This window comes from Martes martes (genome assembly GCF_963455335.1).
Source record: "Martes martes genome assembly, chromosome: 1".
In the NCBI taxonomy this organism is placed as follows: Eukaryota; Metazoa; Chordata; class Mammalia; order Carnivora; family Mustelidae; genus Martes; species Martes martes.
In genome coordinates this window covers 82,835,901-82,907,989 of record NC_137888.1, presented here as the reverse complement: position 1 = coordinate 82,907,989, position 72,089 = coordinate 82,835,901, and the positions used below count along the sequence as shown (strand labels likewise).

Below are 72,089 nucleotides of genomic sequence, written 5' to 3'. Positions count from 1 at the left end.
AACAGGGGCAATAATAATCCCCACTTCAACAGGTCATGGTCAGGTGTAAAGGAGTGATTTCTAAAAAAGCTTTTTAAATAAATATGTGTGTGTGTGTGTACACATATATATGTGTGTTTGTGTATATATATACGTAATTCTATTATTATTATAACCTTTATACGGGAAGCTCCACAGTTTTCCAAGAGGATTTAAAAAAGAAAAAAAAAAAAAAAGACTTCTCTGCCCCTAATTTTAGGCTGCAATTGAGCTCACCTCCAGGGAGTTCAGGAGCAGGGCAAACAACTGTAGGGCCAGACCCATGTTCCACAGCACCTGCACTCAGCAACAGTTACCCCAATAGTTACCTGGGGTCAGCATTTGGCTTCCCAACTTCTTCACCTGCAACAAAGTCTGCAGGACAATGAAGCACAGAGCTCTTCCCCAGGAAGACAACAGAGGGCTGCTACAGAGGATCAATCAGTGGCACATGTGGACCAGGCTCATTGAGGGAGCTCCTGAGGTAGTAAGGGTTGCAAAGGGGACACTGAAAAATGTGGGGGCTAGGGGGGACGTGTCAAGGGTCTCAAACTCAATTGCCTTTTGAGGCTGAACAGATCATAAACAAAACCAGACAAATGTGGGCCATGCTGAAATGGCAAGCAAATCCATCAGCTAAAAGAAGCAGTCATAGTCCAGTACTAGCTGACTGTCATCAAATGAGACATTGTTTCATTTGTCACCAAATGAAACTGACTTTTCAGGAGAAGTTGGAAGTCATTTTTATGTGAAATTCCCCACTTACTAATCAGGAACTAATTCCCCCCCAAATGTTAAATCCTCAAGCCAAATAAAAAACAAGTCTGTGGGCCACTAGCCATTCTAGAGCTGCCATTTTGCTAGCACTATAGTCCCAACCCAGGAGACAAAAGGAGAAAAACCAAATCACAATGAGAAGACTATTTTTAGGCATTTTCTAATGTCACACCAAAACAAAGATAGCCAGGTTGTAAGCTAGAGCTGACAACTCCCTTACAGGAGTGTTCAGAAGACTGACCAAAATGCTAGTTTTCATAACCGTCTGAGAAAGCAGTTTACCAGTGTTTTCCTTTGGCCCGGATCAGTGTAGTACCATTACCCCCTGCTGACACGGCCCTGTATTTTGAAGTAGGACGGCAAACCGAACACAGCTGCAAACATGCCCCTCAGCCACCTGGCTTCCTGATGAACAACTAACAGATTGTCTACATTTCCCAGCCTTCCCCTTAACCTCTGAGATTCGGGTCTCATTAAAGACCAGGCCCGAAGGATGGCGCACTGGCAGCGTGAATACAATGACGTTCACCGGTTAATTCCCGTTCAGGCAAAGCTAAATGGGGCCGGCTCATCTCTTGCTCTGCACATTTCATTGCAATTGGGGGTACTCTGGAATCCAACAAAGAAGTTTCCGAGAATACCACATTCGTTGCACACCTGACTCCAACACCACATCCGCTCTCCCAGGACCCCTTATTTGTGAACAGCAACTTCATGACCTGCCTTTCCGTCCTGGAGGATGCCTTCCTGAGCGACAGGCACACAGAAGTGCTACAGCCATGAACTCCCTCCTCCAAGGCAACTGCAGCCACTGCGTTGTGAGGCGGAGGTGCTCTCCGCCCTCATCCTCGTGCGGCGCGCCTGGCAGCAGAGCGCGAGCCGCATTGGCTGCCGCCTCCTCACTCCCACAATGCCCAGCACCGGGCACCGTCCGCAAGGGCCGCCGGGAGGACTGGCTGCCTCCCACGCGAGGAGGTGAGGCGGGGCGAGGCGCTGTCTTCCCTCAGAAACCGAAATGATTAGTTCCGCTAATCTTATGTGTCTAATAAGTAAGAGACGCAAAGGTTTTGTGGGCTTATCTGCTGGTGAACCAGCAGAGCTGTTTGGAAGATCATGAGATGTCTGTGCTGGGTTGTTAAGATCTAAGCTATGAAACTCGAAAGCATTTTCCCAAGTATTTGGAGGCCAGATTTTCCCCCAGTTCTGCAAACCCTACTTAATCCAGTTAAAAAAAAAAAACCATATAATAAGGTATCAGATATACTTAGTTTACATTTCAGTGTGTAAGGTGGTTCCTTACACACTATATGCTAAGGAATTTTTTTTTTTTTACTGGTGAGGTTTTTTTTTAAGCGTATTTTCTAGCTTAACAGTTCCAGAAACACTTTCGGTTCGACTTTTCAACCGGTATTGCTTACTAAATGCAAGTTGTGATGTATGTATGCATATGTACATATATACATATCCTAGTCTAACTGTATTTTAGAAATATGTCCTTAACTCTCAATGTAGGCTCAAAAAACAATAGCACTGTACAAATATTAGAGCTCAATCTTCCCAAACCCTTTATGAAAGAGAGAGAGAAAGAAAGAAAGCCAATATTCATCTAGAAAACTTTACTCTTCAGGAAACACAGGTGGATAAACTTAGATGAAGAAAATATTATAATCACCTATTACCAGGAGAAAGCTTTTAAATAAGAAATAAGAAAGCTTTACCCCTACTGGGTAAAGCAAGTAAGATTAAAAAGGCCTCGATGAAAAAGGCAATTACAATGAAATATCATCCCGTGTATGCTGGGCTCAGGAAAAATACATGCCACTGTGCAACATGGTACAAAAATCCAGCCAACATAGGTATGTTAGCACCAATGGGAGAAAGCTGAACAGACATCTTCCTTCACTCAGTTCTCTAAACAGAGACAAGTCCAAGGAATAGGGGAGGGACTGTGGAAATGATTCTCAAAATCAGTCCTTCTTTTTCAATGACTGAAAGCCTCAAATCTGACAGTACCAAATCCCTTTTCTAAAGACCACCACCTGGAATGAAATCTATCTCATTCTGTGACAAGGACCTCATTATTACTGACAGATTTTTTTTTTAGTGTGTTTGAACTCCCAAAGACTAAGCAAGAAATCTCTTGCCAGCCCAATTGAGACGCAAGAATAGTGCCTGCTTGTACCTACCGTGGTCTGCTGCACAGCCTCCTGTGTGACCATGTCCCAGCCCATAGGACAGCAACTGGACAGGGTAGAGGGAGAAAAGTACAGGGAGGACACCTGAGCAGAGCTGAGGGTAGTGTGTCTGAGAATAAGCCTCACAAGTGGGGGCATGCTAGCCTAGCAATCCCAGAGCAGAAACACCTGGAAACCAAAGAGCTGCACAACAGGTCGTAAAGTGCTCTTATAATGCCAGTCCTGTAGTTATCAAAAAAAAAAAAAGTTGGGGTAATCTTAAAAACACAACTCGTCTGTCCCCAGACCCTCTCTATAATCTGTTTGCTGCCACTCTCCTGACCCCCAAACAGCAAAGATGAGAATTCATGTTGGCAAAGCTCAGGATCCAGGAGTTGCTATGACCTTCCCTCTGAGAAGTGGCTATAGAAACAGCAGCCTGGGGATATGGAGGGGACATAATGTTAAAGCAGCAGCCAGAAAGCAAAGAAGGAATGCTGGAAGGCCACATTCCTCCTGTCCCTCCACTCTTCCTGAGAGGTAGCTACACAAATAACTAGCCAGTCACTTCCCCAAACAGTTTAGTTCCCTGAGCATTGTTGAGTGCCAGGTTACATACCGAGGGGACAGTTCTTTCTGAGGGAAGGGGGAGAGTGTTCAAGAGAAGTTTTAGAACACAGGCAAAATTGAGCTGGCCAGTAATAATGATGAGGATAACAGCTAAATGAACTGAGTGTTTACACAGTTTAATTAACTATGTCCAGTGCTTATGGGATTATATAATGTAATATAATTATAAAATGAAATTGACAGGCAGGAAGATGCATAGAGAAAGCATTGCAAGAAGGAACAGCATGAGCAAAGGTAAGGAAGGGAGAAAGTGTTGACACATTCAAGAAATGATGAGGTGAAAGAAATAATGAATAGGTAAGAGAAGAATTGGGGCAGAGATAGCAAAATGCTTCCAAGAAGCCCTCCCTCATGCCAGTTTCCCATTCTGATTACTGCTCTGTATATAGTCCCTTCCACACTTAAAATGTACACTTTGCAGGATGTGCCTGCCAAGATTATATTTGGCTGGAAGTATCAGATACCTAAAATAACAGACAGATGGCAATTTATTGCTCTCTCACATAGAAGCCCAGAGGTGGGCTGCCCAAGGCAGTTCCATAAACACAGGGCCCCAGGCTCCTTCCGGACTTACTCCTCCATTCCTTGGTGAGGCCCTCATCTGCAAGGTCCAATATGATCACAGGAGCTCCCAGCAGTTACATCCACATCCAGTGAGCAAGAAGAAGACATGAAGAAGTGGAGTCAAAGGGGACACGGTGGACAAATAAGGATCTCAGTAGCTGTCACAGAACAGTTCCTCTTACACAGCATTGTCCAGCCTTAGCACTGGCCACATTTATCTGCAAGGGAGGCTCAGAGATGCATCTTTTCTTTGGGTGGCCATGTGCCAGCTAAAAACTAGGAACTCTGTTACTGAAAGAAAAGAGGAGCATAGATGTTGGGGGGCAAGTACCAGCCTCTCCATAGTAATTTATATCATCTTACCTCTAGAACATTTTCTTTTTTATTAACATGTAAGGTATTATTTGTTTCAAGGGCCTAGAACATTTTCTTTGACTCAACCAGATCACAACTTCCTTAAGAGTAAAGACTATCTTCTACTCTTTAACATATTTCATGGCACCTAGTACACACCAAGCATCCAATAAATGATGTAGAAAATAAATTGATGAGTAACAAATGAAACAAGCAAATTCATAAAACCTTGGTAGACTCTACTTTCATGGCTGAGCTACACACAAATAGTGTGACCATATGATAATGAAACTGATTTCTTTTTCCAGTATGTATCATGGGAAGATAAAGACTTTAAGTGCCATAATCATAATATCAGTAGAAACAGAATTTTTTTTAACAAACAAACCAGCCCCTGTGTACCCAAAGGAGAGTCTTTATCGTCAATGCAATCTTTATAGCCCCAGGAACAATGTTTCACAATAACCAATTATGTTGAATTTTCCATCTTCCAAGGGTCTATTTGGAATTTGGAAGCATGGAAAGGTGATCCAGAACCATGTCTGATAAATAATAAGTTAGATCATCCAGTATATTTAATTACATTAATAATTATATTAATAATTATATTATTACATTTTTAGATAATGGTAAAGTAACTGGACCAAATCTCTCACATGCTTTTTAAAAATACCTGTGGGAGGGGCGCCTGGGTGGCTCAGTGGGTTAAAGCCTCTGCCTTCCGCTCGGGTCATGATCCCAGGGTCCTGGGATCGAGCCCCGCATCGGGCTCTCTGCTCAGCAGGGAACCTGCTTCCTCCTCTCTCTCTGCCTGCTTCTCTGCCTATTTGTGATCTCTGTCTGTCAAATAAGTAAATAAAATCTAAAAATAAAAATAAAAATAAAAAATAAAAATAAAAATACCTGTGGGACAAAGAAAATAAAAGAGTACACTGATTGTGAAAAGCACTGAGTAATTTATAGAATTGTTTTGGGGTTTTTTTAATCATTGAATCACTATATTGTACATTTGCATCTAACATTGGATGTGAAAATAAAAGCATATTCATTATAAAAAATAATAAAATAAAAAAATTTAAAAAAATAATACTAAAAAAAATGCCTGTAGGAAGTAATTTTAGGAGGGCAATTCCGAAATCTTTTCAAGAATGATGAATTACCTAAATGTCACAAATAGTAGTTACTTATTATATTTATTATTTCAGAAGAATAATAATTCAGACATAGATAAGCATATTAACATGATATATAGATATTTATCCTATTATTAATGAACAGGATTATGCACTATAGATAATGCAAATTAGATTTTAAATTTATATATACATATATGTTTATATGTATACCACACATACATATTATATATATTCAAAAATATTATATATGATATATATTATATATACACACACACGTACACACATATATATATATTTGCACAAATACACACACACCTGTGTCCCCCTATTATTTGATGAATAGGATAATCCAGAATGGATAAACAAAATGTTTACCAATCCAGACCCTCCATAATGTAAAGCATTTACTGGGCTCAACTTTACTATACACGGTAACTAAAAAGCAAACCAAACCAAACAAATAAAAAGAAAATACTCTGATAGGCAAATAAAAATACAATAACAATACATAATTAATTTAAATCATGTAATAATGTTTTTTCAGAGAAACTGAAGGCAGTTTACAGACATCAATTTTCCTTGGGGAAAACAAAGGCCACATCTCTTCTGCCAGCAATTCTTGGCTGTTCATGCAATGCTGAGCCATTATCTGATCTGTGGAGAATTTTATATTAACCCCAAGGAAAAAATTGAATCAATAATGTTGCTTAGAGTGGACACAGCACTTCTCATCTTCCTAGCACTTTACCAACATTGATGAATTAAACCCCCCACCGTCCCAGTGAGACTAAAACAGAGAGTCCTACTCTTTCACTCGGGGAAGGAGGCAGAGAGAGGTCCAATTAGCTGGCCTCAGCAGTGTGGGGAGTTAGGGTCAGGACCAGCGCTGAGGTGCGAACTGCCTTGTAGGGGAATGAACACTACACCCAGCACACTCAAGCCTTCCACCGCATTCCTCATACCATCCTCAGAGAACAGGCTTCAAGCTCGGGCGCCCCATTGTCTGAGGCAGCGTGGAGAATGTGTTTTCAAGTCAAATATCTATCAATCAACACACATTGATTTTCTTTAATTATCTCCACAGAGCAGACTTGATTCTGAGGAGCTTAATGTGATTTGAAAAATGTATCACCTATTTGTCAGACATGTATAATTTATGAAGCCCTTTCACTCAAGGTCTGTAGTCCAAAGCCGGCAATTTGTGAGTTATTAACATGTTATTAGACATACCCTACTAAGATTTGCAGACTTTCAGCCCCTTACACAAAAGCAAGAGAAACGCTACATAAATTTTCACTTTCACTATTAAGCTCAGAGCATTCTGTTTCTAACACCACCCTGTGAATCCTTCCCAAGGAACTACCTGATAAAAGAAAACTATCAAAAAATGATCCTTACTTTAACAATCAAGCTCTTTGGTTTAAAACAAGACTCCTTCAGATAGACTTCTACTTTCCTAGACTGTGTTTCAGTACTTTTTCCCCACGCACAGTGCTTGCCAATACTGATATTAAACTTAGAAGAAATGCTAAGGATTTTTTATTACCCATGTATGCTCCTGAACTGGAGCACAGATCATCTGTTTTACAGGCACCTGACTTAAAAACAATGATTAATACTTACTTCATGATTCCCTTTACACTAGCTGTCACTTGTTAAATACTAAGTAATATTTAATTTAGGTATGTCCAAAACCCATGGTAGGAATTTCCATTAGTCTGGTAAGATAATTAACTTTATACCTATTATTGTCTTATGATAGCAGAATAAATAGACATATCACCATTCATAAAGAGGGATAAGTAGGTGTTAGGGTGCAACCTGATTCATTTAATCTCTACAATTCTAATTTCAGGTTAGCGAAAGTTAATAAATATGTATTGATCACGTGTCCTAGGAACTGTGGGGACTGAGCAGAGAATGAAACCAACACAGACCCCAGAGAGGGGATCAGGGCCAATGACTTAAAGAAGCACCTAGAGCTTATAGCTGAAGGGAGATGAGGGATAACAGTAAACCAGGCAGAGCTGCTGATCTGTGAAGATCCTGGATGGAGAGAACAGGGAATATGATAGGAGAAGACAGAAGTCCAACAGGCAGGGGAGAAGCCTGGGTCCGGATGCTGCAGGGCTGCAGGTTGCCGGGGGCTTCATTCTAAGGATAACAGGAGGTCATTAGAGAATTTTGAGCATACAGGTGGTAGAAGTGGGGGAAGAGCCTCTGGGATACGTGAAACAAATCACTGTAAACAAAAAGTCCCCGGTTGTCCAACTCTTTTTCAAAGCCAATCTCGAATCTGAGTTTGAGGTGATGTTTTTAAATTTAATAGAAAGAAGAGGTGACCTTCTCCAAACAACATGAAGTAAACCCAGACTTCTAGAAATTGTTTTTCATATGCAATGCTATTACATCGCTTGGAGGTCGGTGGGAGGAAAAGGGAGCTAATAGGGAAGGCGGATGAACTGTTGTATTATTAAATATTTCCCATTTGCGAAAAAGCATAAAGAAACAATAATGAGTACCCTCACGCTCACCAGCAAGATTTAGCTACAGTTAACAGCCTACAATACTGGGGTTTTGTTTTTTGAGAAATCATACATTATAGATGTTTTCCCCCTATGTGTAACTTCCCTTCCTTCCCCAGAGGTAACCATTATTCCAAAATTCTTGTGTACCCTTATTCTACATTTTATTTTTAGTATTATTATAAATGTGTATATCTATATATAATATGTAGTATTGCATTTTGTTTTTGAACTTTAAGTAAATGGTTTCATACTGTATATATAATTCTGAAACTCGCTTTTTTTTCACCCAACGTGTTTTTGGGATATATTGAGATATTGAGATATTGATACACATAGTTCTTGCTCACTCAATTTAATTGCTGCATGAATATTGCATAATTGTAGTACAATATAGTCATCAATTCTCCTATTGATATTTGGGCATTCTTTTTTTTTTCTTCTGATCACAAACAATATTGCAGTAAATATCCTTGTCTTTATCTATCTCCTGATGCACATGTAGGAGCGTATCCCCAAGGGACAGTATCTTTGTAAAAATGTTTTAACACATTAGAGAAAAGTAGCCCACTAAATTGAACTAATATCCTAATTGCTATAATGACAACAATGACAGTGGTATGTTTAGGTTATTGGGAATAGTCCAAAGTCACCATTTTCAGCAAACATATGGGAAAATATATGAAATCACTATATGGAGATGAATGGGCATGTAGAGGTCAACCAGAACTTGGTCAAGTGTTTAATTCAGTGGCTGAAGCTCTGCAAGGTCTGATCTAAGCTGAAAATCTGTTTGAAAAGAGCTGAGTGTTTCTAATTTAAGACACATGCCAACTAGACCTAAATAGCAAGGAAAAACGGAAATAGATGTACCGAGAAAGAAAAAAAAAATCTTGACAGGTTCAGGTTAGCTTCTCACTGAACGAGTTTCCCATAACCCCTGAGGCTCATCCAACATGAAGAGTTATATAGAATTAGTTACAGATGGATGACATTTTCAAAGTCTGATTTCATTTCTCTTATATTTTTTTTCTTTCCAAAAACTAACAGTTTAGGGCGAGGCTGGAGTCAGGATTTCCATTCACATCTTACTGCTTGCTGCTTTTTTTTCATCATCACTCATCAACAATACTCAAACAGCCACCTTGTCAGAACTTGCCCTCTGGCTAAGTGAACTGAGAATGAAAAATCCTTTTAAACTGAACAGTAGTCTCATGTGGGCAAGTGGCAAGGCTTCAGTTTGGAAGAAATTAAGTACAGGATCCATCCCCTCGAAGTTGGCTGAGGGTGAAGGTCTTCGATCTTCCCACGTGCCTACAGAGTGCAGAGTAATGCTTTCAAACAGCCCTAAGATGCCCCACAAATTGAGCCCTCAATTCTGCCACCACTCAGACCACCACTCATCATGTACTTGCTATCAGAGGAGCACAGACATTTTTTATTTATAATGAACTTGGAGATAATCTCATTTGAACCCCTTGTTTTGCTGAAATGGGAGCCCAGCGGTATTAAATGTGTTGTCCAAGCTCACACAGTAAACTGCTGGCATACAGACTCCAGATCCTCCATTTCATGCTCTTTTGTCCTACATTATTTGACTTGCACATAATGCTAATACATCATAACAGTTAAAAATACTTTCTTTTTAAAATTTTCATTCATCACATATTGCCATAACTTTTCAGCAAGAGTATTTTAGGTCTTCAGTAGAAAATTCCTGTGCAAGATTATATTAACATTCTCAATCATTTGCTCTGCCTTTCTGCGAGAGGATTAAACCACCTTATTGGCATCAGGTTTGACTGGGTGATTTACTCTGACCAATGACATGTGACTAGAAGTGAAGCATGCTATTCCTAAGCAGAAGCTTTAAAAGCTATTTCATGTTTCCTCTATCTCTCTTCTTCTCTCTGCTATAAGACAAGCATGTCCCAGATTGGGACTACTCCTTCAGCCTGGATCCCAGGATGAAGAAGAGACACAAAGAAGACCTGAACCTGACTCACAATTAGCACATTGTGAGTGAAAAAACAAGACTTTGCTATTGTAAACCAGTAAGATTTTAGAGTTCTTTGTTATTGCAGCATAATCTGGTAAAAGCTGGCTCTTACAGTTACCAACAAAAGGCAAAAACAACAGGGCTGCTTGGGTGGCTCAGCAGGTTGAACATCTGACTTTTGGTTTCAGCTCAGGTCATGCTTTCAGGGTCTTGAGACCAAGCCCCACATTGGGCTCCATGCTCAGTGGGTACTCTGCTTGAGATTCTCTCCCTCTGCCTCTGCCCTTCCCCCTGCTTGTGCACACACACACTCTCTCTCTCTCTCTCTTTCTCTCTAAAAAAAAAAAAAAAATACATTTTTTTTAAGAAGCAAAAACAAAAACAAAATGTTTGGTCAGTTACCATAAACAACTCAAAAAATTGTGAATAGAGAGACTAACACAATACACTATTTTTAAAGATGAGAACAAGCCAAAATTCATGTTTTTTTCTTTTATGTATTCACTTCCACATTGTGCAGAACTTCCTTTCCAAGAGCAGTGTGAAAAGTTGGTGGTGGGATTACTCCCTGTGCTTTTTACTTAACCTTCTCAAGAATGCACATCTCATATCAAAGGTAACAAGACCTTTGCATGAAATTAAGATTACTCTAAATTGCCCTAAATTGGTTTAGAGCTCTAAATTGGAGGTTAAAGAAAAGGAGCCAGAGAGAAGCCCAACACTCCCAGAGTCAAAGCCTTGGAGGATGAAGGCTCAAGCTACTTCTCTTTATGCCCATCCATGACGGTAGTCATCCAACAACCACTGTCTCAGAAACTAGCCCATTATTGTCTGTATGAATCCAGCAATAAAATCCATCCTGCTGGGATGGGAGAGGTGACATGACCCTCAGCAGAGCAAGGCACTTGTCTCCTTCCCTTCTAAGAAAGTAAACAGGGCAATCCCTCATTCAGCTAAGATCCAACTGAGTATCTATTATGTGCAAGGCACTGCTAGACCCAAGGATACAAAGAACAAGACAGACGAGGTCCCTGACCTCAATTAATTTACATTTTAGTAAGAGACACACAAAAAACAAGGAAAAGAATAAACACAGATTTCATAAAAAACAAACGTATGTATGTAATACACACACACACACACATAAAGTAAACAAGGAACAAGCTCCTATAGTAAGGGATTACAGCACAAATTGTTTCAGATAGTAAAAAGCCCTCTCAGAACATAACATTTTAGCTAAAATCTGAAGGATAAGATGAATTCAGCCATGCAGAGAAAAAAGCTATGGTAAGTGTGTTCCAAGCAGTGGGGGCAGGAATTGCAGGCTCTGGGGCATGAACAAGCATGATATGTTCAAAGAACAGGCTTTCAGGGAAATGGCCGTGTGATTTGAGTCCTAGGACCAAACGCAACATCAGAGCAATCTGGACTAAGGGAATGTCAGGGAGTGGACTATGAGGAAACAGTCCCATTTACAGAAATTATGAAGAATGTTGAGCAGAGAGACAGATTTGGTGGCGGGGGTGGGGCGGGGGGGGTCGTGGAAGAGGAAATCAGGAGCTCACTCTTGGCCACACTAAGTTGATGAAATCTGTAAATATCCAGATAGTGCCAAATGGGCAGTTGGATACACAAGTCTGGAGTTCAGGGGACAGAACTGGGCTCTGGGTATCGATTAGGCAGTTATCAAGATATATTTAAGTGGCATGAAAAAAATTGGTTTCACATCAAGGTTGGATATTATTCTTATAGAATCACAGATTTATTTTTCTCAAATAAACCTATAACAAGAAAGCCAAAAAAGGGTTCTAATGGCTTCTGACTAGAAATTGGGTTTATGAATTTATGTAGAAATAGAGTTATGGAATAAAGTTAGTGAGGTCATCAACAGAGCAGATTGGCATGCAACAACTTAGCTACATAAATCCGATCTTCCACCCTGACATATTCTAATATATACAATTTCTTATAATAGACACGTAGTGAATAAATGCAATTTCCCACAACAAATATGTAAAACAAGCTTTACAGTAACCATAGCCTCAGGGTTAAAGATTATATTCCATAGATGATCACAATAAACCTCTGTAATAAAGAAAGAAAATATCCCAGGAGATTTCTTTACCTTCCCAGCAAATAAACCAGCTAGAAATTCAATTTCACATGGAGAAGAGCACGTATATATAGATATAACCTTAAGAGGAGTTTCAACCCACCTGACTAATACAGTTTATTCTTTGTGCATTTACATAAGTATTTGTAAATATTTTCCAATCTTGTCCCTTATATTTGGAGCAAAGGATAAGGAGAAGCTTGGCCCTCTGCATTCTCAGATACATTTATGTCAACAATTATCCTTCCTATCAAGAATCCCTATTCAACACTCTTACTAAATTCTATGCCTACAATTTCAACTATTGTGTTAGTCAAGGTTGACTCAAAATGTCCTGGGCTATGCCAATTTGCTTTCACAATGGACTGAATAAAATCACCTTGAGAGTAAATATAGACATGGAAGGGGACAAGGTCTGGAACTGGGCCCTGAGGATCAAGTTGAGGAGGGCAATACAGTGAATAAGACTGAAAAGAGTGGGAACCTGGGTGGCTCAGTGGGTTAAAGCCTCTGTTTTCGGCTCAGGTCATGATCCTAGGGTCCTGGGATCGAGTCCCGCATCGGGCTCTCTGCTCAACAGGGAGCCTGCTTCCTCCTCTCTCTCTGCGTGCCTCTCTGCCTACTTGTGATCTCTGTCTGTCAAATAAATAAATAAAATCTTAAAAAAAAAAAAAAAAAGACTGAAAAGAGTGAAGTAGGAGACATACTAGGGCATTATCACACCAGAGAAGTTGTTCTAGGCATTTGTTGTTTTTGCTGCCTGGTATTCATTCCCTTTCCTGTAAGAAGACCCCAAATGTGTTTCAGGAGAGCCACCACTCCCTCGCTCTAAATATATGGAATTTGGATGAAGCCAATTCTCTCCACTGGGTCAGAGGGTTGGAGCATTTAACCAAAACCTCCGCCAATCAATGCGGTCACAATGGTCGGTTCAGAGATAAACAAAGAACTTAAAACAAGACAAGAGGAGAAATCAGTGCTAATTCCAGGAACTCCTGGCTGAGGCATAATTTTTCCTGCTGGATTTGCACATCATTAAATGAAAGAGTGGTCTGTGACAGCCATCCTGTCACTAAAACCAGAGAGTACATATGAAAATGAAGCCAATTTGGAAAAAGTGGGGCCAGGAAATACAGAGAGAAAGCAGTCTTGGTAGCACCATCTATAAAAGCCAGCCTTATGAGGTCAGTGATTATATGAGCAATAAACTATTGTTTTACTTGGTCACCTTTGGCATGGGTTTCCCTCACCAGTAATGAAATCCTAACTAGTGAAGAAAACTGTTTCAGTGACTGCAGCATATGCTGGTTAGATTTAAATGGAGTCAGAAAAGTTCCCATAGGATTTGGCAACACGCAGGCTAGTGAGAGCCTTGACAAGATCAGCTGCAGTACAGTGGCGGGTTAGAAACCAGATTCAAGTGGTCCTGTAGAATGTCCTCCCTGCACATGCATTATTAGTCATGGCTCCCAGCTGGTATAACGGAGCAGAAAGGCCCTGGACAGAGAATCAGGACATCTGGAATCAGACACAGCTCAGTCATTAACCATCTACCTGAGCTTGGACAAATTGCTCATTTGAGAGTTTCCTCATCTATCAAGTGATTACACTTGCCTGGCACCCAGGGGCCCCTATGGCTCTAAAAATCTTGGTATGCTCTTATTTTCAGCAAATTTATTCTGTTCTGGAACGTAGGGGAAGAAGTAGTCATCCAAATCCACTTGTATCTTATTAGCATACTCTCCTATGCTCCTAAATTAAACTCTCCTTGGCTCAATCTTCATTTTGTAGAATCATTTCACTGAAGGCCTTATCATCATTGTGGTTGGCTTGTGTAGACCACAAGGGTGTGCCCCTGCCTCTGGCATTCCAGACTGAGTCTCTCCTCTGTGGTCACCCATGGCTGACACATCCCCAGTATCCTCTTTGTCTTAGGGTCTCATGCTGGTCTCAGAGTTTACTGAAGATACTAGTTATGAGCTCCGCAGTATCTCACCCAGAGACTTTTACAGGTCTTTTGATCCTCTAAAAGGCAAAGATTTTTGCTGAATAAATCAGCTTTCATTCTTGTCAAAGTCTTTTCTGAAGAATGTTGAATGTTCATTGCTCTTTACTTCATACCGCACACTGGTCCCATCGCAAACTCAGCTTTGGCCATGAAACAAAACATACACAAAAGGTCAGCAGTGTTGAAACACATCTTCCTTATTTAGCACAATTGGGAGCAGAAAAGGAGAGGTTAATTTTTCAACACGGTAACATACCGTATATATCAGCACTAACAATCAGGTTTTATTTCCCTGAGTCAGCTTTAAAAATAATGTTGACTTTTATGGTCAATACATTATAGATCACCATATTTATGTCAGAACATATTGGCATGAAAATAAATCAATGAAAATATTAATACAGGAGCCTCATGTTTAAATGAAACCCCTTGCCACTCCAACACCTTCCCCTCGTATTTCACTGTAGTACTTTCTGGGACCTCACCTCTAACATGTTTTACTGAACATGACATCAAGGCCTGTTTTCATTCTCTATGACTACTGTTTTTAATCTGCCTTGCATATAATAAGGTTCAAAAAATATCCACTTTGTTCTTTTACCATATACATACATAACTGCATTCCATCATTAGTAGGACTGTCAACTTAAATTTATGGTTTACGTATGAACAAAATATCTCAGAGTCAAAGCTCTGACAGGCAAACTATTCATAACTGAAACTGTCTGTGTTGGAGACCAGCTTCAAATATTATATTTGCTATCCACAGTTGTTTTAGAGTCATGAGAAGTTTCTATTATAAGTATGTGTTCTAGAAAGCAAGTTCGTAATTTAGACATTATTAAAGAATGCTTGGTGAAAAAGAAAATCCATTCTCATAAGTGGGTCTTCTCTTTCTGAGTAACGGTGAATACCTGGGTCAGTCAGAGTCTCTTGGAACATTTCTTCGGCTCTGTGTGCAGAGTTAGCCGTCTGCAATAGTAGTAGAAGCCAAAGGATGCCCAGAGGGAAAGAGGAGTCAGAAGAAGCAAGGAAGAAGCAGAAACTGACTAGAGAGAAGCAATAAAATAGAAAAATAATAAACAAAAGGATGAAAGCATTGGTTGATAGCAACAGAGAGTAAAGTCACTGGGGTCGTCCTTAACCCTTCCTTCACCTCCATATTTAGGTCATGTTCATTTACATCCTAAGTATCAGCTGAATCCATCATTTGTCTGTTGCCACCCTTACCACTCAAGTTAAAGCTACCATCTTTTTCCTCTTAAACTAGAGCAAATGCCTCTGAACTACTTTACAATTCTGCCTGTTCTCCACTCTTCAAAAAGTATCTAATGTGCATTTCTCATACACTTATGTGTACACACACATACAAACATTAAACCCATTAGTGGGACAAAATCACTTAGATCTAAATGTGGAAAGCTAATATGCTAATATAGGAGAATATCTTTATGACCTCAAGACAGAGAAAGATTCTTTTAAGATTTTATTTATTTATTTGAAATAGAGACAGAGAGAGCACACGCTCAAGTGTACAAGCAGTGGGAAGGGGCACAGGGAGAGGGAGAAGCAGACTTCCCACTGAGCAGGGAGCCCTATGTGGGGCTCGATCCCAGGACCCTGAGATTATGACCTGAGCTAAAGGCAGATGTTTAACTGACTGAGCCAACCAGTCACCCCAATAGAGAAAGATTTTTAAGCCAGATACAAAAGCATAAGCCATAAAAGAAAAATTGATCATTTTGACTATGTTAAAATTGAGAACTTCTATTCCTTAAAAAATACATATAATACATATATACACACACATGTCATTAAGCAAGCAAAGTCACAGAGTAAAAAAAAAATATATATATATATATATTTATAGTAAGAATAACTGAAAAGACTCATCCAAAATGTGTAAATAACTCCTAAAAATCAGTAACAACAAAAACAAGACAACTCAATATAGAAAAATGAACAAGAAAAAACTGGAAGAATGACTTCACACAAACAGATAGGGGGTCAGATACAGCAAGAGACCCTCATTTCCCATGCAAAAGCAACACAGAAGTGCATATAAAGGAAGAGGCCAACACCTTATAGGGCAGAAGAAAAATGGGTTTGGAGACAATATGCATTCTCTTCAGTGTATTCCCTCTTTCTGATGTTCTTCTCCACTCAAAGGACACACCCACCCCCATGGTTTGGCCAGTGGGAGATAGAAACTGGTAGACAAATGCCTCCTTTATTCTGGCCCTGGGAAAACCTTCTTCGGATGTGGTTGATTCAAGATGACAGTCTCTTGGGATTGAGCACTAAGTTGCTTTTTGTGGGGGCCAACTCAATAACCCATTTTTGAGTCCTCCTATTAGTTCTCCCTCATTCACCAGGTAATTCCCATTTGTCCCTCACTCTTGCTCCCTAGGACTATACTTCTAATAAAATACTTGCACACTAAACCTCCATTCTGCTTTCTGGAAGACTCAAGCTAAGACAACAGCATTCTCCCACCTCCCCCATGTGCTGAGTGTCCACAGCCATTGTGGATTCTTTCTACCACTGCCCCCCACCTTAGCAACACCATAGCAACAGGAAGGGCTCCAGTGATGGACAGCATGTCAGCATGTTACTGATTTTAAACAGCAATCTGTGAGGGGAACTTGCTGCCTGAGGGTAAGTGTGGATGGAAGGAGGGGTCTTCAGACGAAGCCCTCCACTCGGCAGATGCCTTGGGCAACTTTCCCACTAGTCCCAGAGCCCCAGGCTCTGCTACTGATCTCTTCTCTTGCCCCAAACTAAACCAGCTTTCTACATTTCTTGACGCAGAACACAGGGAAAGACAGACTCAGTTGTACTGCATTTAAAGATCTTTGTCTGATGCCAAATGAAAGGAAAAGGAAAAGTTTCATAAAGATCCCCTTTCAAGGTTGTGAGCCCAAAGGCAACAATGAACATCTACAAGCACAGGACAATATAGCTACAGTTATTTTTACTACAACGTTAATGTTAAAAATTCCGATTTCAAAGTTAGTTTGAGGAGATCACACAATTGCACAGATGGAGGAAAAAAATTAATTTTTTAGTAGTGATTATTTTTCTAGACAAAGTAACATCACTTTCAGAGCAGCCACCTAGGCTGTTGTGACAGTACAATGTCAGAGCAATGCTTCCCAATCACTCCCCATGTTTACACTAATTTGAAGCTGCCAATTATGTCAGATCCCTATCAACAGAAAACAAAAATGTGCAAGCTGCTATATAAATTAATTATTGAAATTAAGTACTCACTGTCTCTAGACAGTCCTCTAAATTATTTAAAGGATCCAATTTGCTTTCCTTGAAGGAAAAAAAAAAAAAAAAAACCCTTGGATTCCAATGTTTTGGGACAACTGAAATATGTAAGAGGAATCCAGGTACACAGCAGGGGAAAGCCTACAGTATAAAAATATAGTAAAAAATCATTAAATAGCTAATGTCAGTGTCTTTTATTTTAAGACTCAGGTATAGTTTAAAACTGGATAGAAGCCTGCTATGTACGTCTCATTCTTGATAGTTTTTTTTTTTTAATTCTATTTATTCTGTTCTCTCTTTGCCATTATTTCCAGATGATGCTTTTTAAACTAGGGTTCTGTCATCTGTAACAAAGGCACTACATAAAGTTACTTCAGGGATGACCTGCTCTTTTACTTCCGTGTCTTCTTTGTTGTAGGACTTGGGGTGGGGCGGAGAGCGGGGGAGGGAAGAAAACATTTCCTGGAAATGTGGGAATGAGCTGAATCTCTGCTTTGTAAAAGAAGTCCAGACTTTCCCCAAATCATCACAGATAGGACTTCCATCAACCTCTCTAAACCTCAGCTCACTCAGCTGTAAAATGCCTGCCACATTGCCTGTTTCACAAGATCTTTTTAAAAATCAATCACAATACCAGGCTGCTTTTGGCTGTCTGTATCTCCATTTCATTGTGTGAACCGAGCATAGTAACTTTAGACATAAGACAATTAAGAGGTTGTTTGGTGGGGTTTCCTATATGTCCTCAATGAATTATACCTCATCCACAGCTGCTATTCCTGGACCTAAGCCCAACCCCAGGTTCTACTTCCATCCTCGGGAGGGGATGGGGATTGTAACCGGTCGGTCTTCATCGCCACCCACTGGTCTGCTGGCCAAATAACACCAAGTTATCTAGTGAATTTGAAACATAGGAAAAGTAATTCAAAGTAAACCACCAACTATTTTCATCCACCACCTCATAGAATGTACCTGGGGGCCTCATTTTTTTTTCAAAAAAACTTGTCAAAAAATCAAATAATTACACTGTGGTATGAATAATAAATCTGTAATTCATCTTTATAAACTAAGAAATACACATATTAATCAACAGTTTTGCAGAATAACTTGTAAAAATGAATTTTTACTGTCTGAAGGTATTTATGAGATTCCATTAAGTAGTTTCATCTGTTTAAGCAAGAAAAGTCTCCAGATATAGGTAAAATATTAAATATTAAAATCAATTCATAGATTTAAACATGTATAATACAATAGTGGCATTTTAAAATGAAAATGAGCAATGCTCACTCCTTTGGCCTAGAATCTTTTTTAAAGATTTTCTCATTCAACAATCATTCCTCCACAATCAAAAGGCAGTAACATAGGGGGTGCCTGGGTGGCTCAGTGGGTTGAGCCTCTGCCTTCAGCTCAGGTCATGATCTCAGGGTCCTAGGATCGAGTCCTGGGATCAAGCCTCACGTTGGGCTCTCTGCTCAGCAGAGAGCCTGCTTCCCCCTCTCTGCCTACTTGTGACCTCTGTCTGTCAAATAAATAAATAAAATCTTTTTTAAAAAAGTAACATTTTGTCGTTACTCAAATTTATTCGTCACTTTTCCTTTTTCTGAACTCTTGAAATATGTATCTTATAACCTTGTTAAAGGAGAGAGAACAGTTCTTTCATCATAGGTGTGCTTTTCCCTGGGGGATGATAGCTATTTTAGGCCATTAAGATGACGAAGACTTCCCCATCCCTTTTGAAAGATGTCCAGTGTGATACCAGAGATCACTACTGCTCTTGGGAAGGCTTGCTGAGGCCCCTGTCTGTACAGCAGGGGGCCACAAACAGACCCAGGCTCTTGGAGATTCACAGTGGGAAGACCCTGGGCTCAAGGTCAGAAGCCGTCATACCCACTTAACTATACACTGGGGACACCTGCTTCATTCTTTCCATGAATTTCCCGCTGAGCCCATTTAAAAGAAACAAATTCCAACCCTAAATTGTGTCAGTCTTTTTGAAAGCTCTTGGGGAAATGGTGATAAAGAGGAGAAACTGTATAATGCAGTACACACTTTCCAAAAGTGTGGACTTCTCCTTAGAATCCCATTCATCATGGCAGATGCCCCCTCAGTTCTCATCTATTGTAAAACCCCAGCCTGCCTCTCCTCCACTCCTTTCCTTTATTCTATGAATAGCTACATGGCCCTTCAGTTCTGCATCCCAGTGAATGGGGAGAATTAGGAGTTCTAGGGAGGCAAAAAAAAAAAAAAGCCAGGGGTGACACAAGCCAGGGAAGAGAGTCTTCTGGGAGGAGGAGGTAGTCAACTGTCAGGGCTTTCAGCTAGTGAATTAACCCTTTATCACCTGGCTTTTTTCTTCTTCCTCCTCCTTTCTCCATAATACCAACCTCAATGATACACTAGTCTAAACACCATGTAGTTCTCTACACTTATCCCTTGACTAAGATGGTCATCCTCTCACCTGAAAAGCTGTCTCTCCACAATAGGTAGGCCTTGAAGTACATATACAGTATCTTAGCCTGCTCAAGCTGCTGTAACAAAATACCAGACTGGGTGGCTTAAACAGTGGAAACAGTTCTGGAAATTGAGAAGTCCCAGATCGAGAACTGTAGGGTTTGGTTCCTGGTGAGATCTCTCTTTCAGGCCTGCAGGCCACCTTCTAAGTCCTCACATAAAGTCAACGTTCTGCTGTCCTTCATTACAAAGACACTAATCCTACAGAATTAAGGTCTCACTCTTATGACCTCATCTAACCTTAATTACTTCCTCATTCCAACTTCAGTCATATTAGGGGTTAAGGGTTCAACACCTGAATCTGTAGGGGACATAATTCAGACCACAGCAGAAGGTAATAGCCACAAAGAAAAAAGGGACTTTCTCCAATTATGGGATAGCAAAGGCACACTTGCCCTCCCATCCTCCCACACAAAAAAAAGAGCTCAGGTTTTCAGGGCACCATAGTCCCTAGCAAAAGAGGGAGGAAGGTGTGAGAAGAGAGCTAAAATATGTAGGGTTTCTCCCTTGCGGCAGGCCAGTGGGTGCTGTGTGCCTTTCTTCTAGTTAATTCTCATGGCAACCTCACCTCACAGAGAGACTGTCCCATTTTACAGCTGAAGAGACCACAGCTCCGAGAGACAAGGTGGCTTAGTTCAAATTGCACTAGTGGTCCCTGGCAGAGCTAGATCTGAGCACTTTCCACCACACCACAAGGCGCTCTGAGGGAGCAGAAACCCACAATCCACATCAAGAACCAGCATACTAGATTAGAGGGCCTAGTGAGCCCCATAGAGGTATCTTCTCTGACCCTCAATTTCCTCAGCAGTAACCTGGAGCTAATAATGCTTCCTCCACAAGGTTGTTCTGAGGATTAAATAAGCTCACAGTGTGAACTAACTGGCTGAGCCTGCACTAAGCCAAGTTGATTCCCCTCTTTGTCTTCCCTCTGAGAGCCCACACCAAGCTGGGAAGGAAGCTTCGCTGAAAATAACTAGGCATTTGCCAACCCCCCACATGAAAGATTACAGGGAACAAAATGTGAGAAAACTACATTCCTTTTACTCACCCAGCCAAAAAGCTTTGCTCTCCTTAGTCAGGTAGATTGTAAAGCCAGTTAACAAGGAGGCGAGCCCTCTGGCAAGCTGCAGTCCGGAGAGCCACTGTCCCCCAACCTCAGAACATCAGGCCCAACTTTCAAGCTTTAAGGCTTTGGCTCAGGCCCTGGCCTCACCACCTACTCACTCCGTCTCAGGGACACCCTCGACTCCTCCTCTGGTGCGTGCCCCATGTCCACGCAGCCCTGTCCTTCCTGCCTCAGCACCATCTCCAGAGACCCACCCACCCTCCACCCACCCCACATGGCCTCACTTGGGGAACTGAACAACCCTCACCTGTGTACACTGCTACAGCTCCCTTATAGTCTGGCCACTCCAGGCCTGGCTCTCAGCTGCTATTGGGGATCTTCCTCACACACAGCCTATCCCATCACCATCCTGCTGAAGAACGTCCACCCTCCTTCTGGGGGCACCCCCACGCTGGCTTCCCTGCCACCCCAGGAAATGCGGAGGCCTTAAGCTCCACTGCCTTTTGTGGGCTGCCTCCCCAACCCCAAGGAAGGCCCCTCACCCTTCTTTGCCTGGCAAGCTCCTCTGCTCTTTCCCCAAGCAGCTCAAAAGGCAGCTCAGCAGAGAACTGCTGATCCTGCTGGTCTTCACTGCATTTTGCTGACCATTCTTCACATTGTTACAATTAGCTGTATTGGTTTCTGTCTTCCCCACCAGACTGAAATCCTGGAGAGTAAGAGCTGTATTTTATTCATCTTTGTATCCCTAGTGCCAGACCCAATAGATGCTCAATAAATGTTTGTTGACTGACAGAGTGAATGAGGTCTCTGTTCCTTTTGTTGTGAATAAAGCTCTGTGTTACAGCTTATAGTCAGCCCTCGGTAGCGCTGTGCTATAGCTTTTGGTCAACACTCAATCTATGCCAGTTACCTATTTGAAACCTTTCTCTCTTGCCCTGTATTAGCTTGTCTTTCTTAATGTCAAACCCTAGAAATAAATTTCTTTTCATTCCTATAGGCTCCATGGTGGTTGGCTGACCAACCCACTGACTTCCCAGCGTGACAGAAACGTGCAGGCTCCACACACAGTTTCCTCCCCTATCTGGATCTGCCTACTGGATCTGCTTCCTCAGCAGAGATGGAAGTATGGAAGAAGCTGCACCTGACCTCATGGCTTAGATTTGGTTTTGGATGTTTGGGATGCTGAGGTGGTTAATAAGCAAATCAGCCTCAGTATTCAAATATGCAGCTAAGAAATCTCGAAAGAGATACAAATCCAAACGCCCTTGGAGATTTCCTGACTCTATGCAAAGGATTCTAGGCAGAGGAGTCACAGTGCTTGAGGTTGTATGCCCTGTTGAAATTACAGCACCTGCAGCATGTGTACTTGAGCTTCCTATCACATCCCAGCCTAGAGCAGAAAGCATACAGGATAGTGGAAGGCCAGCCCTTTGGACCTGGTAAGTATACAAGCCCTGCTTTAAAAGACTCCTGTACCCTTGGGTTTAATTTTTTTTTTTTTTCTTCCTGGAGCTGGCCTATGTCAAACAAGGACTCTGACCAGACTGGGAACACAGAGTTGAATGCCAGATCAAGGGAGAGGCTAACACATACGCAGCCAGGTTCATGATGCTATGCTGCCCATTTTGTTTCCTTCCAGGTAAAGCACAAGCAGGAGCAGCTGTGCTCCCAGAGGGAGCAACCTAGGAAATGGAGACGCTGGATACTAATGCCTCAAGGGACCAGCAAGTCTGCAAGTTCTCGGAGGACTACAAGCAAATCTACCTGTCCCTGACCTACAGTATCATCCTCATACTAGGGCTACCCCTGAATAGCACGGTCTTGTGGCTCTCCTGGCGCCAAACCAAGCCTTGGAGCTGTGCCACCATCTACCTGGTGAACCTGATGGTAGCTGACCTGCTTTATGTGCTGACGCTGCCCTTCCTCATCATCACCTACTCCCTGGGTGACAGGTGGCCCTTTGGGGAGCTGCTGTGCAGGCTGGTGCGCTTCCTGTTCTACACCAACCTTTACGGCAGCATCCTGCTATTGACCTGCATCTCCGTGCACCGCTTCCTGGGCGTGTGCCACCCGCTGCGCTCACTGCCCTACAGAAGCCGCAGGCACGTCCTCCTGGGCACAGCCACCACCTGGGCCTTAGTGGTCCTCCAGCTATTGCCCACCCTCTTCTTCTCCCACACGGACTACATCGATGGCCAGATGGTCTGCTATGACATGACCGGCCCAGAGAATTTTGATCAGTTCTTTGCCTATGGCATGGTTCTGACACTGTCTGGCTTTGCCTTTCCTTCCTTGGTCATCTTGGTGTGCTACTCGCTGATGGTGAGGAGCCTGATCAAGCCAGAAGAGACCCTCAGGAGGACAGGCAATGCAGCCCGGGCCAAGTCCATCCGGACCATCTTGCTGGTGTGCAGCCTCTTCACCCTCTGCTTTGTCCCCTTCCACATCACACGTTCCTTCTACCTCACACTCCGCTTTCTATCTTCACAGGACTGCCAGCTCTTAATGGTGGCCAGCGTGGCCTATAAGATATGGAGGCCTTTGGTGAGCATGAGCAGCTGCCTTAACCCAGTCCTGTACTTTCTATCGGTTGGGAATAACAGAGTCAGGCTCTTCCAGGAACTCAGGCATAATAAGGTGGGTGAGCAACCAGCTGGAGCCAAGGGAGAGAGACCCAGGGGTGGCCAGATCTGGGTACTGACAAGATGAAGTTTGGGGAAAATGAGCTCCAAGATGTTGATAATGACTTGTTTGAACACAGTCATGTGCTATCAGGAGAGGGGCTCAAGATCTCTGAGCGGTATCCTGTTACAAAGGATTTTATACTGATGTTAAGAGATTTTAAAGGAAGAGTATGGAGACAGCCACCAACACAAAGGAAAACTTTCTCATTTTAATCAGAGCTGGAATTTATCTCTTATCACTCAGGCCTAAGCTTGAACATCACCTCCTCAGAAGCTCCTACCCACCCTGGTTAATACCGACCTCTTTTCCCATAACCCAGTCACTATTTCCCTATCTATTGTCTTTTTAGCACTTATTAGTGCCTGATCTTGTTAACTGGTTTACTCATGTACAGTCTGTTTCTTCCCCCTAGAATTAGGTTCCAACAGGACAGGGACCTATCATCTGTCTGACTGCTGTACCCCTAAGGCACCTCCGCAGCAGGGCCCAGCACACAGTGAGTGTATAATCGACAGGAGTGGAATGAATAAGTAATGAGTGGATGCATGGATAAGTGAACAAAGCCCTTACCATGGAAAAGCACTTTACATGCAATAATTCATTTGTTCCTCACAACAGCCCTTGGAGGTGCGAACTGCTGTTAGCCCCATTTACAGATAAGCAAAGAGCCTTAAGTAACTTGCCCAAGGTCACCCAGATGGAGAATGGTTAGATCCTCATGCTGGATGGAAGCTTTGAACCCCCAGGCACCGGCCTCTGAAGCACACGCTGCTAAGACGGACACATATGGCCCAATCCAAACACTGGTCAAGAGCCAGCCAAGGCACCTCGGCAGCACCAGCTCCTCGTTCATGTCAGCTCAGCTCTCACACAGCTGCTCGCAGGTGCAGACCACTGGGTATACAGTGTGCATTCTTTCACTATACTTCTTAACCAGGGTTCTGACTAAGGTTAGAATAAAGCTCTGCAGGGCAAAGTGGGGAAAAAAAAAAAGGGCAAAGCAAGTGCATGAATGGCGATTCACCTTATTCTTATTTGAATATAATGTCAGTTTATGACAGAAAAGCTTTACCACTGTATTTAATCATAATATGATGTTCATTTCTAAAATATATATATAAGGGGACACCTGGGTGGCTCAGTCGGTTAAGCTGCTAAGCATCTGCCTTTGGCTTGGGTCATGATTCCAGGGTCCTGGGGTCGAGTCCCACATCAGGCTCTCTGCTCAGTGAGGAGCCTGCTTCTCCCTCTGCCTGCCATTCCCCCTGCTTGTGTGTTCTCCATCTCTCTCTCTCAATCTAACAAATAAATAAATAAAATCTGTAAGAAAAAAAAAAAAACCATGATAATCTGAAAAGATAACCTTAAAAACCTCTCCTATTTGAACAATAATGATCTCCAAGGAGTTCTCAGATCTAAACATACATTATTTAATAATTAATTATAATCTCCCTATGAAGAGGTGGATAAGCCTTTTTAATAAAAACCAAAGAATAACCCATCATTACTACCCCACTCTAATTACAGGAAGTGTCTGAGTAAGCCATGTATATGTCTACATTATAAAATTTTATTCTAAAAGTGCAGTTTATTGCATTCAAAAGCACACAATAATTAGAACTAGACAAAGTGTTGCCTAGCAGAATCCTTTAGGATAATTAATTTAATGAATAGGCAAGGATGTTTTCTAATTAGCAGGTCAGCTGTTTCCACATAAGTGCCTCTATAGCAGCTAAAAGAACTTAAAACTGTTTGCTTGTTTGAATATTCTCAGCTCTCTTGCTTATATTATTCATTTTTGTCCCTTCCTTTGCATAGCACACACAGAAGAGTCAGGTATCCAAAAGTCCCAATTGTCACACCTTACAAATTAATACGGTTTTATATTACTGGAAAAATGGTGCAGGAGGCTCCTCAATAAAAACATAAAGCCATCCCGTGTGTCCCCTTAGCACTTACCTCGAATGCACACTAGCCTGCCAACCCTGGAGGTGGGAAGAAAATTAATCTAGAATCCTCAGGTTACATCACCTTTATCTAAAAAGCACATGCTTTAACATCCCTGATCAAAGTTTTCCAGCCTTTAGTCTTTGTTAACTTAGGTGCTTGCAATTATTTCTCTGATCTATATAATGTTAATTTTGCTTCTGCAGAGTCTTCTGACCTACTTAACAGCAAAGTATAAGCATCCATTTTTAACTTAGTTCTGTATAGTTGGGATAAAAAAAGTTTAACTTGGTTGACATCACATCCTGGTTTTCAGGGACAATTATCTCAAGACAAAAATCAAACTAGATTACTCCCTTTGAAAAAAAGACCCAATTGTAAGGGGAGTTGGGAACCCACTCTAAGTCAAGGAGATGTTCCTGACTCCTCTGTGGTCACTGAAAAAAACTCACCCACAGAAGGTACAATAAGACTAGAAGAAACAAAAGTTCTTCCTGGATCTAGTCATCCAATGCCCACCATCCTGGTAAAAGCTGGGATCCTCAAATATGTTATTGCCCTGGGCCTCAAGAATCTTGCAAAATCTGCCTGGCTGTTCGGAAAAAAACTGAAGGTCAGCAAATATTACCATGTTCCAAACAGCATGACTGGGGCAGTAGTAGATACCAATATCTTGGCTGTAGCCACATACGAAAGTGTCAAGCATGGGGCCAGCCCTTAAGAACATTACAGACTACTGGAGAAACAAAACTGAAATGTACAACAGCAATATGAACATCAATTCAACAGTTTCAGCAGCTACAGAAGAAATCATGCCAGCTGTTGATTAACCAAAAATAAACAGTACAAGCACTACATATTAGGGAAGAGCAGGGATAAGAATACTACTACTGACCGAGAGGGCCACAGAGGCATCATGAGCATGCAGAAGGCTGGTGAATTTCAATTAGCACAATTTCCCAAACAGTGTTCGAGAAAAGGAAAAATCTGTGAGAGCCCATGCTGGTGCTTGAAGAGGAGGAGGACGAGATAATGCTGGAAAGGTGGGCTGAATTGTTATTACAAAGGCCACCCCAGAGCCGGCGAAAGAACCACTCAAGGCACAGGGAATCTTTGGGGGCACTTAAGCGGGAGTGGGATATGATCAAAGCTGTGACCCAGAAACTTAACCTGGCAGCCTCCATGTTTTGAATGAATTAGAGAAAAGAAACAAAACTGTCACAGCCAACTTGTGGGAGGTCCTAATTGGCCTTCCTTTCCTTCAAAGCCAGCCTACACACCACCTCCACATTTTCTTTAAAAGAGCATTTTTCTTATATGACATTCTCCCCAGCTCTGTCCATGCCCTCCCTATATCCTCACTTCTACAGAACAAAGCCCAGACTTCTCATGCAGGCATACTACACCTATCATAGTCCAGTCCCAGCTGAACTTTTCAATTCACAGCTCTCCTGCCACACCATGTGGATTTCCACCCCTCACATGTTGACCACTCAATACCTTCCCCCAAACCTTCTCCACATGCTTAAGTACCCTTCCTCCTCCAAATGGCATCGGTCTCACTCTGCACTGCTGATTTTGCCATTGCCTTATCACCATGGAGTTGAGGATGGTCTCCTTTCTCACTCCAGGTCTGTTTTCTCTCGCCCACTAGTCCATTTTCCAATCTATACAACGTGGCATGTTAGCAACATTTTGAACATAGTAGACACTCAGTAAGCAATGGTGATGCTGATAATGAAGAAGGCAGTCCACATTTAGAAGACCACTGCAGTGATCCAAGCATACAGATAATGGGCATGAACAGAACTAAAAAGACTGTAAAACATTAGATAGAATTAAGAGAAATAAAATACTCCTTTAGATGGGTGGTAAGGAGACAGAACAAAAATGACTCTGAGACTCCAAGCCTAAGGAATCAAAGGAATGATAAACTAGCACCTAGCACTCAACAGTCAACGGGGAAAGAAAAAGGAAGAGGGGGAGGAGGGGGGGGAAATCTGTGCACTGCAGGGGAGAGTTCAGATTCAGACAAATTAAATGTGAGCGGCTAGGGAGGCCTCAGAGGGAAATGCAGGATGGAGGTTCAGAGACAGCTTAGACTCAAACTCAGTTTACAGTTAACCACCAAGGGAAATAATAAAAGCTGAAGAGGTAAAGGGTACCACTGATAAAGAAGGAAAGAAAGAACGAAGGACCTAGGAGATACGGGAACCATGAAAGTCTTGACAGGTAACACAGGGATAGGAGGTGGTGCTGGATTCTAGAGTGCTAGAAAATCAAATGAGGGAAGAGTTTCAAGAAAGAGAGTAATTAACCAAAGATGTCACATGAAACAGACTAGTCAGAGAATAAACAGCTGTCTCTCAGAAAACAATTCAAATGCCACCTCTTCCAAGAAGGCTTCCCTGACCCTGCATCAGAACACCCTTTCCCTTCTCCCACCCACTATCCACACCCAAGAAACATCTCCCCTTCTACCAAGTATGAGCAGCAATATTTAAATCCTCTTACTTCCCCTCCTACAGGATCTAGCAGACTTCAACATATGGGTACCCACTAAATCTTTGTAGAATAAATGAACACACAGCAAATGATTCTCCTGTGTATGCTTTTCTGGAATTACTGCCTAAATCCAATTTATGAATGTGTGCCTATAAAATTAAATCATAAGTTGTCTGGGATTTATTTGTTCCAACACTCACCAACTCCAATTCAAAGCAATTCCAGAATACACAATACCTGTAAGCATGCTCACTTTTTAGCCCATATTTTAAAAACAATAAAAAAGAAGGGAAATGTTTCACAAAGTTGTTTGCAATTAAGCATAACTTAACCTAACCTTATAAAGATATGTATTCTCATTATCTTTTACTTTCTTGTAAACCGGCCAAATCTCTTTAGTATTTCAGTTTCTCAACTTTTTGTTGAGATTTTTTTTTTTAATGTATCAAGCAATTTCAAAGGTAATGGCCTTAAGAAGAAATTCATGATGGGGCGCTGGGTGGCTCAGTGGGTTAAAGCCTCTGCCTTCGGCTCAGGTTATGATCCCAGGGTCCTGGGATAGAGCCCCACATCAGGCTCTCTGCTCTGCGGGGAGCCTGCTTCCTCCTCTCTCTCTGCCTGCCTCTCTGCCTACTTGTGAGCTCTGTCAAATAAATAAATAAAATCTTTAAAAAAAAAAAAAAAGAAGAAGAAAAAGAAGAAGAAATTCATGATGAGAAACAGAACTTACGGCCCTGCAGCTAGCTATAGCTGGGAATGTTTAAAGTGGTTAAACCATGAACAAAAAGCAAAAAGAGCCACTTCAAGAAAATTAAAGAATCACATAGTCTGAGAATGTTCCTCTCCGCAAGTAGAGACTCATATTAACAACAAGACCTTTATAAAGCGTTAACCTCACAATCAAACAAAACAAATCAAAAAACAAAAAACAAAAAACAAAAAAAAACAGCCACTAAAGACTCCTCCTTATGTTCTCTCTTACTTTATAGCCTACTTTCTTGCAAGAACAGGCTACACTTCTTTAGTGTAATTTCTACCATGGATTCATACTTCAAATCATTACAAGCTGGCAGCTCTTTAAATGGCTCCACCATCTACTGAAGCTGGAAATCTGGGAGTCGTGCTCAATCCCAGCCTCTCCCTCATCTCCCATAATCACATTGTCAGTTCAACCTTCCAAGCACCACTAGAACTTGTTTTTTCCATCTCCTTGTCACTGCTTTAGTTCAAATTCCCATCACCTCTCGTGGGCATCACTGCTCCAACCTATTAAACATCCTCCTGACTCTAGATCTGTTCCCTCAACCTCTACTTCTTTTCCATACTTCTGCTCCTAGGTCACCTTTCTGAAATGTAAAACCTCTCTTAATGCCCAACAGAAGTATCTTCCAAAAATTCCCATTTTCTTCCAAAACTTTCCATTTGCCTTCAGGATTAAGATCATGCTGAACACAGGGGCACCTGTGTGGCTGCCCACAGGTGTGGGCACCTGTGTGGCTCAGTCAGTTAAGCCTCCAACTCTTGGTTTTGACCCAGGTCATGATCTCAGGGTTCTGGGATCAAGCCCCAGGTCAGGCTCTGCACTCACTGGGAAGTCTACTTCTCTCTCTCCCCCACCCCACCTCTCTCCACACTTGTACACACGCTCTCTCTAAAATAAATAGATAAGTCTTAAAAAAACAAAAACAAAAAACCAGGCTGAACATGGAATGAAAGGGCTTCACCAATCTTCCTCATATCAAAACTTTCAAGCTAAACTCCCCCTGCATCCCCTTCATTCCATTTTCATTACCAGCAGGCTCACTCAGAATTAGCTCCATGATCTCTTGCCCTCCCCACTCTCTCCTCATTCCTTCCCTGCTTAGGTGAATCATCCTACTTACTCTTTATGATACAGTTCGAAGACTATCTCTTCTGGGAATCTTTGATGTATTCTAGGTCTTCTGAACCCCATTAGCCATCGCTCTAAGACAGTACTCCTCACATTGTAACACAATCACAGAACCACTTACCCTTTGTCCATTTCCCCATGCATCCATGCAACTCTTGAGGAAGACAGTCTACATTTTCCACATCTCTCAACAGCCACCTCTAGTAAGGAACTTTAGGTTCAGTGATGCCAGAAACAAATGATGACACAGAAATCTATGCATATCTTATACTATCAAGCAGCATCACATTGTTACAGCATCATGCTCGATTTTTCCCACAACTGGTTTCCTTTGAATTATAAGATGATGTCAAACATACATCCCAATTTCAGAGATGTTTAAGGTGAAATATTATAGTCTATGAGATACAGCATATTAAGTAACATGATCATAAAAACTTCATGTAGTCATCAGACTAGAATAGCATTTTCCAGGTTCAAGTGTAGAAAATAAATCAAACTTAATTCTTAAATGAAGATATCACATATACATTACCTTAAAATACTGTAATATTTTTCCTATGAAATGATCATTGAGTAACTGTTTGCTCTGTATCCCTAATTGTGGTAGTCTGAACACAAATCTCTACCTATTAAAATTCACAGAACTGTAAAATAAAGTTAAAGCCATGGAAAATACTTCTAAACATCCACTAAATATGTCTGTCCTCTTAGGCCCATTCCCCCACTTTCCATCCACCGAGTCTGGACTCCACCTCTAAAGACCCCACCAGAACCGAGAGGACACATTTCTCCTCTGACACTTTCACTCCATCTAATGATCAGCGACCCTAAAATCTGTGATAACCTGTCTCCAGGCCCATCTGCCCACTTCCTCTGTGTTCCAGCCCAGGCTTCCTCTTGCTAATGTAGGGCCTGTTCTCTCCCAGCACAGTTGCTGCTCAAGCCCAGCCATTCTCTTCTCAATCTCCTCCTCACTTGCTCCATCAACTATCCAACTCTTGTGCACTGTACCCTGTGAAATCTGGGCTCTAATGGGGCAGAAGGGGGGAAAAAGAAGAGGGGTTCACCTTGCGTCCTGACACTTGTATTTACCTCTTCCCAGGGCAGGCAGGATCTGCTTTGAAAGGTTAAAAACTAACTGAACATGCTAAGACACAGAACCCTGAAATAGTCAGATTTCCCTCAGAAAACTGAAAAAGCCTCAATATTGGGGGAGGAGGGGAGGAGCTGGATAAACCTCACAAGAAGTTTAAAAGTGTCATCAGCGCACACTTTCATCTGTTCGTGAACAACCCACTGTGTCCTAGAAATTTCTCAGCATGCTCTATTTATTTGCCAGAGTGCCCAAAGGAATCTGAGCAGAATCCTAGGAGAGCCATCTTCTCCAATTCATCAACTAAATGCAAGGAATGGATGGATATTTCTCCAGACAGTGTTTCAGGTCATCATCCACCAATGAATATATATCTAATATGTGGTAATCGACCATATCTGTATGTTTCATAAATTAAGTACATGAGTGCTAGAAGAAACTCTAATGATACTCCATTTTGCTGATCAGGAAATGGAAGCACAGAAAGTTGCAACCTAGTGAAACTTAGGAGACAAGCATAGCAGATGATTTTCTTCAAAGAGACAAAAAAAGACAAACTCTTTTAAAAGGGCATACTAATCCCAAACAGAAATACCACTGATTTTCATTACACAATTAATTTGCAAAGATATGGGGGAAAAAATCATTTTAAGAAGCTGAGTGAGTTAGGCAGGGTCACCGACAACATGTGGTACTGATAAAGATCCACCAAGAAGACATATGTACTTGAGTACATGACCTTATATACAAACAGCTCATGGGACTATGTGGTAATAAGTTTGTAAACAGTTTGGTTGTCTGGCCTACCTGCATGATGTCAGGGACTGTTCAATATTTCCTACAAAAGATCAAAGTTTTCCCCCATTAACCTCTAGAGAGCAAATCTCTGTTCAGGGCTTGAGCTCAATTTTCCCCTGGTGCACTCCAAGAACAAGCAAATGGAAGAAGCCAGGGAGTATGGGGCTGAGGTTGAGGCAGTCCAGAAATCATGGATAGTCTGCAGACAACCTGAAGCTGTTCTGTGCCACCAATGAGATCAGAAAGTGTGTTATTAGCCCTTACCCCATTCTCTATTCTGTTTTGTCTCTCAAGGTTCCCTTCACATGCAATTTTTTTCTAGTCAATGCAAATTCTATTTCTAACTCAAGGGCCTGTTAATTCCCACCTACATCTCCAAAGTTCTTTGAGAAACACTATCTGTTACCTTCCTCCTTACTGAAAACCAACTACCACTTTTCCTCAAAAGTAGCACTCAAACTTGTGTTCAATTTTCTTCTTTGTGGGATTTTAAAAGCTTCTACTACAGTATTCACTGTTGAAAATTAGAAAATATAAATAAGCCAAAAGAAAGTCCTCATCCAGAGGCATTTACATACATATCCTTCAGACACATTTGTTTGTTTTTATAAAAAAAGCAGCATTCTGGGGGCACCTGGGTGGCTTAGTCAGTTGAGCATCTGACTCTTGATTTTGGCTCAAGTCATGATCTTGGGAGTTATGGGATGGAGCCCCAAACTGGGCTCCACAGTCAGCGCAGTCTGCTTGGGTTTCTCTCCCATGCAGCCTCTCTCTTTCCCTCATAAATAAATCTTAAAAAAAAAAAAAGCAGCACTCTGAATCTTCATATAATAATGCCATCATTCCATGAAACCATTTAATGACTGTTTTAATATTTCACTTAAAGCACAGGATATGATGTATTTAACAAATCACCCATTCTTATAAATGTGGGTGATTTCCTATTTTAGGCTATTATAAAGCAAACTTGCCATGAAAATACTTTCTTAAAATACATTTATGTGTATATTTGTCTGGTGGTTCCCTTGGGATAAATTATGAGAAATGAAACTGCTAAGCCAAAAGGCATGAAGCCCACCATCATCCCCTTTATAGGTCTTTTTATTCATATTGCCAAATTATCCTCCAAAAAGTTATTTCATTTTATTCTTTTTATTTATGCATCATTCAAAAAAATATTTATTTTGCGCCTACTTTTGCTAGGAACTATCAACACAATCATAATGAACATATTAGATACAGTCCCTGCCCTCATGGAGCTTACAATCTAAAGGAAGAGAGAGACGCCCCCACCCACACTATCACAAATTCTTCATTATAAGCTGAGGTAAACAAAGAAGGAAAAATACGGGGCTTTTCAAAAATCACAAAAATTTTAGAACAACTTGATACAGCCTGAAGGCCTGGAAGAGTTTCCCTGGGAAAAAAGCGTCTGCGCTGGGGCTAAGGTTTCTGTTGTAAATCAGGTAAAACCAGGTTGTAGAGAATCCTGGATGAAATATTCTAGACAAAGGGAACAGCAAGGACAAAGCCCCTGAAAAGGCAAGGAAGAGGACCCAGCTGAAAAAATGTAATGAAGCAGCTCATTATGGCTGAGGCACAGAGGCGGTGGAAAGAGTAAGGCAGGGGCCAGACCACACAAGCCCTCCAGCAGCAGTAGCAACTGGCTTCTTCCACTCTCACCAGCTGGTAAAGCCAACATTCAATAATCTGGGCCACAAAAGTCACACGGCAGTCAAAGCCAAAAGAACAAACTGAATAATGACACAATAAAACTGTAAATCAGAAAAATGGATGTAAATAAACTTGACCTGAATAAGGAATGTACTTTCAATCTGTTGCAGAAGTTTCAGGCATACAATGTTATGTCCTATATTTTGAACAATACAACTAGCTAAATATGACAAGTTAACAGTTGTCTAAAATATCTGCATACTCCTGGAGAGCAAAACACATGAAAAATTCTTTGACTTTAATATATATTATGCTAAAACTAAGTCAATTAAAAGTTTTTAAGTTTGTCAAAAGAAATTTTATAATTGTATTTTATTTAACTTGGAAATCATACATGTTACTTAGGTTCTACTCTGGAGAAAAAAGTACTCCATTGATTTTCAAAGGCAAATTTTCCTTACTCTGACGTTGATTATCTCAGAAATAGTCTTCCAAATAAATAAGACTTAAAATCAGTATTTTAATATTTTTTAAAATAAAAAGTTTTAGAAGACATCAAGTATTCCTTTTGCAGTGTTTTTATTCATGTAGATATGCAACTATCATAATTTAAAGGACACTTTTTAGTAATTAATTAGACTATAAGAAGAAACTGTACAGAAAGTTTGTACCATAAAATTACACCCCTCAGTGATCAGTGTCCTCAGTAATGGAGAGATAAAGAAGCTCAAGAGGGTCACTGCTCGGCAACCTCTTATAACTAAAGATAGCAGAATACAATCTGCTATTTGTAAAAATGAAGAGACTGCATAAAAGATATCTTTCAAATATTCCCTACAGAAACATGGAATGCCTATTAAAATGACATTGTTTATTCTGTATAAAATATCCCTTCTACCCTCTCAAAAGCTTTTTTTTAAGATTTTTTTAAAAAAAAAAGCCATATCCTTAAGAAACATCTTCTGAAAATTATCTCAATGCCAGATCCAAGTTTTCCATTATTTACTGTCCTTACCGAAGTTCACCTGCATATTCCAGAGGAACTTTCTAAACTTTACTGTTGATTAGCCTAGTCTAAAGTAGAATTCATTAGCAATAAACAGTACATAAGACACAAGCTAAAATATTCCTCACAAACATACTTTGAAATAGGTGCTTTTGAAATATAAATATAAATTTCCAGACCGTTATTATTTCTGATTAAACTGTAGATTAAAAAAAAAAAAAAAAGTGAGGTTTTCAGACCAATGATGTGTGCAGCTCATTCTCATGACACAGTCATTTAAGTTTCTCATCTGCAAAACACAATGCAGTCAATTATCAGAAGGGGGGAAAAACAGCAGCCTCATCTGGTTTACAAAATAAAAACCATTAGCATTACGAAACACATACTGCCAAATGTTAAAGGTTGCACACTTTGCTGAATAAACTCTTAAATCCTCTTGATTATAAAAGTAACATTAAGATCAACATAGAAAATCTGGAAAATACAGAAAAACAAAAGGAAAAAGTATGCCTGTAACCTTACCATTCAAATAGAATTGTTAGTATTGTGGGTTTTTTCTTTCAGTATTTCTTCTATTACATACAAGTAAATAAGAAATACATGCACCTGCATACTTTTTCCTGAACAAAATTAGAATATTACATTTGCATTTTAATCTTTTGTCTACTTAACATGTGGCATGGTAAGCAACTCTGATTTGGTGCAGGGAGGGAATTACTTCTGACTTTTAAAATCCTCAAACATGATTGTAACAATATATTATATAGATGTGTCATCATCTATTTAACGACTTCCCTACTTTGGAATGCTCACATTGCTTCCAATTTTTTGACAAACAAGACTGTCATAAAGATACTTAACCTGTAACATTTCTGATTATCTCCTCAAGATATATTTCTAGAATTACTAGGTTAAAAGGAAATTTGAAATGGCCAAGAATCACCTCCCAAAAAATCCTTTGTTCTACAAGATTTTAACCTATATAAAATTCACAAAACTTATACATAGTATATGTTTATAAATAAATGTTTTAAGTCATAAAAAACTGAGTACCTGAAAAATCAGAAATCATAATAACAGGAAATAGAATCACTATTACGTTTTAGCATACACTCATGGAAAAAATAAGTTTAACTTAATGCCACACTAGATACTTAATTTGTTCCCAGTCAGAGAACAGAATATTAGTACCGGGAGAAGATGAAAAGTTATCTCAAATAGTTAAGAAAAACAAAAGATCAGACAATGGAAGGGTAAGCCCAGAATATAAGTTTAGGACAAAGACCTTTCCTCTAATAAATTACAAATACCACAGGTCTCGCTTTCTCTCAAAAAGCAATTTAAAACCCCGTTATTTTTCCCCCTTCACTTTAACCCCTGATATCTACCCTATTTAAATTTTCTATAAACAAGAATTTTGTTGTAGTAGATAATTGCTAGCTCTCAAATCTCAAGAAGACTAGTTTCTTAAAAGCCCAAACCCAATACTTGGAAATAAAATGCTAATGTTTCAGATTTGCAAAAGGAGAGAACTTTTCTCTTTCAGTACTTACTCAGCATGAGAAAGTTTTATTTCTTCCCTTTGTCTTGCAGAATAATTTAGGTTCCCCCCTAAAATAAAAATAAGCACAGAACTTTTTCTAACAACTATTAAAAGTAAAATTCACACACACACACACACACACACACACACACACGCATTGGTATACTTTAAGTAACAGAAAAGGCAATGGGAGACGACAAAGAAATAGTTTATCTCCTGGGGCTTTCCCAAGGGAAAAAATGTTTTTTAAGAATCTTTATATGAGGGTGCCTGGGTGGCTCAGTGAGTTAAGCCTCTGCCTTTGGCTCAGGTCATGATCTCAGGGTCTTGGGATCGAGTTCCGCATCGAGCTCTCTGCTCAGCGGAGAGCCTACGTCCCCCTCTCTCTCGGCCTGCCTCTCTGCCTACTTATGATTTCTCTGTGTGTCAAATAAATAAATAAAATCTTTAAAAAAATAAAAAAAGAATCTTTATATGATACAAATACAAATAACTACTCTTTAACTTAAGCATTTTCTTTTTAAGTTTGGACCTACATACTTCTTTACATCTTGTTAACTCGGACATTGTATTAATAATCAGTAAATAGTGGAAATTAAGAGAAATGAAAGGAAATGACCTAAAATAATTTAAACAGCAGGTATACACATTTTACTAAGTACCTAACAACCTTTAGGAGCAACCTAGTTAGAAAAATTAATAAGAGTAACAACAAAATCTTATACAGAAGAAAGAAAGAAGTATAAATGCATTTTAAAAATACTAGCAAAAGAAAAAAATCTGTAACACCTCATTCTGTATCAAACACTTTCAACCTTAAAATACAAACTATAACTATAAATTTGCTTACTTATTTTTTTATTAATATAAAATGTATTATTCGCTTCAGGGGTACAGGTCTATGAATCATCAGTCTTAATGTAATTCACAGCACTCACCCTCCCCAGTGTCCGTAGCCCAGCGACCCCATCCCTCCCAGCCCCTCTACCCAGCCCCCCACCTCCGCTTACTAATTTTTTTAAATATGAGACAATAACACAGTAACGGCTTTAGGTATTTTAAAAGTGCCATACTTCCTTATGCTAACATAAAAAGAACATCTAAAATTTTCTATTACAAAGCTTAAATTGAACTGGCCAGAAAGAATAAGACAATGATTTAATAAGTCTCAAGTTCCAAAATGCATAGTTATATGTTACATAATGAAATGTGTTTCCATGAACATATGAACAGATTGTCATTATTACATGAACTAAAGCACTGGCCTCTAAAGAGGCATCAGACAATCCAGGGACCTCAGTAGATGATTCACGATGGTTTAAGAAGAAAATGTCTGAATTCTACTTACCTCGGGCACGATTCACCACATAGAGTAAGACCACAGATAAAAGTGACACTGCAAGTGAAAAATTCACAGGGTCCTTAAAAAACATGTACCTCTTCCCAATGATTCCTATGTAATCATAATTACAAAGTAAAACTCAGATAAATCTTCATTGATTGGCATTTAAAAATAAAAACACTATTCCCATTATTTTCCAAAAAGCACTAAAAATTATTTACACACCATTTTTTTCCCATGGGCTACATGAGCCCAGGGATAGCAGGACCAGAAAAAAAGCAGCTGAGAGAAGAGACGGAGCTGATCCACCCAGAAATCACCCCTGCTGCTCTTTACTCTCCAGTTTAAGTGTTAGTTTTCCTGGTACTTCCAAAAACTCCTGCCAGTCCAACTGTTTATCTTTTTACAGAGAACCAAACAGAAACAATCTTTTGAGGATTTTAAGTCTGAAAACACCATGTCCATTTTACAATTTAACCAAATACCAGAATGTGGTCATCTGACTCCCAGAAGCCCAGAAAGCCCAGAGCCAGTGGAAACCTCACAAAGTCATGGCTTGTCTTTTTACCATAACAAGTAAGGCACACTAAATTTACTTTAAGTTAATACGGCAACAAAAACATTTTTAAATGGCACGGTATTTGGTTTAAGAACCAAATATATATAGAGTTGTGGACTGAAATTAAACCACACGTCGCAGCATCAAACAGACATAAACACTTCCATGACCTACGTGGTTTTTTTTTTAATTTTTTAATTTTTTTTAATGACCTAAGTGTTTTGAATTCTACATGATTCACTTTTTAAAAACAAATAACATATTTTTAAAATTTGATGTGCTTACTTCTAAAATTATGGGATAATAAAATGCATTCAGGCACATCGTAAACCACATTTCAAGTATAAACTGTCTTTTATCCATGTAAATGTAAATGATAAAATCATTGCTGGGGTCTGCCATTTTAAATACATGTTAAAGCATAAAAGACAACTTGAGGGACGCCTGGGTGGCTCAGTTGGTTAAGCGGCTGTCTTCGGCTCAGGTCATGATCCCAGCGTCCTGGGATCGAGTCCCACATCGGGCTCCTTGCTCGGTGGGGAGCCTGCTTCTCCCTCTGCCTCTGCCTGCCACTCTGTCTGCCTGTGCTCACTCGCTCTCTCTCTCTAACAAATAAATAAATTTAAAAAAAAAAATTTTTTTTAAACTATCTAAAAAAAAAAAAAGACAACTTGATATGTTTATAAGAATTTTTTTCAGATGAACACAACTGTCTGTATGGTGAAGCCTACCACAGGAAAAATGTTAATTTATTTTTGTAGTTTTCAACAGTTTCCTAATACTTCCTATTTTTAACCAATAAATCATTACAGGTAAACATTAAATAACAGGGCCAAGAATAAAAGCAACTTAAAGTTACCTTATGAAGGGGCGCCTGGGTGGCTCAGTCGTTAAGCATCTGCCTTGGGCTCAAGTCATGATCCCAGGGTCCTGGGATCAAGCCCCGCATCGGGCTCCCTGCTCTGTGGGAAGCCTGCTTCTCCCTCTCCCACTCCCCCACCTTGTGTTCCCTCTCTTGCTGTCTCTCTCTCTCTCTGTCAAATAAATAAATAAATCTAAAAAAAAAAAAAAAAGTTGCCTTATGAATAAACCATGAGCACTCATACCTGAATCATATCAATGTCCACACACTCACACCAGGGACATACTCACCACCCTTTAAAATGGTTTCACTTTAAAGAGGATAATGTTTTCTAAAAACCATAAATATCTAAAATAGAATATGAAGCAGACTCTACTACTACTTTTAAAAATAAGAATCTCCTTTAAAAAATGCCTGTGAATCTTCATAGAACCAGAAAGCCACCAGCTGGGAAACTCTGATGCACAGACTAAGAAATAGGCAAATCTGAGAGATACATCTTGGGGATTTGGTTTAAAAGAGGGAAAAAGAGAATAATAACAACAAAAACCTAGAAGTATAAATGAAAACATTCTGTTATCCATTAAAAGAAACTAAATGTTGCCATATCACATACTTACAAGAAACACAGGCAATGAAGAAAACTTCTAAAAACAAATATCCCCGAGTATCCAATATCATGCCAGCAATGATGGAAATGATCGCCAGCCCAAGATTCTGAATGGACTGCATGCTACAATTCAAGAAATATAAAGACACATCTTCACACACACAGTAACAATTCACTTTAAATATCAGTATCTATATGGGGCGCCTGGGTGGCTCAGTGGGTTAAAGCCTCTGCCTTCAGCTCGGGTCATGATCCCAGGGTACTGGGATCGAGCCCCGCGTCGGGCTCTCTGCTCCACGGGGAGCCTGCTTCCTCCTCTCTATCTGCCTGCCTCTCTGACTACTTGTGATCTCTGTCTGTCAAATAAATGAATAAAATCTTAAAAAAAAAAAAAAGCTTTAAATATCAGTATCTATAAATGACATATGATTAGTGTTAAGAGGTGTTTTTACCTAGGGACGACCTGATCAGGTATTTTCATCCCATGACTATTTCTGCTACTAGATGTTATGCTCGGAGGTAAGGGAGCCTGTCTTATTAAATGCAATATAAGCTCAACATTTTCCTGCTGATTGAAACTAAAAGCTAAGTGAATACCAACCATGGGTGCAGTTTCCCCCTTTTGCCCTTTGGGTCAGACACCAGAACTCAAACTTCTCACCAAGAAGCCCTCATATAAAAAGGCAGTCAATGGCAATGTCAGAAATAACTTCTGGGTTAGTTTAATACCAGGTCTCTCGGTGGAAGACTGGGGCATTTCTGTTGCCACAATAATATCACAAGTAGGTTAACTGACTTTTCTGGTGGTTTCCAGGTTCAGAGCTGTCCCAGAAGCATGATGATGACTAGGTTCAGGAGACGTGGAGTTTCATCTGATAATTAAATTGCTACAGCAGAGAGACATTATGGTGTAAACACTTACAATCCATATGCAGTTCCCAGCTGGTGTTCAGGAACTACAAATGCCACCATCGGCCACAATGCACAGGCAAGCAACGAATATGAGAGTCCCAGGAGACACTGCAGAAAGTGACACAGAAAAACGTAAAAGCCTTTTAACATTAACCAAAAGGTGATTTTCCTTTGATGCAGATTAGCCAGAGTGACATAACAACAAATATATGAACATTCATGCAAATTTTATTGCAATTTTGCTAAAACTCATTTGATAGAAAAAAGTCTAGACCCTAACAGTATCCCTCTAGTGACAAAACACACTATCTTAACCATTTTATATTATATGCACGCATAACTTACTGGTCCCAGGGTACAATCAAGGACTAAGCAAGAAAATAAAGCTGATTTGCAAAAAGTTACTACCAATGTTTCAGGCAAGGTAATTTTCCAGTATTTATTAACTACAAATTAAGCAATCAAGGCAACATCACACCAACAGTCCATTATCTTACTTCAGATCATCAACACCTAACTGGAGGGCAGGGCAGAAAACTATCACCTAATGCTGACTTTTTCTTTAGTTAAAAAAGAAACCTCATGATTTGAGTTTAAATAAGATCATCTACACCTATCATACTGGCAAAGATTGAAATTGCGCCAATGCCCACCATGGCTAGGATACCAAAAACACACACACATTTGTATATTATTGGTAAAACTATAAATGGATAAGAACTTCTTAGAGAAGTTTCACAATGTCTATCAAGATGTTAAATGTGCAAAGCCTTTGCTACAGCATTTATACCTCCAGAAATCTTTCCTACAGAAATTTTACTAAGTGTACAAAAAACATATATGCCCCAAATATTCTTTTATTAATAGGTAAGAACTGTGGCACTTGAGCCTGTGGTCTTTAAAATGATATTCTAAAGGACAGTAACAAAAACCTGATGATGAATTCATTATCACTTTTTAACTGCCTAAAGGTCAAAGACAAAAGAATGCAAAATCATGAATCCTGGGCTGAGAGACTTTTTTTTTTTTTTTTTGCGTGCCACCTATGATGGAAGAATTTTTTAAAGAAGTACAGGAAATAAATGGAACTGGTAAGCAATTTGGCTTTTAAAAGACTACTTTATTTCAAATTCTATTTCAGCATTGAGATTACTGTGTTAAGTAAGCCAAATAAAATAAAAAATATCTTATTCATTAACAATTAACATTTATTTACTTTAAAAATAGTTATTTTGTAGAGACTGCAATTACAGCATTGTTCTTCCTACTGTCACAAGCTCTGCTTTCAGAGGAGCAGAGTGTGGCTCCTGACGTGCACTTGACAGAGTCCTCCCCGAAGCCCTGCGCCCTGTGAGCGTCCGCAGTGACATTACCATAGCAATCCAAGGGTTCCACAGTGTGAAGGCCAGCATGATGTGGGCAGCGAGAGTGGTCACCACGGCACACAGAACCCAGATGATGTTCTTTCCTGTTTTATCCACCAGGAGCCCAAATATTGGGGACATGGGAGCTGATATGACATATACAATACTGCCCAGAGAATCAAAAGATATTTAATGAAATATATCACAGCTACTAAAAAAAAAAAAAAATCCAAAAAGTTACTAAAACCATTAGGCAAAGCAAATCCTAGCTCGTTTAATTAAGCATTCTTCTAAAATTGTCATCAGTAAACAGAAATTTAAATATTAAAGAGTGGTCCAAGATTTCTTCGGTTTTCCATTAATGCATAGATGGTGTCTCAGGATCAAGTGGCAATATACTCTTGGTTTCACGTTACAGATGTTAAGTCACATGCCTTTTTTGTCTCTTAGAACATTTGCTTATAATTAAAGACCCACACTATGCACACAATAAGCACTCAAGAGAATCAATGAAATACCTGTTAATAGCACTTGCTGCCTGGGAAGAAAATCCAAATTTTTCTGTAAAGAAAACTCTAAAATACAGAGAGAGAGAGAAATAAGCACTTTAGAGAACTACTCCGTTTTTAATAATTAAAGGCAAAATAAAACTAAGTAAAAATAACTCTAAGTTCAGTCAACTTTTCCTTCTTGATACTGTTTTCCCAACCTTATATAACATTCATCTTTAAGCAAATGGCACTAAAGCTTTAGAGTTTACATAAATATTTCACTAGCTAAACAAAATACGCTGATGTGGATTTTTTCATTTTATTATTCTTTCTTAAGAGATTTTATTTATTTGAGAAAGAGAGCTAGAGAGGGACACAGAGAGTACAAGCGGATGGGAAGTACGGAGGGAAAGGAGAAGCAGGCTCCCACTGAGCAGGGAGCCCGATGCAGGGCTCGATCCCAGGACCCTGGGATCATGACCTGCGCTGAAGGCAGACACTTAACTGACTGAGCCACCAAGGCACCCTGATTCTTTTCATTTTAAATAAGCACCAAACAGTATGCATAACTTTTCAGAAAACCAAATAAATTATTACAACATAAAATTAAGAGTGCTTCTTTTCCTTAAAGTGGGACTGGACAGGTTCTTTGCAAAACAGAGTTTCAAATTATTGAAAACAGTCTGAATTTAAAGGTTCCGATTATAAAGACACACCCCTATAAACACACCAACACACTGCTCTGTTCGAACAGCTGCCAGTGGAAAGGAAGAGGTAAGTGGTAACACAAAAAAGAATTTGATTTTGAATGCCGGCATAATTATAGGCCTAGCAAATGGAAATGTGCCCAGGCATAATGAGCCAAAGTACTGTTTCCATTCTCAAGAATAGGCTTCCAAACAAAAGAATAAAGAGGAAATAAAAAAGAATACTAATCTGATACAAAGCATTAAAATACATCTACATTAGGCATCAAAAACTATTAAGTATTTCATCAAAAAAATAATGAAAGTTATTATGCCAAATATTAAACCTTAAGCTAAGAAAATCAGTTATATCCCAGGATATAAAATAATTCCTATGTAAATATAAACTATAACCAAAAAATCAAGATTTATAACTAACAAAATTGTATTTGTGTGATTAAATTCTCATTATAACTTAGCCAACAAAAATGCATTGCTACAGAATACTCACTTCCCAAGTCCAATAAAAGGGAACACTGCCACATAATAGCAGACACAGATGATAAATATCAGCCAGAGGGGTAAGGAGAAGTCCTTCACATCAGTTAACTTAATAACTTCACCTTGAAAAGAAAACGAAGAAACTACCAGCAAAATTTTGCATATCTAGGTCAATATTGTTTTTCTTTTATCGTGTGATTAACCTTTGCCATCCAGTTTACAAAATACTTTTCTCAGTAAATTACTGGAACATAGCTTCTGGGAAAACTTAAAAAGACATTAGAAAAAACAAAATCTAATATTAGTGTCTACTTTTCTGCTGTCTTCCAGGAACACTCATCATTTTGCAAATATACAAAGTGCAATCAAGAATGTAAATTCTGCCAAAAGCACTTAAGGGGAAAAAAAAGTACCCCAAAATTTAGATAAGTAGGAACAGATTAGAAAGTAAAACATGTATTAAGCCTCACTGGACTTATAACACTACATTAGGAACTTACCTCGTTATAAATTATCTTCAAAGGTCTGCAATTCTCCAAAGCCCCCCTTTTCCTGCATTTAGACCTACCTGTTTTTCCTTGTGCTTTATGAAGGATTCTCTCTGCTCTCTGATCCAAGTAAGCGAGAACCAAGGCACAGATCAGTGAAAGAACACATGTTATACCCCCTACAATAAAAAAGAGAGAGAAAGAGAGATTTTTAAGAGAGTGACTGAAGGTTCCCAAGAGGCAGTACCTTAGAGTAACAGCAGAAAACTTAGCAAATGAATGGATGGCATTTAGACATACTGAAGAAAATCCTACAATTACTAAATCAGGAGAAAAGGAAAGAAACAGCATGTGATAAGTACTCAACAAACAAAAGTCACTCTTATTATATTATTTCCTAGTAGAAGGTTGTAGAGTAGAGGGAAAAAGAACATACTAGGCTAGTCTTGTAATGCAGAATACAGACTTTAAGAAAGTGGATGACAGCTAACAAATCTGTACTAATTTCTTTTTTTTTTTTTAAGATTTTATTTATTTATTTGACAGAGAGAGATCACAAGTAGGCAGAGAGGCAGGCAGAGAGAGAGAGAGGAGGAAGCAGGCTCTCCACTGAGCAGAGAGCCCGATGCGGGACTTGATCCCAGGACCCTGAGATCATGACCTGAGCTGAAGGCAGAGGCTTAACCCACTGAGCCACCTGTACTAATTTCTTAACTAAGTCTAAGCACTGATTATTGACAGATGCCAAAGGGAAAAAATTATGAAAGCAAAGTCTGATTCTGTGATCATCGTATCTTCTTGATTCCTTCCCAAAGTCTGTAACCCTTGCTCCTATCCTTTGGCAACCCATAAGGTCTCACCTTCCCACAGCACAGCTAGCCAGGCTCTCCTTCCTTTGTGTAATCAGCTCACTAATTACTCACTAATGCTGATCTCATAGCATTAAAGCAAATCTGGATAAAGAGTAAATAAAGTTTATACTTCTCAAGATTTTTAAAAGAAGCTCAGTAAAATAAATGAATCTTTAATTTCATAATGCAGTCTAGCTGAAAATTGCTGAAATAAAAGTCAGGAGATATGGGTTCTACTTCTGCCACAAGCTGAATGATATTGAACACAGAACTTAATCTCTCAGGGCTTCAACTTCTCCATTTGTAAAATCAGAGGCTTTGACTTGATGGCACAGACCTTTTCTGGTGCTAAAATTCTTTACAATTCTCAAATTCTCCAGTGTGGAGAAGACTGGAAGGAATACTGAAGAGCATCTGAGAGTAAGAAAAAGAGGTTTTAAATAAGGCAAGGGATCTGAGAGGGCAGGAAGGAAAGGAGAAGCCTCTAGATTCAGGTTGCCTAGTTAAGATTTCCTCTCCACTGCCCTCTTTCTACCAAGCTATACCAAGGAATTATAAGGAATAAAAGATGGCACAGAATGTTCACCTCACCATCCACAGGTCTTTGTAGGGCTCTGCAAGTGACCCTCTTACCCACTATGGGGCACAGTTGCAAAAATCCACTGCTCAGAGAAAAGCACAGGGAATTCCAGAAGGCCTCATATGTTTCTTAGTGATCCACCCAGCAACCAGCACAACCAAGTCTTAGCTAACAGAACTTAGGGCCAGAAGGGACCTATACACTTTTAGTCAAACACCTGAAATTTTACAAAAAAGAAAACTGAGACACAGAGGTTAACTTCCTTGTCCAAGGTGACAGAACTAGTTACAGCCAGGACTAGAACCCAGACTCCTGACTCTTAACTTAGTGGATTTCCCACAACATCATATCCCTTCTAACGTCTCTAAAATCTTAGCTCCATAGTATTGTAATTGAACCTTGATCAAAAGGAAATAATTATCCCTCTGCTACAGACTAGTAACACCTTACATGTATAAAGTCAGTTTTCAGAGTTTTCAAATACACTCTCTTATTTGCTCATCATGACAACACTGAAGTAGACAAGGTGGGACAAAATCCTCCATTTTAAGAAAATGGAAATAGTAACAGAAACTCCATGAATGATTCACTATTTCTAGTTAGGTCCAAGAACTCGTGAACTATTCAGGAAAAACTGTAACCAAAGTGGTCTAATCCCAATTCCAGTTTTCTTCCCGCTCTGCCACAATAGTACTATGACATACTTTCAGAAGAGATAAAACAAGGGACATCAGGATCCACTAACCAATCATAAGTGTGACCCCAAGGGTTGTGTGACCAGCAGAACCCAATGAAGCTTCAACCTTAGAATACAGCCATCCCATGAGATTCATGTTTACTGTACTTCCCTGAAAGAGAAAGAAAAAACATTTCATTTACGTATACTCTGCCTCGTTCAATAAAGGATATGAGGTGGCTAAGAGAAACAGGTGAAACAGGATCCAGATTAAACAAGAGATACATTTTTTTTAAAAAAACATGACTAGGAAAAAACTAACAAACTAAGATAAACCCACAGATAAGATTACTGCACACAAAAAAATGCTAATGTGTAGAAAATGCTAGTACCGAAAACAGCACAGTACATTTAGAATTTTCTAGCAGCAAAAGCAAAAATGAAACAATGAGTGACAAAACTCCCAGGGTACCTAAGAATAAAATAAACTTTCACTCAGAAAAAGCACAGCCATTGCTTATAGTTACATCTCAAAAAAAATTAATCCTATCCATAAAAAGACAGTAAAAGTTATAGAAGATAATACCCTCATTCACTCGTTCATTCAGCAATTATTGAGCCCTGATTGAACCCATCACTGTTCCAGGTACTGGGAATATAACAAAGGACAAAACAGAAAAACCTCCAGCTTTCATAAAGCTTACATTTCAGTGGAGTAAAAGAAGTTAAACATGTAGTATATTAAATTGTGGTAACTATTTTTAAAAATAAGGGGGGAAAAAAAGCAGGGAAGGAGAACATAAAGGGAGATTGTGCCTTTGAGTGAAAACTTGAAGGAAGCTAGCCACGAGGTGATCTGGGGGAAGGACAGAGCATTTAGGCTGAAGAAACAGCCAGTGCGCAGACCCTGAGAGTGCATACGGCAGCATGCTCAAGGAACAGCATGGAGGGCAGAGACTGGAACAGTGTAAATGAAGAAGACAGAACATGAGATGAGATCCCTGAAGAGGAAATGGTGGGAAGGCTGGCTATAGGTAATAATAGGGACTTCTGGCTTTTATTCTATGTAAGATGGGAAGCCACTGGGTTTTGAGTAGAGAAGTGGCAAGATTCCATACATTTTAACAGATTTGCTCTGGCTGCTTTGTCAAAAGAGACTACAAAAGTGGGAATGAAGGCAGAAGTGAAGACATAAATTAAGGGGCTACTGTAATAATCCAGAATGATGATGGGTCTTGGTCTAGGGTGGCTAGCAATGGGCATGGTGAGAAGTGGTCATAATATGGATATATTTTGATGGTAAAGCTAATAGGACTTGCTAACGGAAAATACATGTTGAGGGGGGCAGTAAGGTTTTGCCCAAGCAACTGGAAATAAAGAGTTGCCCATAACTGATGATGAGAAAACTGCAGCATAAGCTGGTTTGGGGGGTAGTAAGTAGAAAATCAAGAGCTGACTTTTGGCCATGTCAGCTGTGATGTGCCTACTAGACATCTAAATGGAAATGTCAAGTAGGAAGCTGAATTATAAGGATGTGGAATTCAGGGAAAAGGCTGGACAAGTGATATAAATACAGGAGCAAAGACATGTTATTTAAAACTGCAAAACTAGGTAAGATCATAAAAGATGGGAAGTGTCAAAAGAAAAGAGAAGATATCCAGTAACCACGCCCTAGGGCACCCCCACATTTACAAGATCAGAAGACTGAGATAGATCTAGTGAAACAGGCCAAGTAGTAAAGAGAAAGACAAGAGGGAAACTATGAGACTGTAGTGTCCTGGAACCCAAGAGAAGAAATCAAGGTAGGGGGAATGTCAACTGCACTAAATGCTATTATTGACAGGTCAGACACTGAAGACTGAGAAATGAACATGTCCTCAGCAATATTCTCACAGCAAACACAGTAGCAAATTTCACACAGTTACTTTAAAAATGCTAGCCTATGGCATTACTCAAATGAGCAATAAGGTATAAATGGAGACTTACTGGAAACTTTCCTCAATATCACTGAAAATAAAAGCTTCTCAAAGACAAGGATGTTGCCTTAAAAATCCTTTAATCCTAAAATGCCTATCATGACATGGCTTAGCAAGTCCTCAATAAATATACTTTGAAATAATGAGCTTAAAAGTAACAAATTACAGGGAACCTGGGTGGCTCAGTGGGTTAAAGCCTCTGCTTTCGGCTCAGGTCATGATCCCAGGGTCCTGGGATCGAGTCCCGCGTCGGGCTCTCTGCTCAGCAGGGAGCCTGCTTCCTCCTCCTCTCTCTCTCTCTGCCTGCCTCTCTGCCTACTTGTGATCTCTGTCTGTCAAATAAATAAATAAAATCTTTAAAAAAAAAAAAAGTTACAAATTACAAATGAAAATCAGAAGGGTGCTAGACTCCAACCCCCAATAAGATATAAAAAATGAAAAGTGCACTGCCTAAAGGTACAATGGTAACATAACAGATCAAGTGTCCAAAACCAGACAAACTCACAGCTCAGCCTATAGGAAAATGGTGAAGACGTAAAGCCAGAATCTCTCTGATCATTCTGAATATGCACAGGGAAAAGGGAAGCACAAAAGCACTGAAATTCCATCTACCCCAGCAGCTCCGTAATGAAATCCTTTGGTCCCATGCTTCTCAAAAAGACCCTAAACACAGAAATCAGATCAAAACTGAACTTCCCTGGCTAAAAAGAAGGTGGCTGCTTGAGGTCTGGCTTACTCTACCTCGTCCTCAGGTCCTTCCATCACCCCAGTAACCTCCACCCTGCATCCTCAAAGCCCCTGAGACTCCTTTCTAAAAACTTAGGGCTCCTCAGAATGCAGCTCAATGGATAAGAGCTAATTTGTGACCACACAGAAAAGAATCTGAAAACTACCAGTAGCCACAATGATGTCACCAAGATTGTATCTTACTTCTTTCTTCGATAAGTTATTAGACAATGAAATTCACAAACTGTCACAGACATATCTTGACCTCCACAAGATACATAATGAAGTACTCAGATACCCTTGTGGATAAAATTTAGACAATATGAGAAACCACACTAGCTATGAATTACAAATTAAAGTCATATTTAGGTGTTTCCACTCAAAAATGATTTTTTTAAGTAATAATAATCTCTACTATCAAAGCTATAATAAAAAGGACCCTTTCATATCCCATAGATGGGGGATGTAAACATCACTGACAGGATAATATGAAACTACTAACCTAAGAAACCCTAACAAACCCTCTTGACTCAATCCCATTCCTAGCAACCTAGCTTCAGAAAACAATCAGAGATGCAGACAAGTTTTATAGTGTCACACAACAGCACTATCTATAATGGTTGAAAAATTAGAAAGAACCTACATGTATAAAAATCACAACATCTAGGATGGCTGTCATTAGAAATGTGTTCCCAAATAATAGGACTCCAGGCTACTGACTGGTTTGCTACTGATTGGGTAAGGCAACCTGGCATTAGAAGGCCAGCTCCAAACGGAACCCACTGGATATGTGGACTAACCTGTGGCCCTGGCTTCCTCTAGGGTGGATAGGTCGCTGTACTTTAGGATTTGCCTGGATTCATGGGCACATTACTAAAATCATTACCACTCCAGCTAATCTCCCCAATTTAAAGCAAAGATGGACATGATCTGTTTTTAAATGGTATGATCACTTAGCATCCATTTTTGTTCCATCTGTGGGACTAGAGGATGTCATTTGGCATGTAAAAGCCCTTAATAAATATACTACAAAGGCACTCAATGATTTACTAAATAGCATCTCCCTACTTAATACTGAAGTCTCACAAATATGTAAGGCAGTCCTACAAAATAGGATGGCCTTAGATGTCCTGACAGCAGCACAGGGTGGCACATGCGCAATTATCAAAGCAGAATGTTGTGTGTACATCCCAGACTATCACAAAAATGTCACAGAACTAATAAAAGATATGAATGCCCAGATTAAGGCTCTATAAGATCCTTCTCTCTCTCTCAGTGATTGGTTAAGTTCCTGGTTTGAAGGAGAACTATGGCCAACAATTAAACATCTCCTTTTCGGGCTTCTCATTCTTATCACCTTATTAATCTTAATATGTTGCTTTGTTCAGTGTTTCTCTACTTGGTGCCGAGACTCCATTGCTGCAATGACTTCACCACGACAGATGATCCTTACTACACGCAAAGACACTTCTTCCCTGTCAGCGCTGGATTCAGCTGCCTCCGCCTTTTGTAACTCCCCTATACATTCCTCCACTGATCAATGTTGACCCGAGTAGGTAGGGACAGCTCTACGCCCCATTCAGCAGGAAGAAGTTAACAGAAGATGAGACCTTCCACCTTCAACTACCTTAAAGATTTAAGGGTCAAAATTGTTCAGGGGGGTATGATGAGGGAGCAGGAGGCTGGCTGAGGACAAAGCAAAAGCTGGCACCTTGCACCCCCTCTCCACCCGCTCCCCTCCCCTCGGTAATATATGTGACATTCCTCAGGCACCCCTGACTGCCATAAAGGAGAAACAAATAGTTAACTTGCAGAGATCACAATCCTGCAAGACAGGAATCTCCCAACTATCTTGATGTTAATGGCTTGCGAAAAGACAACATTAACAAGCTGGGAGACCTCCGGTATCCCGGCACCTAGTAGGCCCTCTTTAGCATATGAAAGCTCTGTTGAAACCTCCCTTTCCCTCACCTTCCCCCAACCGCAGGGTACATAACCTGCCATCCCTCACAACCCGGGGCAGCAGCTTTCTGCCCACGGTTCCTGTCCCCGTGCTTTAATAAACCACCATTTTGCACCAAAAAATAAATAAATAAAATAAATCACAAAAACGTTATGAAAATTACATGTATAATGAAATAGTACATTAAAAACTTTTTGTACTGGATTTCTTCCCTAAGACTATGGTCCAACCATTTTCATGCCGTTAGCTAGTCTTTGGAACCTTCATTTTTCAATAGCAAGGGTTTTTTTTTTTAAAGATTTTATTTACTTATTTGATAGAGAGAGAGAGAGAGAAAGATCACAAACAGGTGGGCAGAGAGAGAAGGGGAAGCAGGCTCCCCATCAAGCAGAGAGCCCAATGCAGGGTTTGATCCCAGGACCCTGACATCATGACCTGACCCGAAGGCAGGGGCTTAACCCATGAGCCACCCAGGAGGCAAGGTTTTTTAAAAAAAAAAACTCTACTCATAGGAGTTTATAAGGAAAAAAACCTAACAGGGTCTGGCATGGCCAAACACTTCATAGGTTACATTAATAAAAGTACAATGTTGTTTCCCTGGGTACGAACTATCAGACCAAACCTGAAACACCATGAACATCTCCAGATTCCAAATGCCAGGGAAAGTACTGAGTGGCTACAGTAAGCCCAGGCAGAGGGGAACACCAGCACCACGGAGCTGAAACCCATGTCATGTGGCTTAGACAACCACAGGAAATAAGCATGTCTGACGGAGAACTTAAAAGCTGCCTTTATAAGCAAAGTGCTGGTGCACAAAAGAGGAAATAAATATTAACTGGAGGGCAAAAGTGGGAGCAATGAGAAAAAGCTACTTGCAGAGGCAGATTTTATCTCTGCGTGAGGCCGAACTTTACAAAGTTAACTGAAGTACTGGAGCTGCTCTATCACACAGTGAGCTTCCAATCACCAGAAATGTGCAGGTTTCGTCCGGAAGCCTTGCATACCAGGGAGTCCAAAAATGGGCAAAGAAATTAGATGACAAAACCTGTAGGATCCCTCCCAGTGCTCACATTTTTTTAACTAATGAATGCTCAAATAGTATTTTTAGACTGTTTTCTAAGTGCAATAAGGTTAGAAATGCCTTAAACTAAAGGTAAACGCTATACTATAGTCTACAGACATAAAAAATCAGTACCTAATATGGCAAACAAAAACATATTTCATCCCATTATTTTTAAGACATGATTGCAAGATTAAATCTCTTACTTCCTGTTTGGCTTCATTAGGTTTGTCATACTTACAATTCTAGCCATACTAAGTTGGAGTCCAAACACCAAGTTTAATTCTTTGCCTTTAAACCAACTCACAGCATATGTATTCTGGGCAACTGCTAAGGACTCCCCACCGATCCTAAAAATGAGAAAAGGAAGAAAAATTACTGCTTTTACAAAAACACCACAGTTAGCAATGCAAATTTAAAATTTGGACAGCCCTCCTATCAAAAGGTTGGCTCTATTCCCACCCTTCGATCAAGTGGGCTTGAGACTGTTTCAATCAATATAGTATGGTGGAAGTGGTGCTGTGTAATCAAAGCAGACATCTGCCTTTTCATTCAAACATTCACACTTGAAGCCTTTAGCCATCTTGTAAGAAGTCCAACTACCCTCAGTACACCATGCTATGAGAAAGCCAAGCCACAGAGAGCGGCTGCATTTAGGAAATGCATCCAGCAGTGATAGTCTTCAAGCTGTCCCAACCCCAGAATGAGACCCATGAGTCAAAAAGCTTTCAGATGATTCCAGCACTCAACCTTCCATGAATCTTTTGAGCGGAGGCTCTAGACATCTGGTGCATAGACAGGCCATCCATGCTGTACCCTGTTCAAATTCCTGACCCACAAAGTCCACAAACGCATTGTAACAGTTCTATGACACTAAGTTTTGGGGAGTGTGGTATGTTGCAATAATAAGCATGACCTGTAATAACAGGAGTCTGAGTTATACCAACACCTATGCTATATAAAATATTCATGGGGGAAGAGTGGTTCATACTTTGTGCAAAGACAAAAAGGCACATTTTTCAGGTCAATACCTTCCATATTTCAAATTTTCCTATTTCCTGGGTTTTAACTTTTCGTTTTGTAACTTTTGTTTTGTAAGACCACTCCCCCTCTAGGCCTTTAGTTAGGAGATTCTCCTCCATATCCTAACACTGAGTCCTTCTCACTCTGTCCTAATCCAAAAATCCTCCCATTCTCTTTTACTAATCCAAACCCCTGACTGATGTCAAGACATACTTCATCCATGAGGCCATTTCTGACTACACCTCTGTCTCTGGATCCCTTTCATATTTTTATATACAGTTTGTTTTCTTCTCTTTCATTTAGAGCACTTTTGAGGGTATATCACATTTGTCTACATGTCCCCAGTACTTATAAAAAAGCTTAAATGAGTGATGTCATCTGCATCTCTCAGGGCAGGAAGCCCAAGGCTTGACTCAGAATGAACTTACTGAACAGACATTGAAATTCATAAAGAATAATCATTCTATTGGTTATTTTGCTCATTCAAGCCTCTTTAACAGGGTTCAAAAGGACCTGCACGTTACCCACCAAGAAACAGCAAAATGTCCATAAGTCACCAACCTAGAAATAGTTGGTCTATACTTTTCTAAATGAGGTTTAAATCAGTCTTCAGTACAACAAAAGACAAAACACCCAGGAAAAATATCATTTCTGGAGAACAACTTAATATTCAAACCCCAGAGTTAACTATGACCACTCAAAATTGTTGCTCACTTTAAAGGAAAAGTAAGACAATAAACATTCTTGTGTATATATAGCTAGATCTCAAGGATTTGAGATAATTCTCCACAACAGACAGTAATATATTTTTGTGAATCTTTATTAAATTGATAGGTAAACAGTGAAACAGTAATATATTAGGATGAATGAAATTATCCATAACTTACCCAAACACAAACCTTCCAAATTCCATCAGCCAAAAAGCATTAAATATTCCACCCAGAGCAAAAATCACCTACAATGTAGAATATAAATGTAGAATCAATGAAAAAGTAAACTTAAAAGTATTCAAGAGAAATAAGTAACTTATAATGAATCACAACTTCTATAATAGTCTTAACATTTCTTCATAGTAAATCTGTGAAATTTAAATATTAATGTTCAACTATCTCAAGGCTTAAAATGGACTATACATTATGCTACACAGGCATTTGTGGACTCTGCTTAATTAAGTCAGGCATTCAATAAACACATTTTTGCTGGTGGAATTAGACAAGAATTCAAAAGTCACTGTTACATAATCAATGAAGGTTTTGGACCTTCTCACCTGTCCAATGCAAACAAAGCAGCTAAAAATAATGGTGCCCCATCTGTTAGAGAGAGAGAGAGAAAGAGTATGAATTAAGAGTATGTTGCCAAAACCCTTCAGTAATAATTCTTCAGTCTTCTTTGACCCCTATATTCCCTCCAAGGAAAGAAAAATGAAGTACTGGTCTGCCTCTAAAGTCAGCAGCTTTCCCAGGCTAAATGTTAATCTAGAAAAGTCTTGACTTCTAAGGGGATTCAGAGGCTTCAGTAATGGCATGTTTAACTTAAACCATTATTATCTCCTAAACAAACAAAATTTGTTAAATAATCTTCAAGAAGTTCCCAGGGTTCCCACTTAAAAATCAACATTCTTGGGGCACCTGGGTGGCTCAGTCAGTTAAATGTCCAACTCTTAGTTTCAGCTCATCATGATCTCAGTTTGGCATTAGGCATCAGGCTGGCATCAGTCAGGCATCAGGCTCCGCCCTCAGTGAGGAGTCTGCTTAAGATTTTTTCTCTCTCCCTTTGCCCCTCCCCTGCATGTGCATGGGCATTTTTTATAAAATTACTATTAAGAGTTTAGAATTTATTCCAAGATTAAGTAATTTTAACTGGTCATAATTCCTGGTAACTAAAAACTTTTTATTGATTTTTGGTTTTGGGTTTTTTGAGTATAGCTGATACAGTACTATAATACTTTCAAGTATACAACATAGTGATTTGACAAATTTATACATTATCCTGTGTTCACCAGAAGTATAGTATCTGTCATCACACAACATTATTACAATAATATTACCTACATTCCTTATGATGTGCCTTTTATTCCTGCAATTTATCCAGTCCATAACTAGAAGCCTGTATCTCCCACTCCCCTTAACCCATTTTGGTCAACCCTCCAGACCCTCCCCTCTGGCAACCATCAGTTTGTTTTCTGTATAGGTATGATTCTGGTTTTTTTTTTTTAATTTTTTTTATTTTAATAAACATATAATGTATTTTTATCCCCAGGGGTACAGGTCTGTGAATCGTCAGGTTTACACATTTCACAGCACTCATCATAGCCCATACCTCCCCAATGTCCATTTCCCCACCACCCTCTCCCGTCCCCCCTCCCCCCCGCAACCCTCAGTCTGTTTCTTGAGATTGAGTCTTTTATGGTTTGTCTTGATTCTGTTTTTTGTTTATTCATTTGCTGGTTTATTTTTTTTAGATTCCACATATCAGTGAAGTCATATGCTATTTGTCTTTCTCTGTCTGACTTATTCCACTTATCACAGTAACTGTTTTTAAAAGGACAAATACAAGTTAATACAATTACAAATCTGCCTACTCTCACATTCTATACCTCAAATGTCTGTTTCCCCAGAGTAATAAAACGCCAGTATTTTAAGAGTCCTTAAAGATTCTATGAGTAAACCATACTTCTGAAACTCAAGTCCCTCTCCAGATCCTTGTGAAATGGCCATCCCACATTGTACTGAATGTTCTCTAGCACTAGAAAACTTGCTGTGGTCCCAAGGCAATTCATGGCCCCTCATCAAACTGATCAAGGAAATTCTTCATCATAGTAAGCAGAATCTGTCCCCCTGAAGTTTCCACCCCTAATTCCATCCCTTCGGACTAAGCAAAATAAATTTAATTCCTCCTTTATATTTAACCCTTCAAAATTTTTAAGTTCCCAAGTCTATACACTTTCAGTTTCTTCAATCCTTTCCCATCGGACATGGCTGGAAGGTCCTTCATCATTTTTCCCTCTGCCTTCTGAAAATATTCTGCATTCCTCATGGAAGTTTCCATTAACAATATATACACAACCATAAAGGTGAAAAGTGACAAAGCTTAAAATGTTATTCCTTCCTCAGCATCTAACAGAAGTGGCCACAAAAAGTTCAATGCCCAAATGCAGAAAGAGAAAATCTCACTGGGACTGTGAGAGGCAAATACTATATATATGCGCCAAATACTATACATCTTTCTCAGTCCTCATAACTATCTTGTAAGGCAGGAATTATTACTATACTTTACCAATAAAGAAACTAAAACTCAGGAAGCTAGCAACAGCTCAGAATAGGAAGTTGAGCAAGTGGCAGCAATGGGATTCAGACCCTGGTTTGCCTGATCCCAAATAATATAATTTGTACTTTTAGATAACTGAGTTACCATATTTCATGAGTAGCATTTACTAGTTCCAACCTTAACCAAAAATACCAAGTTTCAAAAGCCAATTCCAGGAATATATAAAAACCATAAAAAAAAAACTAATGTAGATTATCACAGTCAATACAGAATTTTAGTTCTTTACAGAAATACCTTAATCTAGTCCTATGATTTTCTAATAATATTTTACGCAAAGGGGAGATGTTTTTCAAGCTTACCGTATTCCAAATACTCGGTCAATCAAAAAGCCACCAAAAAAACACAAAACTACATTTGGCCAAGAATACCAGGCATATAGCAGCATGAATTTCGTTGTATTCACCTGCATATCCTATATGGGAAGAAAATGAAACTATTTTTTTTCCAAACAGTTAAGTTTATCAACAAATCAAAACATTTTTTTGTGTGTAGGGCAGGCGTTTTCATAATCATTTGTAGTTACTAACTGCTTTAAGAATCCCATGACAGCTGTGGCCCCCTCCCCCAGAAAACTGGTCACACCTGGGATCCCTGGAAACTTGATGGATCCACAAGCCTTTCAGAGGCTTCAGGGAGTCCAGGATCAATTAGATCCCCCATTACTGGGACTATCTCCATCTGCATCTGCCTGTATCTTCTACATTCTTATCTCCATTATACTATATGCACTGGTGCTCCCCTACCCCAACATGGAAAAAGATAATCTTAGTCCATCCCTACCCACCCCCCACTAAATCCTACCTTCTTTCCCTTTCATTCTAGAATGTGAAGGGCCAATCTATTTCTTCCTGTCTAAAGGTAAAAACCTTAAAAAGGAAAAAACTATCTAAATACACAAGAAACTATAAATATTAAATGTATTTTTACAAAACCAAACTAAAAATACTGACATGGAGAATCCTCTGCAGTCAGCATCCACATTTTAAAAATGAAGGAATAAAAAAGACTTATTTAAGAAACAAAAAGCTATTCTACTGAATCATTTGTCATTCAGATGATTATGCAATTGGAAAGTGAACTGCAAACAAAAATCTGCTAATAATTTTTGGTAATTCTGTGGAAATAGGACTTAATTATTTAAAGTGTAAAATAGTATCTAGTCAGAAGTGCTAATAAAGTCTTTGTGGTTCCTATGGACTCTGAAAAACAATCTGAGGGTTTTGAAGGGGGGAGAGGTTGGGGGAACCAGGTGGTGGATATTAGGGAGGGCACGGACTGCATGGAGCACTGGGTGTGGTGAAAAAACAATGCATACTGTTACGCTGAAAAGAAATAAAAAATTTTTTTAAAAAAGTTTATGTTCTATGTCAATAAAACAAAAGATACTTTATTGAGAAAAAAATAAATAAAGTCTTTGTGGCCACTCATTCCAACTCAAGAACACTCCTTACTACATATGGATTTTACTACTGATGTTAAAATGATTCACTGAACAATGTCTCAGACTAGGCAATCTGAGACCTGGTGATGCTTCAACAGCTAACTCCAGAGAAGCAAAGTGAAAAACCAACTTACCCGTTTAACCTGAGTCTGAAGGGCAGCAGGATTATCATAGCAAAAATAGCTGCCTAGAATAAGGAAGAGCAAACATTTTATAAGTGATAATACTGCCCATATAGAAGTTTCAGGTTGCAAATATTATTCAATGTTTACATTTACTTTCAATGTTTATATGAAGGGGCTCCAGGACTGACAGCATGGACCATTTCCCTTCCACTAATATTTTCTGCTAACTATTAGTCATTTAAAAGGGGAGTGTTACTTAGGGGTGGGTAGTTCAAGCTCTCTGAATTCCTTCTTAACAGTGTATCGAAAGCTTTGACAAAACAGGTATTCCTTCACATCTATGGCCCCAGGGCGCGAGCTGCCAAGCCTCCGGGACTTGTTGAAGGGCAAAAGAGTGGGACAAAACTCGCCCATCTCAGTCCCCTAACCTCTACCTCCAAGATGCCGAAGGGCTAGCAACATCCACAAACTTGAATGGAGTCGCGAAGGGGTGGGGGGGTGCGGGAGGAAGTTCAGGAGTTTAGGTCAGAAGCTGCACTAAGGCCGCGTGGCAGCTCTGAGCTCAGTGCGGATTTCGGGGATACCAACAACATCAGAACTTCTGGATTATCAGCCCCTCCCCACCCGGCCAGATGCCTCACCGAAGCCTAGGAAGCACATCAGCAACAGCACCAAAAGCCGGTGCGCCAGGCGACTAGGGTCGCAAAGGGCCGGCAGCGCTCCGGGGACAGGAGAGATGACAGGGGCACCTCTGCCAGCTTCACTGGGGCCGCCTTCCAGCAGCGCTCGCGCTTCCTCATCGTCCTCTTCCATTGGGCCGGGGGAAGACCAGGACGCGAGAGTAACTCCGAGAGAAAACCAGGCACCTAGAACCCAGTGAAGTCTGTGGTCACGTGGCCACTGTAGCTCACGTGACGCAGCGGCGGATCACGCAGAGCTGAGATCACGTGAGTGGCCGTGGTCACGTGGCGAGCAGAACCGGCCCGGGAGGTACGGAGGAGGCGGTGTTTCGCCTTTCGTTCTCTCTGGGATTCTGTTAAGGTTCCCACCTTCGGCCTTCCACCGTGGGGAGCACTGTCTTTTTGTTTCCTGCCCTGCCCTCATTGCAGACTCTGCGCAGCTCCACCGGGAGAAGTGCGGGCCTTGCGTCCGCTTCGATGCCAGGGTCCTGCGTGATCCGATGTGGGCTGGAGACCCGAAAAGACGCGCCGCCCTTCTCGCAGCGTTGCTCTCCTCGGCCTCTTTGCTCTTGATATTAACACATTTGATTGAATACCTATTGATATGTCAAGTGACATGCCAGGTACTGGGATACAAATGAAATGAGACGAGCTCTCGGACTTCTAAGAGTTTACGGTTTAGTTGGAGACATTGACAAAAACTTCTACTTTAAAGAACTAGGATGAATGGATGAATGTGGTGAGAACAGTGACGTAAATCAGCACTAAATTTTATTGAAATGCCAGGGCAGGGCATTTGGGAAAGGGAGAACAGGTGCACAGTTTAATTAACTTTAGAGAAAGTAGCATAGAGGGGATGGGAAATGCTGAAGCTACTTGAAGTTGATATCTAAGCAAGATTTAGTAAAAATGAGCCGGTCGTGCTGCCTGTTTCAGGGGATGAGTTACGGGGAGAAGAGGAGGGGTGGGTAGGAGGGATCATAAAGACGCAAGCATGAAACAGAACTCTGTGTGTGTGTGTGTGTGTGTGTGTGTGTGTGTGTTGATTTGGGATTGTGAGAGAAGGAACTCAAGAGTAGAAACACTAAAGGTGTTCCATGCAAGGATTTCTAGCAGAATAGCAAAAATACAAGATTTGTGTTTTAAAAATTCAATCTGGCAGCATCATTCGATCTCCAGCCTTTCTGTGTGTTTCCAGACTTTACAAAAAGAATTTTGAGGGTGAATCCTAGGGGTTTAATTACAGTGATGATTGCTAGGTGTAAGAATATCAGAGGTGGCAAGGGCCTACAGTGGGGAAATAGGGAAGGAGCAAAAGAGAAAATAAGTATTTAGGAGGTGAAATGGGGATGACTTTGTGAATAATAGCATAAAGGGTTTGAAAGAAAAGGATTCGAGAATGTCTCCCAATATCTAGCACAGACCTCAAAAAGAGTTCAGAATATAGGAAGAGAGGAGAGTGTCAAAGGAGGAAAATTAGCTTGAAACTTTTGCCTTTGAGATGTCTACACTTGAAGTATCTATTTTCCACCTTCCATTCTCTCTTCAGTTCCAAAAGAGTAGCCCCCAGTCTAATGAAATTGTTTTGCCAAGGTGACTAACAACTCCATCTTTCCAATTACAGTGATGGCTTCTCTGTCTTCGTCTTACTGAACTTCTCAGCATCAGTTGATGCCATTGACAGTCTCTTCCTTTATGACCCCCTTGACACTACCTTTGCCTTGTTTTCCTTCTAGTCTACTAGGCTGTCACTCGCTGTCTGATTTGTCAGCTCCTCTTCTTTGACTTGAATTCTAAATATTCCAGTGCTTCAAGACCCAGTCCCGGGCTCTCTTTCACTCATCCAGTCCCATAACTTGAAAGATCATCACTATCTCTGGGCTGTTCTTTAGGTAGCTGTCACTGTGAATGGCTCTTGAGTACTTGAAGTGTGGCTGCTAATTGAGATGTACTGTATGTGTAAAATACACACCAGATTTCAAAAACTGGTATAAAAAATATGTTAATTTTTATACTGAATACATGTTAAAATGAAAACATACAGATATTGGGGCAAATAAGATGTTGCAATTAATTTTACCTGCTTTTCTAATGTAACTAGAAAATTTTAAGTTGTGTATGTAGCTTACATACATACATACATGTATAAATGTCTACAGAGAGGGGGGAAAATGTGGTAAAATGTTAACATTTAGGGGATCTGGGTGCCAGGTATATGGGAAATCTTTGTACTAGTTTTTCAGCTTTTCTGTGAGTCCTATTACTGTATGACAAGCAAATTGACTTACTTTTTAATTACCAGGTGATGGAAAAATAGGAATGAGCGCATTGGTATAGACTTTATCTTCTGGGACACAAGGCCATCAGATTGACTAGCCATTTTCATTGGTGTGGGGATGGCCGCAGCCTCTGAAGCAAAGTTAGCCCCACAGACAGAAAAGATGGTAGGGTTCTCTCGAAAATCTTAAGATCTAGATTCAGCTTTCACAGACCTTTACTTCCTTCCACTCCACCAGAGGGCTGTGTGGATCAGAATATTCCCCTTATTTCCATTCTATGCAGAAGTCAAGCCTGAAAACCTTACAGTCCTTTTCAGTCCCTTCTTTCCCTCTCTGGCATACATCCACCCCACCTCTCCCCACCAGCAATGCGAGTTTCTAATGCAGGACAAGAGTGAGGAGTGTCTGGTTCTGCTTGGGATCCCAGAAGCAGTAATAATTGAGCTTGATCTCCAAGAATGAAGAAGATTGAGGAGGAATTGGGGGGGGGGGAGGGAAAGGGGTAAGGTATTTAAGGCAAAAGGCAAAAACAACACTATATGCAAAGGCTTAGAAAGATACAAAATCACATCAACTGCCATATCAGCTTCATCCAACTCTATGTGGAAAATGTACAAAGAAAGGTTTGGAAGTCTGATAAAAATAACTAGATTGATTTAAATCATGGGACTAAGTAGTGGAAGATAAGATTGTCCTTACACTGAGGACATGGAGAGATGGAGAGGAGAAGGAAGTTGGGGGAAATTGGAGGGGGTGATGAACCATGAGAGACTATGGACTCTGAAAAACAATCTGAGGGTTTTGAAGGGGTGGGGGATAGGAAGTTGGGTGAGCCTGGTGGTGGGTATTATGGAGGGCACATATTGCCTGGAGCACTGGGTGTGGTGCATAAACAATGAATTCTGGTACACTGAAAAGAAATTTAAAAAATAAAAAATTATTTTTAAAAAAAGATTGTCCTTATATTTTAGAATTGAATTGGCACTGGGTGTTATACACAAACAATGAATCATGGAACACTACATCAAAAACTAATGATGTACTGTATGGTAACTAACATAATAAAAAAAATTTTTTTTAAGAATTGAATTGGCAAAACTGGTGGCCCAGATAATGGGAAGGCATCCACTAGACGGTCTGGGGAGCCTTGGCTAATTCATCTACTTATCATTCTTTGCCTCCTTTAGTTTTTTCCTTTTTTGTTTTGGTTTGGTTTGGTTTTGGGGTTTCGTTTTTTTGTTTTTTGGGGGGGTTTTTTTGGCATTACCATCATGACCTGAGAATCTGTGCTTCCCACACATTTTGCTTGGTACCTTGCCCTTGACTGTCTCCAGTTGGAGAAAGCTCTTCCCTCACCTCTCAACTCTGGGACTCAGGTAATGCTATTTTTTATTCCTTAACATTTTTCTCAGCAATATGTTTGCAATGAAGTCCACTCCAAATATTTCTTCCTTTGCCCAGAATATAAAATTCAATCCTTTATAAAGAACTATGGCATGACATAAAGTTGAAATAATGTCTTTGTTAAGCATGATTTAAAAGTTGATTGAAATAGAAGTGATTTTTCATTAAGAAAAGATACTTAGTATATGACTTGGACTCATTGCACATTTCTGCACCTTAATTTTTCCATCAGTAAAAATCATTCTTGTGATCTGCATATTTTATTGGGATTCCAAGGTGATTGTGGGATTTTTAAGCATGTTAATGTTTGTGTGGAAAAAATAGGAATGACAGTGAGCAATAAATACTAGTCTTAATGTTTCTTAGATACAAAGTTTTGCATCTAAAATAATTAAAGCCAAAGAGCAGTCTTTATGGATCTGACCCTCTATGGCCAAACTTTTTTTGTAAAGATCTAAAAGAATGTTTGCTTGCTCAATAAATAATGCTTTTTATTGTATAGAAAAATACCTAAGAAGCATTGATTTATTTTATTCGCCTCCAGTGGAATAATTCTGATGTTTTCCTCATTTGTGGAAAACTGGAGTCCTGAAAGAGCAGAATCAGTAATTCACTGGGGCTTCAGAATAAATTAGTAAAGAAAAATTAGACCATAAATTGCTATATAACCTACTTGGAAGAACTGGTTAAAAGAAGGAAAGAGAATGCAAAATGTATTATGCTAATATATGTGACTATTCCACTGAATGAAAAAATTAATTAAAAATACAAAAATTATAGACCTATTAGAAATATATGAGGCAATATCACAAAACAATAATAAAGAGATACACAATAAAGAATTACAAGATGAAGAGGAAAAGATAAGAAAAAACACCACCAAAACCAGCCCCTTGGAAAAACAGCATGAGAAAGTAAATATAAGCATGCCCCTAAAGAAGCACAAGAGATTTCTTACCGGGAAAAGTAAGAACTGGGAAAGAGCTCTTACACCTCAGAGGTCAGAGCCGCTGACCCTCAGACCCTCACTGACCCATAGAATCAAAACATGCATGAGTGTAAAAGTAAATACGTGTGTTTCTATTCATACACAGACCCCCAGATCGGCACAGCCTTATTAATCTGTTTTGAAAATTAATTAAAGAGAAGAGACCTGCCCCCAAAGATAGGAAATTGTTGAGTATGTCAGGATGAAGAGGAAGAAGGCTGATATATTGGGAACAAAGATAGGTACCATGGCCAAGATGAAATGCTGTCTCAAACTTCCCTAAATTTCTAATGCCAGTGACTGCATTTATGCCCTACAGACTTCAATTTTTAAGAGATGTCTCTCTTACTGTGATAATTTTTAATGTATGCATGCATTCCTGTTTCAATCTAGTTCTATTTTCTCTTTATGTGTCCATCTGTGCTTTCATCCATATGCCTACCTCTACCTATACATTTGTTTATTTATCTCCTATGGTTATGCAATTCTGTTTTATAGACTAATGGCAAAAATAAACTCACCATATTTTTCCTCCCTCATAACAGGTTAAAGGGACTTGGGAAAGAATATGTAATATTGAATTTTCTAATTGGAAAATTTTAAAGGAAAATATATATGTATACAGACATATACATATTAAGCAACAAAAATTGTGCGCATACTTATGAATTACATGTTGAGGAAGAGAAAGACAATGAGAAAAAGACAAAAATTAAGCTCTTGGAGGAATAGGTATAGGAAGCATATATGGACACATTTACACAGGTTGTGAGTTTACTGTCTCAGCTCATTCTTTTCACCCAGCCTGTGATAATTTAAATGTTTCCTTTGCCCCGGCATGATGTGAAGCTTTGTCAGTAGAAGACACAGGAGAGACATCTCAGGCTGCAAGGATCTAGCCTGCAGTTGGTGTGTGCTCACTCCAAGGCTTGGCATGCGCAGCCTCTCCAGTGCCCGGTATTTTTACCTGGTATTTTACCTGGTATTTTCCTGCAGCGCAGGTTAAAAAAAAAAAAAATCAAGGAACCCACAGCTTAATAGAACAAATAAATCTGTAAAGTTATTACTATAACAAAGGTATAAAACAGGGATGCCTCTGAAATCTAAAGTAAGAAGAAAAAGAAAAGGATAAGAAAAATTAAAATGACCAGCCTGTTGGAAGAACAACAACAGAAAAGGAAATGTGAGCGTCTACTCCAGAAGCAGGGCAGATTTTATAATTTGGGAAGTAATAAGTTTTTCTCTACTCTGAGCTTGAAATTTAAGTCAATACACACATATGTCAAACAGATCCTGTAATATCTTGAACACTCTTACTGTGGTCCTCCTGCTGTCGTCTATTCTAGAATAATTTGTGAATTCAGCAAAATAGCACATTTGGGGTGTGATTCAGTTCATACATCTAAACCTAAACACAATTTACTGTTTCAGATCCATATCTTTATCTATATCTTTATCTATATATCTCTACCTATCTATCTACTGAGAAAGTGACCTGCCACACACACAGTACAGTAGTGAATATGTCAGGAATGTGGGCCCAGGGAAGGCAAAGACCTGTCTTAAAATGCCTTCCTTGTCCATCTCTACCATTCCCGATTCACCACAGATTTCTAAAAATTTAAATATCTCCTGGATTAGGTCAAAAAACAGCATTGATACAGATGTCAATTGTTAAAAGTTGTTTCTGTCTGCCTAACAACAAATCCTGGAAAATCCTCCATATCAGTTCCTACAGATCTTACTTAATCTTTTTTTTTAATACTTGCATAATACTATATCATATATATGTACTGTAGTTTATTCAACCACTTTCCTATATTGGGACACTTAAAAAACTTTCAATATTTTGCAATTACAAATCAGGTCACAATGAAGAATCTTTGCAGATATATCTTTATACTGCTGGAAGTTTGTGTTCAGGCTAATGCGCAGTTGCTGAGTCAAAGGATAAGTGCATATATGGCTTTCTTAGATATTCCAAATTTCCCCTTAGAGGGATCATAACATTTTGTGTTGTGAATGTACCTGTTTCCCCAGAGCCTTACGGAGAGACTGTATTGTCAAGCTTTTGAATTTTTGCCTGTTTGGGTTGGCATATGCAGCATAGATTTATAAAAATAACTTGAAGAAATGTATACAACAGTGGGTATAAGTTTTTAAAGGCAGAAATCATTTGCTTTTGAATTGGCATATTCACCTATTGAGAGCATCTGTCTCCTGATGCTCTTTCTTTGTTACTCTCAGAGGTAAGCCTCTCTCACACAGCCACTAAAGCTGTTTGGCCAGTAGGTGGCACTCTAGTGCTACTTTAAAGGGTAGATTCTAGTACAGCCCCCTCCATTCACAAAGCTTAGGACAATAACCGTAAAAATCCATGGTCTGTGTTCACTAGAGTTTCTAAGGGATAAGTCTTTAAAATCAAAACAAAACAAAAACAAAACCCAAGAGTAATATGCTTAGCAGGAAAGAGCTTTCCGAAGGGCTAAAGAAAAACAATGTAGCATGTTCTGATTTAAACAGCATGTGGTAGTTCTGATCCGGTAACAAAAATTAGCTAAATTAAGAACAATGGGCAAAGAGAACTAAACCATGATCATGTGGCTCTTTAACATATGTAAGTATTAGCAGATTTGCATTTTTGTCCTTGATGAAATGACCTACATAAGTCCACAACAACTAGAGGGCAGCCTTACCTGCACTCTATAGACACCCCTCTCCCTTACACCAATCTCCAAACATGAAATGCAAATGTGTTAGCTTAGCTCTTGCAGTCCCTTTCCTAACATTACCTTCGTAAAACTGATCTTGACATGAATTCCTAAAGTATTTTTGCATTAAGAAAAATTGACGAGCATGATCTTAAGAACCAGAGAATCCTTACACTGATTACTTTGGACTAAAGGAAGACAGAAATCTTAGCAAACCTAGGGTATTAAACTATAGATCTTGAATATTCATTACTTACTTCAAAAAGGTAATTTTCCTTTTTCTTAAGATTTCATTTATTTTTTTGACAGACAGAGATCACAAGTAGGCAGAGAGGCAGGTGGGGGGTGGGGGGTGGAGACAGATGGCTACCCACAGAGAGCCTGATGAGGAGCTCGATCCCAGGACCCTGGGATCATGACCTGAACTGAAGGCAGAGACTTTAACCCACTGAGCCACCCAGGCGCCCAAAAAAAGCAAGTAATTTTCAAATCAAAAAGAAAGAAGGTTGAGTTCGCCGATTAGAGCTGTATTGTTTATCTTCAGTATCAGGCATATTCATTATTAAAATTAATTAAACTGTCATATAGATTATATCTTAAAATATTTTGTCAGTGCTCGCTTTGGCAGCACATATTCTAAAATATTTTATCAGCAGAGTCCTAGAAGAAAAATGAGAGCATAGGAGTAGGATACATCAAAATAGGGTAAAGCAAAAAGAGTTGTAATAAAGACCGCAAAAGATTAGTTGAGAATAGCCAAACTCCCATTCTAGAATAAGCACAATATTCAGTAAACATTACCATGATGAAACTGACAACATGATACACACTGAGTTCTGATACCAACAGTTAAGTCACTCCTTAAAACAACCTTTAGCCAAGTGTGGCTAAGAAATCATCTCCATTCTGAATTTCTTTCTCTGCACTGTGGAAGTTCTGCCACATATTTTTACCTGCTGGCTCAGTCCCATTTGGGTTATACAGCCTTTGTACCAGTTGCCTGACAAGTCCTGAGTTCTTGCTTATGCTCTTGTTCCAAGGTTACCTGAAGTGCTGTCTTCACAAAGGAATTCCAGGAGTGTCCTCTTCCTTCCACCATGCTTGCTCAATGTCTGTTACTAATCATGTGTGACCGCAGGACTGGCTCATCTCATTGTGTGTATGTGTGAGGCCCTGTGGCTTCTGTGTGTCTCTGATTTGAGCATTCTAAGTTTTCTGGCCATAGCCTCTGTTCTCCTCACAAGCAGTTATAGAAGGAGGGGTTTTCAGATCTGCTCTGGAAATATCAAGCTTTTTTTTTTTTTAAGATTTTATTTATTTATTTGACAGACAGGGATCACAAGTAGGCAGAGGGCAGGCAGAGAGAGAGAGAAAGGGAAGCAGGCTCCCTGCTGAGCAGAGAGCCCGATGCGGGACTCGATCCCAGAACCCTGAGATCACGACCTGAGCCGAAGGCAGAGGCTTTAACCCACTGAGTCACCCAGGCGCCGCAAGCTTTTTTTTTTTTTTTTTTTTTGAAGGAAGATTAAACTATATGGGTAGTAGAAGATGACAGTGAGCTTATAAGAGTTACCATTTTATTACCTTCCATTTCTTGAACAAGAATTTCACTAAGTCTACCTAGCAACCTTGAATTTAGAAGTTGAACTGGTAAATCACAACTGTTTGAGAGGAATAGTATTTTACCTAGAATTTTTGATATTTTTCAGAAGTTGAAATTTAAAATCACCTTAGTGTTCCTGAAAAATCTATTACCTCTCTAGTCTGCCTATGCATTTCAATGAGCAGGTTGAAGCAATCTGAACATTTCATTTTTTAATCTAATAAATACTCATCTGCCAACTATTTATACATACAAAATAATATCAACTGCTTGCTGTGTTCCAGGCAGTTTTAAGCACTTTCCTGGTATTATCTGACATAATCCTCACAACAACCCTATGAGATAGGTACTCTGAATATTCCCATCTTATAAATGATGAATTTCTAGTAATCATCAGAGAAATGCAAATTAAAACACAATGAAAGGGAAAAAATAAAAATAAAATACTGTCAAATAACATTTCACACCTGTCAGAATGCCTAAAATTAAAAACACAAGAAGTAACAAATGCTGGTGAAGATGTGGGTAAAAAGGAACCCTTAATGCACTGTTGGTGAAAATGCAAACTTGTGCAGTCACCATGGAAAACAGCATGGAGTTGTCTCAAAAAAAATAAAAATGGGATTATTATATGATCCAGTAATTCAACTACTGGGTATTTGTCCAAAGAAAATGAAAACATTAGAATTTAAATACATTTATTTAATTTAATGTTTTAAATTTAAAAATCACAATGCACCCGTATGTTTATTGCAGCATTATTTACAAGAGCCTAATTATGTAAGCAACCCAAGTGTCCATCTACAAATAAGTGGAAAAAGATGTGTTATACATGTACAATAGAATATTAGGGGGCGCCTGGGTGGCTCAGTGGGTTAAAGCCTCTGCCTTCGGCTCAGGTCATGATCCCAGGGTCCGGATCGAGCCCCACATTGGGTTCTCTGCTTCACAGGGAGCCTGCTTCCTCCTCTCTCTTTGCCTGCCTCTCTGCCTACTTGTGATCTCTATCTGTCAAATAAATAAATAAAATCTTTTTTTAAAAAAAAAAGAATATTACTCGGCCATAAAAAAGAATGAAATCTTGCCATTTGCAACAACATGGATGGACCTAGAGAGTACAATGCTAAGTGAAATAAATTAGAAAAAGAAATACCCTATGATTTCACTTACATGGGAATATAAAAACAAAACAAATGAACAAAATTTTTTAAAAAGAGAAAAAAACAGACTCTTAAATACAGAGAAGAAGCTGGTGGTAACCAGAGGAGACGTAGGTGGAGGGATGGATGAAATAGATGAAGGAGTACACTTGAAATAGATTGAGAGTACACTTATCTTGATGAACACTGAGAAATATATAGAATTGTTGAAAAATTATATTGTAGGCCTGGAGCTAATATAACAGGGGTAATTATATTAAATAAATTTAAATAATTAGTGAATTTCTAGCTATGTAAGTAAGAAAAGGTAGAATGAGGAAACCATAAGTAAGCCAGAGCAGGCAGGGTATATCATCCCCAGTGGACCTAACACAATACCCAGATAGAGTATCTCTCAGTAGTATAGCCTGATGAAGGAGCCTGTGTCCTGAGGAGAGAGAGAGCCAGAGGCTTAGACTGGGTGCCCATTTTGTGGGAGAGGAAGCTCTTCACCCTACTAATTAGACTGGGCTGGTAAAGAGGTAAAACAAAAGAAGCAGTAAACCTTGACAGGGCTTCCTGTGACCAGGACTTCCAGGACTTGAGAGCCGAGAGAGAATAAAGACCTTATTTCTATCTTCTATGGATAAGGCAAACTCTCCTTCATGCTCTTGCTGCACTGGGCCAGTCTGCAGCTTATAAAGGACTCTCCTGGGAGGCAAGGGCTCCCTAGTGGGAATAAGGTACAAGTAATTCATCCTAAGGAAGGCAGAGGGTAGCATGTGAAATGACTGGATAACAGTTCCATGTTCCTGTTTGATTTTATGCCTTGTAGAGGCTGTGGGAGAAGTGCTCCAACCATATCCTCCACAGACATTTATAATTTGCAGACAAGCAAGCCTGACTTCCAGCTGCAGCTCTTTGCTTGCAGGCTGGCTGTGACCACCAGAGCCCACTGGGCCTGTGCCCAGGGTGGCCTGAAAGTTCCAGACAATTAATACCACCTCTATAGCTGGGTGATAAATATCACATCCTTCTTGCTACTTGAGTAGATAGTGCATGTTCCCCATGACAATTTTGCCTTGCTTGTCCGCTCTGGTAACTTATTTAATAATATATCCTTTTAAGGGCCATTGTTCCTACTCTTCTTCGTGTCTTCAGGGATCATCTCTTGTGTTGGGATCTTCAAGACTCCCCTCCCCCAGGTTCAGTAATTCACTAGCAGGATTCACACAACTAAGTATATAGTCATACTCATGGCTATAATTTATTACAACTAAAAGCAAAAAGAAAAAGTGCATGGGGTAAAGCCCAAAAGAAACCAGAAACAAACTTCTAAAATGTCTCCTCCAGTAAATCACACAGGATGTGACTTCTTCCCACAGCAACAAGTTGTGACGGAATGTTCAAAATGCTGTCTGCTAGGAAGGCTCAATAGAGACTCCGTGCCCAAAGTCTTTATTGAGAGTTGGTCGTATAGACACCATCTGTGTGGCGTGTGCCCAAACCCCAGACTCCCAAAAGGAAAGTAGGTGCTTAGTACAAACCACATTGTTTACATGAGGTTTAGGCACAGTGAGCCATTCATACAAGGGTTTTAGGAACATTGTCAAAATCCAAGTTCCCTGAATCCAGCCAAGGGCTGACCTTGCAGGCAGTCCCCTGGATAGCAATCTTAGGACTGGTGTGTTAATGCTTTTATCCACATAAAAAATATCCCAAATAAATGTCTTCCCCTTTGTGTCAGGGTTCACTTAACCCAGACCAATCCTGGAGTATGCTCCTTCTCTGAGATTACTGGCTAGTTATCATGTCAGACACTCAATATATTTGAGTTTGAAACTTACTAATGTTTCACCCTTTTTCAAAATGCTTTGGATTCATATACAATAATATTACACACTGAGAATGTGGTATAGCGGCTAGATCTTTGTTCTGGGAGTTAGGGATCTTCAGTCCTTTTACACTTCACGTAAGGATTGGCTAACATCAGTGGATATCAGGTTGTTGCTATCAATAATCCCTTGTAAATTACTGTTTTCATTCATTTGGGCTATTATAACAAAATTCCATAGACTGAATAGCTTAGAAGTAACATCAATTTTTTTCTTAAAATTCTGGAAGCTGGGAAGTCTAAGATCAAGATACTTGGTGGGAGTACACTTCTTCGTTCTTTACACTGTGTCCTTAATATGACAGAAGGGGCAAGGGAGCCCTCTTGGCTATCTTCTGTAAAAGTACTTTTCCCATTATTATTTCCCATTTATGGGGATCTGCCCTCATGACCTGAGCACTCCCCGAAGGCTCTACCTCCTACCACCATCATGTTAGGGATTAGATTTCAACATATGAATTTTAGGGGAAAAGCAAACATTCAATCTATAGCGATTCCCTACCATCATAAGCCCCACATTTCTTTGATTTTTTTTCTAAAAATTTTAATCAACTTTATTGAGGTATAATTTACATTCATTAAAATGTATCCTTTGTCATTGTGCAAATCAATGATTCCTAATAAATTTATATGACTATATAATCACCACCCCAATCTAGACACAATAGATGTCACCCAAAAAGTTCCTTCATGGCCCATTACCTTCAATCTTTTCCTCTACTCCTAGCCCAAATACTAGACATTTATTTATCTTGTTTTTCCTTCTTTGTAGTTTACCTTTTCTAGATTTTCATGTGAGAGGAATCATACAATATGTAGTCTTTTTTTTCCTACCTTTTTTCACTTGGCCTAAGTCACTTGAAATTCATCCATATTGTAGTGAGCATCAGTAGTTCATCCTTTCTGTTGCTGAGCAGTATTCCACTGAATGAATGATCTATTTATCCATTCACCTGTTCATGAACATTTGAGTTTCTTCCAGTTTGGGGTATTATGAATAAAATTGCTAAGAACATTCATGGGAAAATAAAAACCTTTGTAAACATGTTTTTATTTTCCTTGAGTAAATACTGATGAGTAGGATTGCTGAGTTGTGTGTTAAGTGTACATTTAATTTTTTTTATTTCTTTTCAGTGTAACAGAATTCATTGTTTATGCACCACACCCAGTGCTCCATGCAATATGTGCCCTCCATAATACCCACCACCTGGCTCCCCCAACCTCCTACCCCCCCGCCCCTCCAAAACCCTCAGATTGTTTTTCAGAGTCCATAGTCTCTCATGGTTCATCTCCCCTTCCAATTTCCCTCAACTCCCTTCTCCTCTCCATCTCCCTATGTCCTCCACGTTATTTGTTATGCTCCACAAATAAGTGAAACCATATGATAATTGACTCTCTCTGCTTGACTTATTTCACTCAGCATAATCTCCTCCAGTCCCGTCCATGTTGCTACAAAAGTTGGGTATTCATCCTTTCTGATGGAGGTACAATACTCCATAGTGTATATGGACCACATCTTCCTTATCCATTCGTCC

General features: G+C 39.7%; 2 protein-coding genes across 3 annotated transcripts; one reads left to right on the top strand and one right to left on the bottom strand.

The window, feature by feature from the left end:
- Positions 1–22,659: 22,659 nt before the first annotated feature.
- Positions 22,660–24,163, top strand: LOC308353777 (P2Y purinoceptor 2-like). Its single transcript, XM_080820803.1, has one exon. The coding sequence runs from the start codon at positions 22,838–22,840 to the stop codon at positions 23,855–23,857; it is 1,020 nt and encodes a 339-aa protein (XP_080676929.1). The 5' UTR covers positions 22,660–22,837; the 3' UTR covers positions 23,858–24,163.
- An 8,991-nt stretch (positions 24,164–33,154) lies between these two features.
- MFSD1 (major facilitator superfamily domain containing 1) lies at positions 33,155–58,774 on the bottom strand (the record flags this gene model as incomplete). Of its 2 annotated transcripts, XM_080800318.1 has the most annotated exons (16): positions 58,498–58,774; positions 57,866–57,918; positions 56,590–56,702; positions 54,231–54,273; positions 53,851–53,918; positions 52,182–52,290; positions 46,285–46,387; positions 44,189–44,287; positions 43,631–43,742; positions 42,461–42,517; positions 41,952–42,108; positions 40,589–40,686; positions 39,677–39,789; positions 37,642–37,689; positions 36,304–36,361; positions 33,155–35,039 (listed from the first exon to the last, which is right to left on the bottom strand). In XM_080800318.1, the coding sequence occupies exons 1-16, from the start codon at positions 58,667–58,669 to the stop codon at positions 35,036–35,038; spliced, it is 1,407 nt and encodes a 468-aa protein (XP_080656444.1). In that variant the 5' UTR covers positions 58,670–58,774. The 2 variants fall into 2 exon arrangements, with proteins under 2 accessions (XP_080656444.1, XP_080656445.1); XM_080800319.1 differs by lacking the exon at positions 33,155–35,039 and having other exon boundaries at positions 36,300–36,361; positions 58,498–58,752.
- Between the last annotated feature and the right edge of the window lie 13,315 nt (positions 58,775–72,089).

Bases quoted from the DNA above. Each gene is read 5' to 3' on its own strand.
- LOC308353777 (XM_080820803.1), top strand. From the start codon at position 22,838: ATGGAGACGCTGGATACTAATGCCTCAAGGGACCAGCAAGTCTGCAAG.